A 56,776-nucleotide genomic window follows, 5' to 3' on the forward strand; every position below is an offset into this window, starting at 1 on the left:
CCCAGAAGTGAGGGTGTGGCTCAAGTAGTAGAGTGCCAGCCTTGAGTGAAAAAGTCAAGCGAAAGCACGATGTCCGGAATTCAAGCTCTAGTACTGGTTTGTGCGCGCACATGCGCCTGCTTGCTCACGTACACGCACACACACATCCAAAAAACAAACTCATAACAAGAACAAAACAACAACACCCCATCCCTCTCTGCAGCGAGTCAGTCAGCCCCCTGGCCTAGTGCCCTGATCGCTCCACTCCACGGAGGTGTATGAATGCATGGTGCTCCCTGTCATTGCCAGGAAAGCCGTTCAGGGGCGCAGTTTCTGTTAGGATAGAAATAGCTCTTTGTACCACCCAATTGCATAGTGCATTTGGCTAGAGAACATAGTGTGGGCTACTTTAGCCTACATAATGTCAAGGACCCCTTAAGAGCACTGGCTTTGGAGCCCAGCAGTATAGGTTCAAATCGTGCTTCCACCCACCTCCAAGCTGAGGGAGTTGGCTGGGCCAGCACACTTCCCAGACCCTCCCTCCCTCTTCTGTGTGATGGGTACAACGCTTACTACCTTTTGCTAATAAGGGTAGGCTTACATGATATGCTCATTAGGTAGTAGCACATTATGACAAACCCAAAATACAACACTTCTTATTATAAACAGCAGCATGTGCCCTGGAGCAGTGGCTTACTCCTGTAATCCTAGCTACTCAGAAGGCTGATATCTGAGGATTGAGGATGGAAGCCAGCCCCTGCAGGAAAGTCCATGACACTCCTATCTGTAATTAACCACCAAAAAGGTGGGAGTGGAGCTGTGGCTCAAATGGTAGAGCACTAGCTTTGAACAGAGAAGCTCGGAGACGGTGCTAGGGCACTGAATCCAAGCCCCAGGACTCTCTCTCTCTCTCTCTCTCTCTCTCAGTCTCTCAGCTCCCATAAGCCCCAGCAACATGTATTTGTCTCATACTTTGCAGATTACAAAATGTCACTACCTATTACATCTAACTGACGTAGTCCCACCACAAACACCCTGAAGTGGGCAAGGCAAGACATTAGTGACCCCATTTTATACAGAAAGAAACAAAAGCTCAGGAGGGTTCACTGGCTCCAGATCAAACAGCACAAAAAGTGTCAGTGTCTGAATTCAGTCTTGGGTGTGATTCCATGAAGATGGATAATTATATATACGCACTTGGCAGGCTGCGCTTCTAGGGGCCATCTGGCTTAGCAGCCTGAGGAGGGCTGTATTTCTAAGCAGCATCTTTTTTTAGATGAAAGCAAGATGGGAAAAATAAGCTGGCAAACTGCTTTTCCTCATTTTCAATGTTGGTGTGATGTGTGCTCGTTCTGCCCGCCTTCTAAATTCCCAAATGCTACTCGTCCATGTATTTCTGGAAGTTTGCTCCAAGCTGCCCTGGGCTGAACTGGTGCGGGCCCTGCTCTGGCCCCGCAGCTGGCATCTGGGGAAACCAAGATAAAGAAGCAGGGGCAGCTGGAGACATCAGAAGGCCGGGCCAACACCAGCTGACTCCAAATCTGACTGGGGAGCAAGGAGATGATAGGGGGGCAGGGGCAGGGGTCCCTGTTTCCCCAGGTCAAACAACAGGGATGCTCTTTCCTGCCCAGCAGATGGCCTTGCTCCTGGAGAAATGTAATGAAGTGCAATATCCAATATGACGCAGGCTATGGCTCTCTTGTGGAACAGGAGGCCAAGGGATCAAATATTAGCTGAAGATCATCGAAGCGCTTTCCTAGAACAGATGGATTCGAGACAGGCCTGAAGTGTTAGCAGTATTGAATATACAGAAAGGGGTTTGTGAAAGCAAGCAATGCATCATCAGAAAGGGTGAAAATGTCTGGGGATTGGGACCGTGGCAAAAGAGCAGTGCTCGGGAAGAAACGGAGGCTGGGGAGGAAAGGCGACACTAGACAACGAGGAATTGAGATGGAATTTTACAAGAAAGAGGCATTTCTCTTAATTTTTTTTTTTGTTGGTTGTGGGGCCTGAACTTGGGGCCTGGCTGTCTCTGAGCTCTTTGGTTCAAAGCTAGGGTTCTACCACTCTGAGCCACACACCACTTGAAGCACTTTTCTTATAGATTCTTGTTGTTGTTGTTTCTTACCATGCAGCCCAGGCTGGCCTTGAACCAGTGATCTCCTGCCTCAGCCTCCCAAGTGCTGAGACTACAGTTGTGAACCACTAGGCCTGACTTTGTCCTGTAGATTCTTCCCAAAGACAGGACTGAGCACAGCAGAAAGAAGGGGCTAATTCAGCAACCATCATCTCTCGTCCCAGTTTACAGACAGGGAAGCCAAAGTCCAGAGAGGAGAAGCACATACATATAAGGCCACACGGTGAGAAAGGCCAATAAGAACCCAGAATTTAAAAAAAAAAAAAAGCCCAGCTTGATCCTCTTTCCACTAGATCTTCCTGTGCCACCCCCTCCCCCGACCTTGCCTTGTCAGGCTGGCATTTCCACACAGAAGCCATGATTCAATCTGGCAGAATGCATTGGGCCCAGAGAAAATGCAATCCCAAAGAGTAAATATTAGCTGGGCTGAGCTGATGGAGAATAACTCAAAGCAAACTCAAAACACATGAGAACTACCCAGGGGTAAGAAAGAAGGGGGCTCAGTAATGGGGTTATAGCAGTTGAGGGGGTGTCCAAATGCTGCTCACAGCCTAGCACAGTGGCAGGGGTGGGGTGGTTTCTCCTCAGAAGGTGCTTCAACCTCAAAGGCAAAAGACAAAGATGGCTGCAACCATGCAACCAGCCTCTAACACCAGCCTCCTCTCCCAGGTCCTCCCTCTGGCCAACTTCTACAGGTACCGTCCTTGCTTCCCATTTGACATTTTAGACCCCACGGTTTGCATCTGGTACATCAAGGCAGGTCTGGGTGATTAGGTATGAAATTGGAAGAGCAGCACTTGAGAGTAGACTCCTGATGGTGGCCCAGAGAGCATGCAGGGCTACAACTAGGGTGCCGACTTGGCAGTATGGGGCTTGAACCCAGGGTCTCTTGCTTGCTAGGCAGGCACTCTTCCATTGGGGATGTGCCTCTAGCCCAGAGTGTGTGTGTGTGTGTGTGTGTGTGTGTGTGTGTGTGTGTGTGTGTGTGTGTGTGTGCTAGTACTAAGGCTTGAACTCAGGGCCCAGGTGATATTTCAGTACCCTACTACTTGAGCCACAGCTCCATTTCTGGCTTTTGGGGGATTAAAGAGTCTAAGGGACTTGGTACCCAGGCTAGCTTTGAACCTCAATCCTCAGATCTCCACCTCCTGAGTAGTTGGGATTACAGGCAAGAGCCATCAGCACCTGGCTTGGCACCTTTCTTCCTGCCAGTCCTGCGGCTTGAACTCAGGGCCTGGGCACTGTCCTTGAGATTTTGTTCAGGGCTAGCACTCTACCACTATGAACCACAGCACCACTTCCAGTTTTCTGGTGGTTAACTGGAGATAAGAGTCTCAGGGACTTTCCTGCCTGGGCTGGCTTTGAACCATGATCATCAAATCTCAGCCTCCCTAGTAACTAGGATTATAGGTGTGAGCCACTGGCACTCAGTTGGAAACTATTTCTTAACAGTGATGCGATACCACTAAAACCCAATATGAATCATACAGAAATTGCTGGACATACTAAGTCATTCAGTCATGAATTATACTGCTCATACATGGACAGTTCAGGCAAACAGGAGCAAGTGCAAAAATAAGTATGCATGTTATCACACCCAAATGTATGAATGACAGGAAAGAAAAACAGGTTGTTAGGAAAGGGGAGAACTAATGCTGAGGGTTAATTAGGATGAATATGGTGGAAGTGGCTTATTTGCATGTATAAAAATAGAAAAATGTAATCTGCTGAAATGATTCAAAGGAGAAGTGGGCTAACAGTAATAGAGGGGGTGAGGTTGATCAGGATACATTGTCTGCGTGTAGGGAATTGTCACAATAAAACCCCCCTGTACAACTAATGTGTGTTAATTAAAAAAAAAATGAACTAAGAGAAAAGGGGGCTGGAGACAGACTCAAGTGGTAGGTAGCATGCCTGATTAGCAAGCAGGAGGCTGAGTTCAATCTCTAGTCCTGCACCAGTAAAATAAATGCCATAAAAAAACTGAGGTCCAGGGCTAGGATGTAGCTCAGTGGCAAAGCGCTTGCCTAGCAAGTGCAACATCCTGGGTTCGATCCCCAATACCAAAAAATAAAAATAAAAAAAAAATAGAAAGAAAGAAAAAACTGAGGTCCAAATTACATCATCAGATAACATTCTTTTAGTTTGTCTCATACGACGGGGACAACTGGTTTCAGGACCCCCTTCAAGTACATTTCCTCTTCTGTGCTTCTTTATATTTTGTGGTGCTGGCCTTGAACATGCTAGGCAAGAGCTCACGACTGAGCCCCAGTCCTGGCCTCTAATTTTTTAGAATAGAATTAAAAAAAAATATGCCTCGTGGCTAAGAGCCTGCATATGGATGCCTACAGCCTAGCTTTGCCAAATTCTTGATGAGAGCTAATGAGATCACTCATCTAGGCTTCTGCTTCCTCATACATCCGCTGAAGCGAATGCCACCAGACATGGTGCAGTTTCTGTGAAAAGAAAGATAGTGCGTGCAGAACGCTGCATCGGTCCTGACACACACAGTATGGGCCCAGGGAATGTTGGCTGACAGGCTATTGTTGTCATCACTGTTATCAGTTTGCCACGCAGCTATGGTCAGGGGCACTTGGCCCCTGCATCTGGCTGTGACAGACCAGAGAGCAGAGTATGGCCTCTCCTGCTCTCTGTTACTTGTGGGCTTAGAGATAAGTGGCATTCAGTAAAAACAGGAGCAAGTAAAGGTCCCCACAAGGCCAAGACATGGAGTTAGAATGCACCTGACTCCCCCACCCACACCCTCCCAAGTCCTGAGGCTTCAACTTAGGGCCTGGGCGCTGTCCCTGAGCTGCTTTTGCTCAATGCTACCACTCTACTACTTGAACCACAGCACCACTTCTGGCTTTTTCTGTTTATGTGGTGCTGAGGAATCAAATCCAGGGCTTCATGCATTTGGCAAGCACTCTACCACTAAGCCATATCCCAGCCCAAGCATCTGACTTTTTTGTTGTTGGGGTTGGTTGTGGGCCTTGAATTCAGGGCTTAGGTGCTATCCCAGAGCTCCTTTGCTCAAGCTAGAGCTCTATTTTCTGGTGGTTAATTAGAGATAAGAGCCTCAGGGACTTTGCTGCCCGGGCTGGCTTTGAACCACGATCTTCAGATTTTAGCCTCCTGGGTAGCTAGGATTATAGGCATGAGTCACCAGCACCTGGCTATAGTTACAGCAAACAGACAACCCCAAAGGAGGCAGGGTGGCCTAAAGGGCACTGTGGACTTGAAGTTTGCTCCCCCGTACTTTCTGTTCCAGCTGAGAGATGTGTGTCCTCTGCCAGCAAAAACCAGTGAGAGTCAGAACTGAAGTCCTGACACTAACCCCTCAAAACATTAGCCCCTTTCCTTAGACAGATAGGTAATAACCCCTTCTATAAAAGCAAAAACCTTAATTCTAGACATTGTGTTTTGCTGGAAGAGGAAGAACACATGAGAAAACTGAGGAAAAACAAGGAGCAAGCTGGGCACCGGTGGCTCACGCCTGTCATCCTTGCTACTCAAGAGGCTGAGATCTGAGGATCCTTGTTCAAGCCAGCCCAGGCTGGAAAGTCCCTGAGACCCTTATCTCCAATTAATCACCAAAAAGCTGGAAGTGCAGTTTGGGTTCAAGTGGTAGAGGGCTATCATTTGAGGCACACCTCCAATCTGGCCTTTTGCTGGTTAATTAGAGGTGGAGTCTCAGAGATTTTTCTGCCCAAACAGGCTTCAAACTGATTCCACCGATCTCAGCTTCCCGAGTAACTAGGATTACAGGTATGAGCCACTGAAGCCTTGCTGGAAAGAAATCATATGGTCACTTTCCCCAACCATAAGGCGATTATCTAGAAAATAACATGTATAGCCAGAAAAACTTCATATTTCTGAAAGCAGGAGTCATTTTAATAACCCATGGTTACACATCGCCCCTCTTAATCCTCTTAACAATTCATAATTTTAGAAATGCAAGAACTGAGATTGGAAAGAGAACATAATTAGCTCAGATTTACCCAGTTAGCAGTGGTAAAGCCAGGATTCAAACCAGGGTGACTAATTCCAGCGTGTCAAGGAGTCCTCTAGATCCTATGTCACATGGAAATTCACAGGCACTTCACAACCCTGATCTTGGACTACTGGGTAGATTGCAGAGATGTTCCCTCTAGCATTTGTCTCCTCTGGGGTCCTCTCCTTGGACTGAGGTAAGAAGTCTTTTTTTGGGGGGGGGTCGGGGGGAGTCATAGTCTTGCTATGTAAACCAGGATGACCTCGAACTTGTGCCTCAGCCTTCTGGGTCCTGAGATTATAGGCAAGAAGCTGAGTAAAGGAGATGGAGTTTTGGGCTGGCTTTCCCACATGGCTTGGAACTAGATCTTGAAGACTTCCTTTCTTTATAAAGGCCCACGTGGTTAGTGAACAAAGAAATGCAGAAAAAAACAACAAAAAAAAAAGGAAAACCCAACACTTCCAGATGGTCCCCTGACTTGCTCTAATGCAGATTAAGTAAAATCTTTCAACATGCCATCAGGCAAACATGAGTATCAATAGCCTTCAAATTATAAATGGAACAGAATAAAAATTGAGTCTGCATGTGGACTTAAAATTTGGAGTAAGGGTCTCAGAGCTAAAAATAAAAACAGGAAACAGACAGCTAAAGTACCTTGATTCTGAGCAAGCTGGTAGTTCCCGACATTTGAGGTAGGAGGCAAGACGGAACTGATCCTAGCCCTTCCCAGGGGTGGCCTCCTGTGTCGAATGCCTCCCTCTGGTGGCAAGGGCTGCTCGTGCTAATGGCTACTTGGCACTGTCACTCTACCTGCCCATCTTTTTCCTGACAAGATTAATTTCTAGCAAACTCCGAAGACACCCAGAGCTTCTGAAGGCCCCCTTTGTACTTTAGTATCTCTCCCTAGGTTAATACTTTCTGCTTCCGGACAGCACTGATTTGAGCACCGACTCTGTGTTTCAGGCAACGGATGATGGTCCACAGTGCAGAAAGTTACCTGAAGTGTTAAGCACCAGTGACCCTGGGAAGGGCAAGGTTGGGAAGCGGTGAGTACCAGGCAGGGCTGAAAACCTCACTGCTTGTACCCCAGAGGCAACACAGGTCCAAGCAAGAGAGCAGGTCTGCTGGCCTGTCCTTATATCCCGACTTCACAGGGCTCAGCTCGGGGCCTGGGCCTCCCCCAGCCCCAACCACTGCTTGTTTCCCACACCATTGGGGCTCAGACCCCAGATAGTCAGTCTGCTAATCAGTCAGTGATCTATGTCCCAATGTGAGTTTAAGATCAACAAACCCCAAATCAAAGTATCTAGTTATCCCATCAGCAGCATAATTACATTGTCTCAATCATGTTGACCACTTTCTGATAGGTTATAGGTGCTCCTGGGCAACCCCCAAAGGGGAAACTCAGCTGCAGAAAAGGCCAGTTGTGCCTATAGGCTAGAAAGGTAGTGTGGGGCCCCTGGAATGAGCGATGGTCCAATGCCTTCAATGAGGTCGTTCCATTGATCATAGTCCTCTTTCAGATCTGACAGGGAAAAAACAAGGAGGTTAGGCAAGTCATTGTAAGGTTAGGCCCAAGCACAGCTATCACAGGTCCAGTAGGTCATCCCAGAGAGGAGCGGTTGGGTTACCAAAAGGACTGGCTCTAGGCTGGGAGTGGGAGCAGTAGTGATAAGCTTTACTATTTATTCAGGACCTTTAGAAATGACTCAGTAATACTAGTAACAAAGGGTAACATTTAGCCAGGCACCAGTGGCCCACGCCTGCAATCCTAGCTACTCAGGAGGCTGAGATCTGAGGATGGAGGTTCCAAACCAGCCTATACAGGAAAGACCATGACACTCTTATTTTCAAGTAATTACCAAAAATGCAGAAGTGGAGCAGTGGCTCAAGTGGTAGAATGCTAGCCTTGAGCACAAAAGCTCAAGAACAGTGCCAGGGCCCTGAGTTCAACTCCCAGAACTGGCACACACACACACACACAAACATTCACTGAGGGAAAATTAATTCAAAGGACTTGGCCATGGGTTTTATGTGCAATGTTTTAGTAGTTTTCACAATATTCTTAGGAGCTAAGTATTCTTATTGGAACTATTTTCTAGCCAAGGAAACGGAGGCTCAAGAAAGCCTTTATTTGTCCTATCACATTTGTCCAAGGTCAGTCACAGCTGATTAGTGGCAGTCAGAATTTAAACCGAAGTCAGAAAAGCAAAGAATATGTAAAGTCTATTATAGCCAGGCTCAGGGTCCTTGCTAAGCAAGAAGAGGTGGCTGGTACCCTAGCCAAGTGGTTGCAATTCCTGTGATGCTCAGAGGAGCAACATCAGAAAACAGGGTAAACCAGGGCTTACTTCAAGACAGCGCCCTTCTCCTTCCCTTTTCTTCCTACCTACCTACATGACAATGTAGTATGCCCCATTTCCTTCCTTCCTTCCCTTCCTTCCTTCCTTCTTTCCTTCCTTCCTTCCTTCCTTCCTTCCTTCCTTCCTTCCTTCCTTCCTTCCTTCCTTCCTTCCTTCCTTCCTTCCTTCCTTCCTTCCCTCCTTCCTTCCTTCCTCCTCTTCTTCTTCTGTCTTTTTTTTTTTGGAATACTGGGGTTTGTACTCAGGGCCTTATGCTTGTCAACACTCTACCACCTGAGCCATGCCCCCAACTTGCAAGGCCTCATTAAAAAGAAAAGAAAAGGGCTGGGGATATAGCCTAGTGGCAAGAGTGCCTGCCTCAGATACACGAGGCCCTAGGTTCGATTCCCCAGCACCACATATACAGAAAACGGCCAGAAGCGGCGCTGTGGCTCAAGTGGCAGAGTGCTAGCCTTGAGTGGGAAGAAGCCAGGGACAGTGCTCAGGCCCGGAGTCCAAGGCCCAGGACTGGCCAAAAAAAAAAAAAAAAAAAAAAAGAAAAGAAAAGAAAAGTACCAGGCATGGTGAGGCACACATGTAACACAAACAAACAGAAAAAACATGCTTACTATGTGCCACACTTTGTTCTTGGTGCAAAAAGTCTAAGAACAAAACAATTAGGAAGCCTAGCCTCAGAACGCTCAAAATCTAGTAGGCAGAGACAAACAATAAACATAAATAATGTGAACAAGGACACAGAGCTATGCAAAGGGAAGAAGTGGTGGTGGTAGTCAGAAAGGAAGAGATAGTGTTTTAAAAAGTGTGATCAGGAGCTGGGCACTGGTGGCTCACACCTGTAATCTCATCTACTTAGGAGGCTGAGATCTGAGGATCTTGGTTCAAAGCCAGCCTAGGCAGGAAGTCCATGACCCTCTTATCTCCAATTAACCACCAAAAAGTTGGAAGTGGAGTTGGGGCTCAAGTGGTAGAATGCTAGCCTTGAACAAAAAAGCTCGGGGACAGCACCCAAGCCCTGAGTTCAAGCCCCAGGACTGACAAAAAAAAAAAAGGATAATCAGGGTTGGCCTCACTGACAAGGTAGGTTTGAGCAAAGACTTAAAGGAGTGGCGAGCCAGCCTCTAGACTGCCAGGGAGAAATGTTCCAAGCCGCGGAGCAGTAGTACAAACGTCTTGAGGCAGGAGCACTGGAGGTCATGGAGCAAGAGAGAAGTAGGGCCAGGCACCGGAGGCTCATGCTTGTAATTATAGCTATTCGGGAGGTTGAGATCTGAGAATCACAGTTCAAAGCTAGCAGGCAAGTCCACGCGACTCTTATCTTCAATCACCCACTCCAGAAGTGGCTCTTGTGGTAGAGTGCCAGCTTTGAGCAAAAAAGCTAAGGGACAGCATCTAGGACCTGAGTTCAAGCCCCAGTACCAGCACCATAAAAAAAGACCCAGTACCAGAACAAAAGCAAAAAATAACAACAATTTCAAGGTTTAGCTTATTTTCTTTCTTCCTTTCTTTCTTTTCCTCCTTCCTTCCCTCCCTTCCTTCTTTCCTTCTTCTCCCTCCCTCCCTTTCATCTCCCTTCCCTTCCCTTTCCTTGTCCTAGGGATAGAATTGGGGGCCTCATACATGCTAGGAAAGTACCCTACCAGTGGGCTACACCCCCAACCTCAGGAAGTTCTTTTCTTTTCTTTTTTTTTTTTTTTTTTTTTTGCCAGACCTGGGGCTTGAACTCAGGTCCTGGGCACTGTCCCTGAGCTTCTTTTGCCAAGACTAGCACGCTACCACTTGAGCCACAGCACCACTTCCGCCCTTTTTTATGTGACTACTCACTGTATGCCACACACACACACACACACACACACACACACACACACACACACACACTTCTCTCTTTGGAATGTGAAGCAGTCCAGACCCAGAGCCTTTTTTCCCATCCCTGCCATATCTGTTCTACCTGAATTACTCCAAGAGCTTCCCACCTGAGCTCTCTTCCTGTCAACCCACTCATCTTGTCCAGCCTGCACCTGCATGGCCAGCTCAAGTCCAATCACCACATTTTCCTGCTTAGAAGGTACCACAGGCTCCTCAAGGCCTGTGGGATTAAATTCAAACTAACTTCAGCAAATACTTGGGCTTTCAAAAGCTCACTTCTCTGCCTCTATCAACAACGCACTGTCCCGAGCTCCAGATTCCCAGCACAGTTTCTCTGTACCAGCCACGTCCAGGCCTTTGTGCTTCTGCCTCTCTACTGTGAGCTCTCTTCCTTGTCAAGACCAAAGGCAAGCACTGCTTTGTCCAGGGAGCCCCCTTGCTGCCATTCTTCCCCTCCCGGCAGTGAGGTGCTGACCTCTGGATCTTTCTAGACTGCGTGTGCACCATGCTCATGAGCTTGTTCCTGTGTTGTCATCAGAGTCACCAACAGGGCTGAGAAGGCCCTGAGATCAAGCCCCAGGACTGGCAAAACAAAACAAAACAAAAGTTGGCAAAGCCAGTTGGGGCAGGAAAGACTGTGAGGCTCTGATCTCCAATTAAGCACAAAGAGCCAGAAATGGCACTGTGGCTCAAGTGGCAGAGCGCTAGCCTTTGAGTATAAAAGCTCAGGGACAGCGCCCAGGCCCAGAGTTCAAGTTCCAGAACTAGTAACAAAAAAAGAAAGAAAAGCTATCTAAACATATAAACCTGAACAAATTACTTCCTTCTTTCCTTTCTTCCTTTCTCTTTCTTAGTTTCCTTTTTCCTCCCTCATTCCCCCCTCCCTCCCTTCCCTCCCTCCTCCCTCTTCCTCTTTCTGGTAGTGAACTCAGGGGTCTTGCACTTGCTAGGCAGGCATTCTGCCAATGGAGCCAGGCCCCAGGTCTTTCACCTTTTTTTTTTTTTTTTTTCCTGTTGGTAATAGGGCTTGAACTCTGGGCCTGGGTGCTATCCCTGGGCTTTTGCTCAAAGCTAGCACTCTACCACTTTCAGCCACAGCTCCACTTCCAGTTTTCTGATGGTTAATTGGATCTAAGAGTCTCACAGACTTCCCTGCCCAGGCTGGCTTTGAACTGCGATCCTCAGATCTCAGCCTCCTGAGCAGCTAGGATGACAGAAGTGAGCCACCAGTGCCCAGCATCATCTTTGTTTTATTTTGCTTTTAAAAAGAGCTTTTATTTTGTTTTTTTTCATGATGATTCTTTTTTTAAATTTTATTGTCAATGTGATGTACAGAGAGGTTACAGTTATATGCATAACTGTTTTCATACGTAAGGTAGTTAGTACATTTCTTGTGATACTTGTTACCCCCTCCTTCATTTTTCTCCCTGCCTTTATGTTAAATTAATTTAATTAATAGGGTCTCACATGTATACCCAAGGCAATTTGGACTGTGATCTGCCTGTTTATGTTTCCTATGTAGTGTCCAGCTATTGAATGAGATGGGGCCTAGGCTGGCCTCACACTCAGCTTCCCACGAGTGGGGGGGGGGGTCCCAGGTGTACGCCACCATATACAGCTGTTGATTGAATGAGATTTATAGGTCTATTTCTGGACTGGCCTCAATCCTCCTGAGCTCTCCCTCCTAGGTAGCTAGTATTCCAGGTGCCAGTCATTCTTGCTCCGCTCAAATTACTTAAATTTTTTAATCTTGCAGTATCTTCATCTGTAAAATGGAGTTCATAAATACATATTCTAAAAGGGGCTGACTTTGGAATTATATGTGATAATACATCTAAAGTACTAAGTAGAAAAACCCTGCCGGCATAAATTATCTAGTATAAATAAATCAGTCCTTGGCAATCTTCCTAGAGTCTAATCTCTTCCGCCTACTAACAGTCCTCCTGCTTCTCTGTCACAGTGAGTATCTCAGGTCTAACCTTTCTCCTCCTTTCATTTTCCTCCCTCCCTTCACTTATTTTGGCAGTACTGAGGTGGAGCTCAGGGCTTCTCACTTGCTGGGTAGGTGCTCTCCTACTTAAGCCATGCCCTCAGAATTTTATACTTTAGGCTATTTATTTTTTTCAAATTAGGTTTCAATTTTGTCCAGGTCTGGCCTTAGATCTTTCTACCCTCCCCCTACACACACCTATACCCCTAACTTGGTGTGTTGAAATGGGATCCTGCTAACTTTTTGCCCAGACTAGCCTTGATTGCAACCCTGATTATCACCTATGAGTAGCTGGGATTACAGATATGCCTCATTGTGCCCAGCATCCCTTATCATCCTTTATTTTATTTTATTTTTGCCAACCCTGGGGCTTGAACTCAGGGCCTGAGCACTGTCCCTGGGCTTCTTTTTGCTCAAGGCTAGCACTCTACCACTTGAGCCACAGCACCACTTTTGGCCCTTTCTGTGTATGCAGTACTGAGGAACCCAGGGCTTCATGCATGCTGGGTAAGCACTCTACCACTAAGCCACATTCTCAGCCTCATATTATTTTATTTTAACGAATTATTTTTTGTCAGTCATGGCCTGAGAGCTATCCCTGAGCTTTCATTTTGTTTTTCTTTTTGTCAGTTGTGAGGCTTGGTCAGGGCTTGGGTGCTGTCTCTGAGCTCTTTTGCTCAAGGCTATCACTTTGAGCCACAGGGCCACTTCCAGCTTTTTCTGTGATCTCAGCTTCCTGAGTAACTAGGATTACAGGTGTGAGCCATCTGCACTCAGCCTCATCTTTCACTTTATACTCTTACAGAGGCCCGGCACCTGGGAGGAAAAAGGGAAAGGGTGCTAAGGATCAGGTAGCCAGGAACCACTCAGATCTTAGGAGGTGGACCCATTGCCTTTCTGCCAGGCGAGAAGAAGGATGCTCTGTGAACCTAAGTCTCTAAACTCAGCTAGAAGATGATATGCAACATGAAATGAATAGGCCTAAATATAAGAATGCAAATTCGTTTTAAACTATCAGCACATTCATCACAGGACAGATATATTTAAAAAGTAAACTCAATTCAATCCAAATGTATGGCACACGTGCAGTAATTGTGAACACACCCAGGCCATCTGATTAGACAGAAGTCAGTGTGCAGAGCACAGGCACTGGTCAGACCATATCTAGCACTTCATGCTCAAGTCAGGGCACCGATATTTAAGGGGAAATTGATAAACAGGCATCTCCAGGAAAAGGTTAGAAATAGCAGCATGGGGAATGGAACAGGAAACAGCTTTAGGAAATGGCATTTAACTTCATGAACACAGGTCATCAGAGGTGACTAAATATCAATCTTGCTGGTTAGCTGCTGTAGGATTTGTAACATTTTTGCACAGTTTCTTTTCTTTTCTTTTCTTTATTTTTTTTGGCCAGTCCTGGGGCTTGGACTCAGGGCCTGAGCACTGTCCCTGGCTTCTTTTTGCTCAAGGCTAGCACTCTACCACATGAGCCACAGTGCCCCTTCTGGCCGTTTTCTGTATATGTGGTGCTGGGGAATTGAACCCAGGTCTTCATGTATATGAGGCAAGCACTCTTGCCACTAGGCCATATCCCCAGCCCCACAGTTTCTTTTCATTTTGTTTGGTGGGACTGGGGTCCGAACTCATGGCCTTGTGCTGGCTAGGTACATACATATTCTACCACTTGAGCCATACTCCATTCGGTCTTGTCTTCCCTCCCCTCCCCTCCCCTCCCCTCCCCTCCCCTCCCCTCCCCTCCCCTCCCCTCCCCTCCCCTTTCCTTCCTGCCCGTACTAGGGCTTGAGATGAGGGCCTGGTTTTTGTCCCTTAGCTTTTTCACTCAAGGCTAGCCTCCTACTACTTGAGCCACAGCTCTACTCCTAGCTTTTTGGTGGTTTATTTGAGGTAAGTTTTATAGACTTTCTTGTCTGGGCTTGCTTTGAACTGTGATCTTTAGATCTCAGCCTGCTTAGTAGCTAGGATTACAGATGTGAGCCACTGGTACCTAGTTCATGCATAGTTTCTTGAAAGCACACTGGTAAACTTAGTTCAGTTACCATCATAACCTCTCCCCAGGCCAATGAGGTGAATGATGATAATGTGGGTTGGGACAGAGGCCGTGGAGCTGAGAGGTGAACATTCCATTTATAGTGAGGAAACCAGTGCTCAGAGAGGTCAAATGATTAGCCAGTCATTCGTCTAGAAAGAGTCAAGAGGTAGGATCTCTAAACTTTGCAGGTTAAATATTTTTTCTATACTTCTATTTAACTGTTCTTCATTCTGCTTATTTGTTTTGTTTTTGTTGCTAGTCCTGGGGCTTGGACTCAGGGCCTGAGCGCTGTCCTTGGCTTCTTTTTGCTCAAGGCTAGCACTCTACTACTTAAGCCACAGAGCCACTTGTGGCTTTTTTCTATATATGTGATGCTGAGGAATCGAACCCAGGGCTTCATGTATACGAGGCGAGCACTTTACCACTAGGCCATATTCCCAGCCCCTCTTCTTCATTATGTTTTCCTTGCTACAAATCTTTTGGGTCCCAGCCATGTCACGACAGACCACACTATTCTATGGGGGAAGTAGAGACCCCACATCTGCCCACTGGCACCCGCTCTCTGCTTACCAAGGTGCTTCTGCAGGAAGGCCAGCATGGCCCGCACCATAACCTCCTGACCTTCATAGGGGTCCAAGCTCCCACGAGTCTGAGAGGAGAAGACTTTCCCAACCAAGTGGCCAGTCACAAAAACAAAGTCAGTCTGACTCCGATGAACAGAACCACTAGAGGGAAAGAAAAACAATTGGTAGTGGCTGGGAATATGGCCTAGTGACAAGAGTGCTTGCATTGTATACTTGAAGCCCTGGGGTCAATTCCTCAGCACCACATATATAGAAAATGGCCAGAAGTGGAGCTGTGGCTCAAGTGGCAAAGTGCTAGCCTTGAGCGGGAAGAAGCCAGGGACAGTGCTCAGGCCCTGAGACCAAGCCCCAGGCCTGGCAAAAAAAAAAGAAAGAAAGAAAGAAAGAAAAAAGAGAAACAATTGATAGGAATATGGAGGTTAAGCATCCAAGTACTACGTGCCAGATACTTTCCACACATTATCACAGCAACTTCATCAGGAAAGTATTTTCCTCTGTGATAGAATCTGAAGAGAAAAGTGGTCTGTCCAAGGTCTCTGTGATAGGGAACATGGTTGTAATTGTGTGTGTGTATGCGTGTGTGTGTGTTTTGATACTGGGCTTGAACTCAGGGTCTTTCTTACATAAGGATAGTGTTCTATCACTTGAGCTACAGCTCCATTTCTTTTTAGTGGTTAATTAAAGATAAAGAGTCTTGACACTTCCTACCCCAGCTGGCTTTGAACTGTGATCCTCAGATCTCAGCCTCCTGACTAGCTACGATTACAGGTGTGAGCCACTGTTGCCTGGCTGACAGAGCCATAATTGGAACCCAGATATGCCTTACTTCAAAACTGGCTCAACCCCTAGACAACCACAGGCCAGGCAATGCAGGAAAAAGGCTGAACTTGCTAGAGTGCTGAGGATGGAAAGTAAAATCCCAGTGCTTACTATTCCTGTTTTAATCTGTTGGGGGCAGGTGACAGATTTGGGGTTTGAACTCAGGACCTTGAGCTTGCTCAGGATGCTGACATGGCCAGGTACCCTACCATTTGAGCCACATCTGGTTTATTTTATTTTTGTCAGTCATGGGGCTTGAACTCTGGGTGTGGACTCTGTCTCTGAGCTCTTCAGCTCAAGGCTAGTGCTCTACCACTTGAGCCACAGTACAACTTCCAGTTTTCTGGTGGTTAACTGGAGATAAGACTCTCATGGACTTTCCTGCTCAGGCTAGCTTTGAACTGCGATCTTCAGATCTCAGCCTCCTGAGTAACTAGGATTATAGGCATGAGCCACCAGTGCCAGCGAATGTGGTTTTCCTAGCTAAAAAATAAATGGTTTGGGGAAGAAGTCATCTTAGGTTTTTTTGTTTGTTTGTCTTGCCAGTCCTGGGGCTTGAACTCAGGGCCTGGGCACTGTCCCTTAGTGTTTTGCTCAAGGCTAGTACTCTACCACTTGAGGAACAGCGCCACTTCTGGCTTTTTCTGTTTATGTGGTACTGAAGAATTGAACCCAGGCTTCATGCATGCTAGGCAAGCACTCTACCACTAGGCCACATTCCCAGCCCAAGATGCCCAAGATGTCATCTTATACTAATATTTATGAGCTTAGAGATTCATGACTGTTCTGAAAATCTGATAAATGTCAAAGGCCTGCACATCTACTATATCCATACATTTAAAGAGAGAGAGAGAATTTCCAGATCGCAGGAACCCACCTAGACCCATACCACTTCTCCTACACAGAATCTCACAGTACTGTTTTTTTCTAGAATGCACCAGGTAAATCCTATCATACAACCATATAAATTGCTGTAGAAATCACTAGACACCGAACTGAGTGAAGAATGACAATTATAGAATCCCAAATAAATGAAGATTTTTGGATATTCTGGAAGTATTCAGGTGCAAGGTTCCAGATGATCTGGGAGAAGTGGAGGGCGCCATGGAAGGACACTGGGGTCAGGACAGGGCGGGGGCCGACTCACAGGACAGTCACGATCCTCGACTGCTCATGCTGAGTGCATATCTGCTTCATCAAGGAGACACTCTCCGCAGTCTGGAATTTCTCAGTGTTGATGAAGAATATAGGGCCCCGGGCCTGTGGGTAAAAGTCCCGCTCCAGAGGGAACATCCACGCATCCAAGGCCACAGCACAGCTGGAAGAGGCAGACATGAACAGTGCTCCCGAGTCTAGTCATGAGTCATTAGGGCTCTGGGGAGTGGGGAGAAGTTCTTGCTTTCAGTGGGCCAAAGCCTCAGGAAGTCTCGCATGGCTGGAGCGGACATGTGAAACTCTGGGAGTTTAGGCCTAGGGTCTAAATTCTAGTGCCTAGAATTTAGCATCTAGTATCTAGTTTCTTTCTTTGTCTAGTCTCAGAATAATAACATAATTCCCAGCTCCTCAAATGGTGACGAGAACATGATGTTTTTGTAACAGACTTGCAGAATGGATGACAGGTAACAGCATCACTGGGAGGGAAACTCACCGAAACTGGGCCTCCTTGGCTAAGGCCAGAATAGCGGTGGCCCCTCCAAATGAATGTCCCATCACGGTCACACGGCTCATGTCAATGCTGCCCTGAGGAAAGCAGAGAACTTAGCCAGGCCAGAAAGGCAGGATGGCTTTTTTTTTTTTTTAAAGGATTTCCTCAGGAGCAAGAGGAAGAATCAGTGAGGGAACGAGGCGAGGGCATAATATATGGGTGGGTCCACCCAAATCACACTACTAAGAACCTCTAGAGGCCAGCCTGGTGATGCCTGCCTCTAATCACAGCATTGAGGAGGCTGAGGCAGAAGGATCACAAATTTGAGATGAGCCTGGGCTACAAAGCAAAACCCTATCTCAAGAAAAGGAAGGGAAAATGGAAGGAAGGGAAGGAAGAAGGAAGGGAGGGAGGAAAGAAAGGCAAAAAAAGTTAAAACAACAACAAATAACTTCTAATCTGAGCATAGTGATACCTGACTATAATCCCTGCAGCACTCAGGAGGATGAGGCAAGAGGATCATGGGTTTGAGGCCAGCCTATGCTATGTAGTAAGAGCCATTTCCTGTGTAGAAAGCAGGAAATATTTCCCTCTACTTTTTCATGTCATATTAAAATAAGTCATTGCTAACGCTTACAAATAAAAAAAAATTTAAAGAATGTCTGGACCAGGCACTGGTGGCTCACACCTGTAACCTAATCCTAGCTACTAAAGGGACTGAGATCTAAGGATCACAGTTCAAAGCCAGCCCAGGCAGGAAATTCCATGAGACTCTTATCTCCAATTAACTATCTAAAAACCAGAAGTAGAGCTGTGGCTTAAAGTGGTAGAGTGCTAGCTGTGAGAAGAAAAGCTTAGGGATAGCACCCAAACCCTGAGTTCAAGCCCCATGACTGCAAAAAGAAAAAAAAAAAAAAAAGAACATCTAGGAATATGGCTCAGTGGTAGACCACTTTCCCAGCATGTCCAAGTTCTATATTCTACTCTCAACACCACAAAATAAAACAAGACCCAACAAAAAACAAAAAACCTCTTTCCTACTTGACAGAAGACATACAAGTCATCCTTGGTATCAGCAGCCTTTTGTAGCAGGAATTCTGAGAACCACAGTTTTCATCTTTACACTTCTATACTAGTGCTAATACCTGGCCAAGGACAGACATTCAAATACATATGAGCAAGTGAATGGAAAGGAGTTGCCAGGTTCAGCAGTCTAAGAAGGCACTGACAGTAAGCTTTCTCCAGCCTCTCCAGCCCCTGCCTCATGTGCTGGAACTAGGGGGGGGGGGGGGACTGCATGGCCCATGCAGAAGAGAAACAGAGGAGACTCTTGTGGCCCTTCCACTTTGCTCTGGAGCAAGGACTGCTTGTGCAGAAATAACCCAGGCTTACACTTCCTCTCTGGCTATCTGTCCTGATTTTTCTCCAAAGCTCAAGGGATGAAACTCTGAGTCTGTGTGTTCTGACTGCTTGGCAAGTGTCTATTTCTGGTTGTCCCAGAAGCCTTCAGGGCAGAGTTACATAAAAAGCCACCACAGCTTCCTGCTAGAAGGCTCAGGAAATTTCTCCAGGCTTTGAAGTCCAGCCTCTGCTTGGTAGAGCCTTTACTCTCCCCTACTTCTAATCCCAGGGCTTTGTACCTAAATTCTCTCCCTTCACTCAATACCTTCAGACCCATAACCAGGATGGACTGCCTCTATATGTTGTTGTTGTTGTTGTTGTTTTGGCCATTCTTGGGGCTTGGACTCAAGGCCTGAGCACCGTCCCTGGCTTCCTTTTGCTCAAGGCTAGCACTCTGCCACTTGAACCACAGCACCACTTCTGGCCGTTTTCTATATATGTGGTGCTGGGGAATTGAACCCAGGGCTTCATGTATACAAGGCAAGCGCTTTTGCCACTAGGCCATATCCCCAGCCCTCTATAGCTATTTTTTTTTTTTTTTTGGCCAGTCCTGGGCCTTGGACTCAGGGTCTGAGCACTGTCCCTGGCTTCTTCCCGCTCAAGGCTAGCACTCTGCCACTTGAGCCACAGCGCCGCTTCTGGCCGTTTTCTGTATATGTGGTGCTGGGGAATCGAACCTAGGGCCTCGTGTATCCGAGGCAGGCACTCTTGCCACTAGGCCATATCCCCAGCCCTCTATAGCTATTTTTTAAAAGGTGAATATATTCATATACTGCCAAACCACAAGTATACAGAGAAGTCTCCCACCCACTCAGTTTCTCTTCCCTACCCCAAGAAGGTAAGAGTGCTTTATGTGTCCTTGCGGAGATTGCTTCTGCATGGGTGAGTGCACACAAATGTACATTTGTCCCTCTTTTCTCACAGGTGCTTCTGTAACCAATGTTTTACATAACAATGTTAACCCAGAAAGAACTCCTGATTCTTTCTTACAGCTTTGTTTGATTCTAGCATAAAACAGACAGCCGGCTGATCACATCTGTCCCTGGCCTCATAGCCAGAAAGAATTTAAGCAAAGGTTACCTAAACTTCCAAGCTTGATCCATAAAAACTCTTAGCTGGGGGAGCATGTGGCTCAAGTGGCAGAGCGCCTGCCTAGCAAGAACAAGGCCCTGTGCTCAAACCAGGTAACACACACACACACACACATTCAGATGAAACTCCATGCCCATACCATTGGCTTAATGTACACAGCACACTTGGGATTCACAAGTGAAAGAAGGTAGAGACCATAGCTGGGCACCGGTGGCTTACGCCTGTATATCCTAGTTACTCAGGAGGCTGAGATATGAGGATTGCAGTTTGAAGCCCGCGCTGGCAGGAAAGTCTATGAGACTTTGATCTCCAACTAAGCACCAAAAAGCTAGAAGTGGAGCTGTGGCTCAAGTGACACAGTGCCCAAGCCCTGAGTTTGAGTCCTGAGTTTGAGAAGAGGAAAGGAAGGAGGAAGAGAGGGAAGAGGAAGGGGGGGGAGGAGGAGGAAGAGGAAGAGGGGGGAGAGGAGGAGGAGGAGGATGAGGCAGAGTCCTGAGATGAAAAAGGCCAGGGTCCCTAAATTGCCTCTTGCACAGGAGTAACATAGAAAAGAAACAAGTTTCTATTACACTAAGCCACAGAGTTAGGGGGTTTATGTGCTTTAGCAATTAGCATTAGCCAAATAATACAATCATTGTACCATAATTCAGTAACCATTTCTCCCACTGGTGAGCATTTAGACTCCTGCTGATCATTTGCTATTATAAACTACACTGACAGGAATGTACACAGGCAATGCTGTATGTATGCAGGTATTATGGGATAAATTCCCAGAACTAGAAATTGTTGGTCTGGAGAATAGTTATTAATATTAATAGTGTTGACAGATCTTGTCAAACTGCCCTTGGTGGGCAAATGCTCTCTCCCCAGCAAAGTAAAGGATATCAACTTCCCCATAGATTATCAACAGAGGGGGTAATCAGTTTTAGGATCTTAATCTGCTAGGAAAGCTAAGTATTTTCTCTAAAAGGCTGCCTCTTAAATAATCCAAGTGCTGGGCTGGGAATATAGCCTAGTAGTAGAGTGCTTGCCTTGTATACACATTTCCTGGGTTTGATTCCTCAGCACCACATATATAGAAAAAGCCAGAAGTGGCGCTGTGGCTCAAGTGGTAGAGTACTAGCCTTAAGGAAAAAGAAGCCAGGGACAGTGCTCAGGCCCTGAGTTCAAGCCCCAGGACTGGCAAAAACAAACAAACAAACAAAAACATGTCATATAAAACATTAGCACTGGAGCTGGGGATATGGCCTAGTGGCAAGAGTGCTTGCCTCGTATACATGAGGCCCTGGGTTCGATTCCCCAGCACCACATATACAGAAAACGGCCAGAAGTGGCGCTGTGGCTCAAGTGGCAGAGCGCTAGCCTTGAGCAAAAAGAAGCCAGGGACAGTGCTCAGGCCCTGAGTCCAAGCCCCAGGACTGGCCAAAAAAAACAACATTAGCACTGTTTCATCTATTATTTACAATGGCCATAAAACACTTAAGACTAAACTCTTGCTTATATTTTTTTTCTGCCCAAAGATGATGCTCTACTACTTGAACCACAGCTCCTCTTATGGCTTTTTGTTGGTTGAGATAATAATCTCTCAGATTTGTCTGCCCTGGCTGTCTTCGATCCTCAGGATCCTCAGATCTCAATCTCCTGAGTAGCTGGGATTACAGGCATGAGCCACCAGGGCCCAACTTGACATATGTCTGTTGCTTGTAATCAGGAAAGTTCTGATGAATATGTGACTGGGTCATACCAATTGGGGCCATACCTTGAAGGTCATCAGATCCAACCCACCAGGGAAGACATTGGGGACGGTCCTCCCAGCAGTGACTTCCTGCAGGATCCTCAGCACCTGCACGCACTCCCTCACCCGCTGGTGTACCTGCAACACAGCCGGTCCCAGTAGGAGCTGAGGCACTCCACAGCTACCCAGTGAGAACAGTGTCCATCCACATGACTGGGGCAGATGTGGGAGGAGTTAGCCACCACATACCAGCAAACACTGCAGGACCCTCGCAGCTCACATACAAACCACCAAACGGCATAGTGGAAATGGCTCTGTCCAGACTCTACCTACCTAATCTATAGGGTTGTTAGAATGACTGAGATAATGTATATTATAGCTTTTGGGAGGTGTGGGCGGGTGTCCAATCATGGTTCTTGAATTCAAGGCCTGAGTGCTGTCCCAGAGCTTTTTCATTGAAAACTAGTGCTGTAACACTTTGAGCCATAGGGCTACTTCTTCCAGTTTTCTGGTGGTTAATTGGAAATAACAGACTTTCCTGCCCAGGCTGGCTTTGAACTGCGGTCCTCAGAGCTCAGCTTCCTGAATAGGTAGGATTACAATCGTGAGCCACCAGTGCCCAGCTCTTATAACATTTTGAAAACAAAAGGAATTTAAGAGTGTTTTTATTATCACTTCAGCACTAGGCTCTGCTTGTCTACTTATAGCACACATCAGTTATTTTTGTCTGCCTAGCACTTAACCAGTGCCCCCTCCTCCCCTTCACTCTGTCTTCTGAGGACTTCCCCATTCGAATCTAAATCTGTGTTGCTGGTGGGAGCTTTCATTTTTGGCACCCCTCCCCTCAGACTATATTAATCTATCTCTAAAAATTTATTCTGCCAGTACCAGGGCTCCACACTCATTCAGCTTCCTTCTCTACCACTAGAGAGCACTACACCTCTAAACCCACTTTTTGCTGGTTGCTTTGGAGTATGATTGTAGGCGTGAGCCACCAGCGGGTGGCTGGCTCCAGTGGTCTTGTGCCTCCTACAGCCCTCTTCGATGAGCCAGTCTGCTCCCCTTTCATCCACACAAGCTTAAATTGGCTTTCTCTCAGAGACAAATTTAACAGTCCTGATCACTACCCGATTTATTCCATGGATTGGCAAAACCCAGATGGAAATTTTCAGAGAGGGTGCTGGGGGTGTGGCTCAGTGGTATTGTGTCAGCCTAGCAAGGAAGAGACTATGAAGTTCAAACCCCTAGTATCACAAGAGAAAGAGACATAGAGAGAGGGAGAGATTAGTAAAAAGTCTTGTATATGGGGCTGGAATATGGCTCAAGTGGCAGAGCACCTGCCTAGCAAAGTGTGAATGAGGCCCTGAGTTCAAACCCTACAACTGCCTCCTTCCTCCAAAACAATAAGAGCTTAAAGCATGGCTCGAGTGGGAGAGCAACTTCCCAGCAAGACCCTGAGTTCAGACCTTCTAATCGCTAGCACCATGGACACACAGATTTTGCTTATGGAGTACGAGGGTCTAGATAAGTGTCTCCCAAACACTGTGTGTTAAAGGCTTGGTCCTCAGAGAGGTACTACTGGAACATGCTGGAACCTTTAGGAGATGGAGCCTAGTAGGAGGTCTTTTAAGCCATTGAGGCCCTGCCCTCAAGGGGGATTGTGGGATCTTGGACTTTTCCTTTCTTCTGTTTCCTAGTTCAAGAGGTGAATGGATTTTCTCCCCATCCTCCCATCAGAGGCCCAAAGCAGTGGGTTTGCCTGATCTGGGACTAGAACTTCCAAACCATAAGCTAAGTAAACCTTTTCTAAGCGAATTCTTGAAGGTATGGCATTATAGAGTTAGCCCACTAACATGACAAATACTGTGTAGTAGAGAAGACAGGCTTATTAGCTTTTCCTACTCAACCAGCACAGCCTACCTGAGGGTTCCGGATGTGGAATTTCTTCTCCCCTTCCTCAACTCTTTGGTAGGGAATCCATTCCTCCTCCAGTGACCCACAGGTGGGCTGGTTCTTCTCTGGGGGCTGCTTATAGAAATAGGTGGCCGAAGCTGACTGGTCCCTGAGATGCACATGCCATCAGGGAGAAGACAGAATATACTTGTTAGTTTACTTCTCCCCTTTACCAACTCCTTCCCAATATCTTGGGCACCTTCTGTGGCAGGCAGCAAAGGGGATCTGGGGGCAAAAGAGAATTATAAAAAAAAAAAAAAACCCATGGGTTTAGAGACCTGGATTTGAACCTTGTCTCAGCTGTGTCAGTTTAGGCAAGTTACTTGACATCTTTGAACTTGGATTTTCTTCTCTTTAAATGGATATAATAGGGCTGGGAATATGGCCTAGTGGTAAAGTGCTTGCCTCATTATACATGAAGCCCTGGGTTCCATTCCTCAGTACCACATATATAGAAAAAGCCAGAAGTGGCGCTGTGGCTCAAGTAGTAGAGTGCTAGCCTTGAGCAAAAAGAAGCTAGGGACAGTGTTCAGGCCCTGAGTTCAAGCCCCAGGACTGGCAGAAAACAAAACAAAACAAAATGGATATAATAGCCCAGTACAAGTGGCTCACGTCTGTAATCCTAGCTACTCAGGAGGCTGAGATCTGAGGGTTGCCATTCAAAGCCAGCCCAGGCAGGAAAGTCCATGAGACTCCTATCTGCAATAAACTACTAAGAAAAAGCTGGAAGTGGTGCTGTGGCTCAAGTGGTAGAGTCTAGCCTTGAGCAAAAGCAAAAGACACTCAGAGTCAGTGTCCAGGCCCAGAGCTCAAGCTCCAGGAGAGGCAAAAAAAAAAGTGGGGGGAAGGGAATAATACCCACCTTACATGACTGTGGAAGATTAAAAAGAGTACATTGGGGCTAGGGTGTAGCTCAGTGGTACGATATTTGTTTAGTATGTTTGAAGCCCTGTGTTTGATCCCTGGCACTACCTAAACAAAACAAAACAAAATCTAAAAAGAAATAATGCGTTGATGAGCAATAGCCTATATCCTAGCTCACTGCAGGTACCCAATCTAGGACAGTTCACTGTGATCGTTGCCCCTTACCTGTGTTCTGGCACTGCAACCACAAAGCCACGGGAGGCCAGCTCCATACAGAAGGCTGAATACACTGTCCTACAGAGTCACAAAGGAACAGAGGGAAGGGATTGAGTGAATAATTAGCTTTCACTCCCATACCATCCACTGTCTGCTGGCAGCCATCTTGAAAGGCCAACAGGCAAAGTGCCCTCCTCAGGTGCAGCCCAGGTGGGCTCTCCATGATCATGTTCAGGACATGTTTGCAAATCAATCCAAGGTGTGTTCTAACCCCAGAGCCAGCCCAGCCATGCACCCAATAGATTCTGGCTACCCTACTGGCAGTTTGATTATCTTATTTTGATGTATTATGTTTCCCACATTAGTGGTCAAACTCCTTAAGGACAGGGACCCTGGATCTTTATAATTCAACTCATCTGCAAATCAGTGTATGAGTCTTTTTGTCTGTGCTCCAACTTTCCATGAAGAAAGGAGTATGGCAGATACTGTTGACTGCCTATTCCAAACACTTACTTTCCCATTCCCCCTCAGTAAGAGAATCTGATTTTCAGCTGCTAACACTGTCATGCCATTAAAATACCACATCTCCCAATCTCCCTTGCAACTATGTTAGTCTGCATGATTAAATGCTAGCCCAATAGGGTAAACAGAAATATATAAAATAAAAAGAAAAAACTTTCTGCACACATTTTGTTTTGAGATGCTGGGACTGAGCCCAGGGCCTTGTACATCCCTAGCACCTAATAGACATGTTTTAAAAATAGAGGGGCCATGGGGCTGGGAATATGGCCTAGTGGCAAGAGTGCTTGCCTCGCATACATGAAGCCCTGGGTTCGATTCCCCAGCACCGCATATATAGAAAATGGCCAGAAGTGGCGCTGTGGCTCAAGTGGTAGAGTGATAGCCTTGAGCAAGAAGAAGCCAGGGACAGTGCTCAGGCCCTGAGTTCAAGCCCCAGGACTGGCCAAAAAAAAAAAAATAGAGGGGCCAGGGCTGGGGATATGGCAAGAGTGTTTGCCTCGTATCCATGAAGCCCTGGGTTCGATTCCTCAGCACCACATATACAGAAAATGGCCAGAAGTGGTGCTGTGGCTCAAGTGGTAGAGTGCTAACCTTGAGCAAAAAGAAGCCAGGGGCAGTACTCAGGCCCTGAGTCCAAGCCCCAGGACTGGCAAAAAAAAAACAACAACAAAAAAAACAAACAAAAAAAACAACCCAGTACTCATAACAAATAAAGGCTCACACTTTAAAAAAAAAAATAGAGGGGCCAGGGCTGGGAATATGGCCTAGTGTCAGAGTGCTTGCCTTGTATAAATGAAGCCCTGGGTTCGATTCCTCAGTACCACATATATAGAAAAAGCTGGATATGGCACCCTGGCTCAAGTGGTAAAGTGCTAGCCTTGAGCAAAAAGAAGCCAGGGACAGTGCTCAGGCCCTGAGTTCAAGCCCCAGGACTGGCAAAAAACAAAACAAAACAAAAAAATAGAGCTAGTGGCTCATGCCTATAATCCTAGCTACTTAGGAGTCTGAGATTTGAGGTTCACAGTTTGAAACCACTTTGAGCCACAGCACCACTTCCAGTTTTCTGGTGGCTAATGGAGATAAGAGTCTTAGACTGTCTTGCCTGGGCTAGCTTTGAACTGCAATCCTAGATCTAAGCCTCCTGAGTAGCTAGGATTACAAGTGTAAGCCACCGGCACCTGGCCTAAAATTTGTTTTTTTTTTTTTTTTTTTTGGCCAGTGCTGGGCCTTGGACTCAGGGCCTGAGCACTGTCCCTGGCTTCTTCCCGCTCAAGGCTAGCATCTGCCACTTGAGCCACAGCGCCGCTTCTGGCTGTTTTCTGTATATGTGGTGCTGGGGAATCGAACCTAGGGCCTCGTGTATCGGAGGCAGGCACTCTTGCCACTAGGCTATCTCCCCAGCCTGGCCTAAAATTTTTTAATTAGTAACGTTTTTCCTATTCTGCTTTTCTTTCTTTATTTATTTTTGAGATAGGGTCTCATTATACAGTCTAGGCCAGCCTGAACTCACTATGTAGTCTAAGCTGGCCTTGAACTTTGGTCTTTCTGCCTCAGCCTCCCAAGTACAGTTGTCTACCACTTTGCCTTGCTTATTTAATGACTTTTCCTTTTTAAATTGGTACAGGGGTTTGAGCTAAGAGCCTCAAGCCTACATGACTGGCTTGTTTGGCTGCTGTGCTACTACCATTGAGCCATACCTACAGCCAGCTCTGAATTTTACTGATTATCTTGGAGATGATTATGTCTCACCAGGCTGGCTTTGAATAATAATCCCCAAGATCACAACCTACTGAGCAGCTTGGATTACAGGTGTGAGCCATTGGCAATTGGGTTGGAAATATTTTATCATGTTATTCTCATATTTAGTCTCTGAAATCTAGCATGTATCTTATCTTACACTTGTGATAATCTCAGTTTGGACCAGGCTCATTTCAAGCATTTCAGAACTGCGTGGAGCTAGACACCATAATAGTGTCTATATAGCACTATGGTAGTGCTGACAGAGCAGCACTAGCCAGTGAGATGCACACAGTTGTTATATACAACCTCCAGAAATTTTCCTTTAAAAGGGAAAATGGTATTGCCTGAGGTGTAGATATAATGGCTTGAACTAAAGCAGCCACTCTGGGTCATGAAATAACTTTAGGAATAGAGGCCACACATGGCACAAAAAACAGTCTGGTTCTCTGGTAACTTCTCTACATCTAGCTTTCATCAGAAACTTTTCTTCTTTCCTTGACACATTGTTCTTGACACATTGAATGGCCTCGAACTTATGATCCTCCTGTCTCGGCAGGCATATGTAACCATGCTCAGTAAAAAATAAACTTTATGATGTTTTAGTCAGTATTAGTTTAGTTTAATCTTTCTTTTTTTTTTTTTTTTTTTTGGCCAGTCCTGGGCCTTGGACTCAGGGCCTGAGCACTGTCCCTGGCTTCCTTTTTTGCTCAAGGCTAGCACTCTGCCACTTGAGCCACAGCGCCACTTCTGGCTGTTTTCTATATATATGGTGCTGGGGAATTGAACCCAGGGCTTTATGTATACGAGGCAAGCACTCTTGCCACTAGGCCATATCCCCAGCCCCTCTTTCTTTCTTTTTTTTTGCCAATCCTGGTGCTTGAACTCAGGGCCTGGGCTTTTGTGTTTGAGGCTAGTATTCTACCACTAATTAACTACTAATTAAGCTGGAAGTAGAGGTATGGCTCAAGTGGTAGAGTACTAGCCTTGATTGGAAAAAGCTAAGGGCCAGAGCCTAGAACCAGTACATACACACATTAAAGAAAAAGTGAGAATAACTTCAAGAGTTAGTAGAGGTACATTGATTCACTCATTTCATTCACTTGGTCAACAAATATTTCCTGAGCATCTCCTATATGTCAGGCACTATTGAAGGCTGGAATGACAAGATGGTATTTGATTTTAAAATAGCAATCCCACCAGGCACTAGTGGCTCAGAAGGCTGAGATTTGAGGGTCATGGTTCATAGCCAGCATGGACAAGAAAATCTACAAGACTCTGCTCTCCAACTAATCACTGAAAAATCAGAAGCGGAGCTGTGGCTCAAAGCTGTAGAATGCTAGCCTTGAGCACAAAAGGTCAGAGATAGGGCCCAGGTCCTGAGTTCAAGCCCCATGATACTCTCCCTCTCTCTCTCTCATACACACACATACATACACACACACACACACACACACACACACACACACACACACACACAATCCCTGGCTACAGGGTAGACAATGGTTTGGGGTTAAGGAGGCCTCTGAGATGTGTGACACACTCTGGAACATACACTAGATGTAGATATTGATAGATAAACAAAGCATTCACAAGGTTAACCATGAACACCTACACTATAATTACTATGCCATATAACACACCAAGGCATAGAAACTAGAGGAAATCATGGGACGAATCCTGAATGGACACTAAATGAAAGAGATCTTGGTGTCTGACATTGTCAGGTCCCTCCACATGGAGAAAGGGAGAGAACTGACAAGGTGCTGCCTGCAGTAGGCGTCAACCCATCCGACTCCTCAGAAGCCACCCGTGGGAGTGCCATCCTCATCAGACAGGTGCTGAAATCCAGGCTTTCTCCCATTCACACAGGACATGAGTAAGGGGTATGGCTGGGGTTTGGAAGTTAGGCTAGCTCAGTGAGCACAAAGAACGAGCCAGTCTTATTCTCCACTGTCAACACCATGCAGAGTGGACACACAACATAGGTTTAATAAAAGATTCTCTGGGCTACAAAAGAGGAAGACAACGAGAAGCGTACATTTATATGGCTGCAGGAAGCTGAGAAGAAAAAGCTGCTTGAGAAAGGCCTTCTAGACAAGGGGAACCCAGGGTTATCGCAGGAGGCAGATGGCTGATAAGACAGCTAGCAGATGGAGATGTCTGTTATTCGGCCCTTAGAGAATAAGACTCGTCTCAGCAGCTGTCACTAGGCAAAAGAATATGATAGAAACTCTTACCTGAAGGCTCCCAAGCCATGGGAGAAGATGATCAAAGGGTATCCAGAGTCCTTTGTCTTAAAGGGGCCATTCCAGCTAACAGGCAGGCGACAAGATCCTGATATAGAGACATGGGCTATAGAATCTCTGGCTGCCCTGGACGTGTAATCCCAAAGGCAGCCTCAACACAGGCATAGGGGGGCGGGGCATTGATGGTGTCTCCCCTCTGGAGAATCACCAGTCGCCCCTGCTCCAGCCAAGGCCATCATCATTTATTTTCTCCTCTTCACTTCCCTAGGGAGAGTGAATACAATCAAAAATAAATGAAAGAGGGCTGGCAAGGTGGCTTAGCGGTAGAATGCTTGCCTAGCATGCATGAATCCCTGGGTTCGATTCCTCAGTACCACATAAACATAAAAAAGCTGGAAATGGCACTGTGGCTAATATAGTAGAGTGCTAGCCCTGAGCAAAAAAGGAAGCCAGGGACAGTACTCAAGCCCTGAGTTCAATCTCCAGGACTGGCAAAATGAATGAATGAATTAGATAATGCCAAAGGAACAGAACTGGTATGTAGCTCTGTGTAGCCTAGCATGCAGGAGGCCCCTGGTTCCATCTCCAGGGCAATGCTGAATAAACTGGGGGCAGATCCCTAAGATGCCAAGGCTGTGGGTATAGTTCTTGAGCGTAGATAATTCTACCCAGAAAAGAGTAGGAGCCTGTATGCTCTCTGTGAGCTTAAAATGTCTGATTTAGGGGCTAGGGGTGTAGTCCAGTGGTAGAGTGCTTTTTAGCATGTCTATCTGGGTTTGATCCCCAGCACTACCAGAAAAAGAAAAAGAAGAACTTTGACCGACCTCCACAATGGCTGATTCAGAGTAAGGATTAATGTGCACTGGATAAAGGAGTCATAGCTACCGTTTATGACACCAGTTGACTCAAGTGTTGCACAAGTGGCTTTGCAGACATCTCACAATGTTGCCAGCATAATGCTGCCAGGCAGGAATTCAGACAGGGTAAGTAACTTGCTTTAGGAAATCATCAATTCTGGAGAGAATACCTCAATGTTCCACGTGATTCTCTCCCAGTTCTCCACACCACCCACTGACAGATGGCTGATTATGCCTGGGTAGCCTCTTGGGCTATCTCCTAGGGATGTAACCACACAACTGAGCAAGCCCCTGCGGCCAGGCCAGCCTTACCCACAGCCAGGTTGAGCAGCAACCCCACCCAGCGCTTGTTAAACTGCAGGTAATCGGCCAGGCCAGTGCAGTACTCGTATCGAGGAATCCAGAGAGGCTGCTCTGGGGTCTCCTCCACCTCTTGGCAGGGGTAGAAGAGTCGAAAGAAGCTTCCCTGTAGCAAAGAGAGCAGCTGCTCAGCAAGAAGACAAAGCACTGCTGGGTCTCCCAGCAGACATACTCATCAGGTGTCTGGGGTACGAGAAAATCAGGGCACCAACACGAATAAACTAAGGCTTCTTCAATGTACCTAAACTTTTCTCTGTGTGTACCAGTCCTGGGGCTTGAACTCAAGGCCTGGATGCTGTCCCTCAGCTTTTGTGCTCAAGGCCAGCACTCTACCACTAGAGCCACAGCTCCACTTCCAGCTTTTTGGTGGTTAATTGGAGATAAGAGTCTCATGACCAAGGCGCATGGTCTCCCTGATATGTGGTTGTTGGGGGGAGGGGGGGACAGTAGAGATCATGTCTGTAAAATAACAAACTTCTTTTCAAATGGTATTTCTACATGTTTTGGTCAGCGACTTTACATCATTTCTCTAAAACCAAACAATTACTAAATAAACATAAAAATGTCTAGGATAGACCTATCAGAGGATCACAATAGCTCAACAGCTATGTACATATGATTGTATAAGATGAGGCTAAGCAAAATGAACTCCAAGAGATGGAATCAGGAGGATTTTATTGTTGTGGTTATATTTAATGTATTAGGTGAATTTCCTATGGCATACCCCCTGTGGTCACTGTATATGACTTTGGTACACTGGATATTGTATATATGTTTATCTGAGCTAGGGAAGGGAAAGAAACATGAGGGAGGGTGTAACAAATATGACAAGAAACTTACTCACTATTTTATTATGTAACTGTAACCCCTCTGTACATCACCTTGACAATAATTTTTTTTTTAAGTCTCATGGGCTTTCCTCCCTGGCTGGCTTCAAACTGCGATCCTCAGATCTCAGCCTTCTGAGTAGCTAGGATTACAGGTGTGAGCCACCACTGCCAACATACCTAAACTTTACATTTAGAAAATCCGAAGTGAAGCAATTTTCTTTTGAACATATATGGAAAGCTTACGTTATTATAACAAGCCAACTATATCTTTGAATTACATCTTGGAAGGGCACCAAAATATTTTGAGTGCTTGGGTCATTGAAAGATTTTGCTCTAGTCCTGAGCCCAGCCTTGGAAGAGCCTAGGGAGGTTAGAGATTTACCCTTGTGCTATACAGGGCTGGTGCTCAGGAAGCAGTAGCATACTCATTTTACAGGGGGGGAGGTGAGGGGTTACAGGAAATGGGTGTCTCTTTCAGGGGAAAGCGGTGTTCAAGAGCCAGCAGAGTAAAACCTAAGGACAGGTAGAAGAAACATTCAGAATGGAGCAGAAGGGAAATAGGTGAAGGCAGGAGAGGAGAGCATCTCCCCACTCAGGTCAGGGCCAAGGGCAATGGCACATGGCCCACTTGCTCTTCCTCTTATTAACTTGCACGAGATGAGACTGAAAACCTTCCAGGGTCAGCAATCTGCCCTCAGCTTCTTCAACTTAGATCTGCACACTTGGGACCTATGCGCCAGAGCAGGCAGCAGGCAGAAGCAATGGAGCAGTGCAGGGGAGAAGCAGGGGAGAAGGGGGTCACATACCTGGAGACTATGACCTTCCATCACATCCCCGCAGCCTACGAGGTGGGGTCCTGAGACAGGTGGAAAGCTCACAGACTGGCTGGACCCCATCGCATCACCAGTGGATTGACTCAAGTATCTGCGTGGCGTTCTGAACTTGAGGGCTGGGGGGTGGAACACAGAATGGCCTCTTGCTGGTTTCTTCCCAAAGCTCCTGTGCCCCGTGTCAACACTCCCCGCCTCCCCCACTGCGCTCCGCCCTCATGACCACATCCTCCCTGGCCTGTCACTCACTGAATCATGCATATCATTTACTTGGCTATAGACTTGGTCAATGTTTAGAGCTGCAATTTTTCCCCCTGATGGGGTAGGAAGATGGTGGTGAAGAAGAGACAGAACTTCTATATGCCTCAAAACCTACTACCAAGCACTTATGCAACGCTTACTACATGCTGGGCATGGCAGTAACTACTGTAGATACATCTACACAAGCCTTGCCCTCATCAGGACCCTGAATATCTGTCAGCAATACATCCAGCACCTTACATACATTATCTCGTTTCATTATCTCAAAAGTCTCTACAGTATCCAGTGCTGAGACCTACTGTACAGATGAGGAAACTGAGGCACAGAGAGGTTCATTAACTTTCCCTAGTTACTCTGGTGATGGGCAACAAACCCAGGCTCTGTCATCTCCTTGAGAGAGCATCCTGGCTCAAGAAAGGATTCCATTTCTTAGTTACCTTAATCAACAAATTTATTTTCTTGTTTAAACCAATAGAATTGAGGGTGTTTTTGGGGGGGTGGAATTTGGGGCAGTACTAGGGTTTGAACTCAGGACCTCATGCTTCCTAATATATACACTTTACCACTTTACACTCCTCCTCTTTTTTTTTTTTTTTTTTGTCAGTCCTGGGTCTTGGTCTCAGGGCCTGAGCACTGTCCCTGGCTTCTTTTTGCTCAAGGCTAGCACTCTGCCACTTGAGCCACAGAGCCACTTCTGGCCATTTTCTACATATGTGGTGCTGGGGAATTGAACCCAGGGCTTCATATATATGAGGCAGGCACTCTTGCCACTAGGCCATATTCCCAGCCCCACTCCTCTTCTTTTTTCATTAGTTTGGGGGACGGGATGGCTTTATACTAAGACCCTCCTACCTATGCCTCCCATGTACTCTAGGTTACAGGTGCATGCCACCACGATGCTTGGCTTATCAACTGAGATGGGAAGAGGAGGGTCTCACTAACTTTTCTTTTTTTCTTTCTTTGCCAGTCCTGGGGCTTGGACTTAGGGCCTGAGCACTGTCCCTGGCATCTTTCTGCTCAAGGCTAGCATTCTACCACTTGAGCCACAGCACCACTTCTGGCTTTTTCTATATATATGGTGCTGAAGAATCGAACCCAGAGCTTCATGTATACAAGGCAAGTATTCTTGCCACTAAACGGTATTCCTAGCCTTCACTAACTTTTCTTTTTTTTTTTTTTTGCCAGTCCTGGGTCTTGGACTCAGGGCCTGAGCACTGTCCCTGGCTTCTTTTCGCTCAAGGCTAGCACTCTGCCACTTGAGCCACAGCGCCACTTCTGGCCGTTTTCTATATGTGGTGCTGGGGAATCGAACTCAGGACTTCATGTATACGAGGCAAGCACTCTTGCCACTAGGCCATATTCCCAGCCCTCACTAACTTTTCTTGATCAGTGGGCCTCATACCACAATCTTCCTACTCTCCAACTCCAGAACTGAGATTTCTATTGTTTGCAACCTAAAGCATCTAAGTGGATATTGAGTGCTGGGCCCACATGATTAATTATTATTACCTTATTCTACCTGCTTTAAGATGCTCTGGGAGGTATCAGTTCAAGTCAAAGCATGCTTGGGCAAGAAGAGACCTTAGACATGGTTTCTGCCAGTTCTCCCCATTGCCGTGTATGTGTTTCACTGACAAAGAAGCCAAGGTCCTGAGATTCAATGAACCTCTTAATGTCAGAAGCAGAATTATTTAATTTCATTTAATTTTGCCTGTGGGACTGGAGATTGAATTTTGGATTTTATACTTGCTAGGGAAGAAGTCTACCTCTTGAGCTATACCTCTAGCCCTTTATTTATTCATTTATTTATTTTTATTGGTCGTGGGACTTGAACTCAGGGTTTGGGTGCTCTCCCTGAGCATTTTGGCTCAAGAGTAGCGGCTCTATAACTTTGAGCCATGGAGCCACTTCCAGTTTTCTGCTGGTTAATTGGAGGTAAGAGTGGCATGAACTTTCCTGCCTGGGCAGGAAACCATGGTTCTCAGATCTCAGCCTCCTGAGTAGCTAAAATTACAGGTATGAGCCATCAGTGCCTGCATTTATTTTGTTTCTGAGATAAGGTCTTACTAACTTGCCCAGACTGGACTCCAACTCAAAATCATTCAGTCTACCAGTCACTGGTGGCTCACACCTGTAATCCTAGGTACTGCGGACACTGAGATCTGAGAGGATCACAGTTCAAAGCCAGCCTGGGCAGATAAGTCCGTGAGACTCTTACCTCCAATTAACCACCAGAAACCCAGAAGTGGCGCTGTAGCTCAAAGTGGCAGAGCACTACCCTTGAGCAACAGAGCTCAGGGACAGTAGCCAGGCCCAGAGGTCAAGCCCCACCCACCTCTACCCCCACCCACAAAATCATTGTTCAGCCTCTGTCTCCAGAGTAGCTGAGATTATAGGTGTGAACCATCATGTCAGGCTGTTCTATTTATTATTAATTTTAGGGATGTTGGGGATTGAACCCAGGACCTGGCGTATGCTAGGAAGGTGCTCTACCATTGAGTTACATCCACAGCCTTTTTTATCCTCCTGTCCTCTTTCCTACCCTCACCTCCTCTTCTTTCCTTTCCTCTTCTACCCTCCTTTCCCCTTCTTCTCCCTTCTTTCTTCCCTCTTTTCACCCCTCCCTTCCTTTTTTCCTTCCCTCCCTCCCTGTTACTACTATACACAGATGTCCTGATTGTCAACTTCTACCTGTCTGGTCTAAAGGAAAACTCCAAAGAATCCTACTGTCATCATTCGACTTAATGCTGGAAGATAATAAAACAAATCATTTTCTTCTTACTGGGGCTTGAACTCAGGGCCTGAGCACTGTCCCTAGCTTCTTTTTGCTCAAGGCTAGTACTCTACCACTTGAGCCACAGCGCCACTTCTGGCTTTTTCGATATATGTGGTGCTGAGCAATCGAACCCAGGGCTTCATGTATGTGAGGCAAGCACTCTACCACTAGGCCATATTCCCAGCCCCACTCCTTCCTTTTGTTTCTGTGAAGCAAATTTTAAAATTAGCCTACGTCTTTTAAGGAAGCAGCCACACTCCTGAAGCAGTCAGTGGATCATTTAGACTTAGTCACTGACTCTGACCTTTTTCCTGTGCGGCTGAAGGCATATGCATGAGACATGTGACAGCAGAGCAGCTGCAGTCCTGTCATAAGCAGAGTCAGATAAAATACCACAAGAGTCCTGAAGAGAGACAGGGCTCCCAAGCTTGGACCCAGAGAGCGAGAGAATGTGCCTCAAGCTTGGGCACAGATGGCAAGGCCATCCTGTCAATTGTCCAAGTAGAAGAAAGTGTCAAGTAGAAGAAAGTGGGAGCAAAGGCAGAGTATGAAGAAAGGACATGTGAGAAACAGGGCTTGTTAGTGATGGACACGGGAAGAGAAGGCTGTGACAAGGCCTATGTACCAGACCCTGAATCATTAGGCAAAAGTGTCAGAATCTGTTATAGATTCTGGGTATGAAAGAAGTCAGGTGCTACAAATGTGGCTTAGTGGTAGAGTGCTGGCCTAGCATGCATGAAGCCCTGGGTTCGATTCCTCAGTACCACATTATGTAGAAAAAAAGCCAGAAGTGGTGCTATGACTCCAGGGACAGTGCTCAGCCCCTGAGTTCAAGCCCCAGGATGGGGAGGCTGGGGGAGGTTGGGGGAACAAGCATGACAGCTGCACCTGGCCCTGACTTTTTGCTGGCTAACCAGACATAACAGTCTCTTGAATTTGTCTTCCCAGGATAGCTTCAAACTTCATTCCTCAGATCTTATCCTCCTGAGTACCTAGGAATTTAGGTATGAGCCCCTAGCACCTGGCTAGCTGTGAGATCTTGAGGAAGCTCCTTTAAACTCTGACTCTCTGATAACTTATCTACTTGATAAAACAGCTTGATTGGTGAAGATAATTAAGTAATGCATGCAAAACACCTGAAATATAGCCAACAATAATTACTAATTCCAAACGAATTACTTTACATATAAGACTTTTCTGATCCTAAGTGTTTTATATGTAAAATGAGGACAGTTTCATAAGTGAAATTTAAACAAGAAAATTAATACTACCTACCTAGGGCCTGGTACATTTAAGTGCTCATAAGATGTCAGGAACTAATTAACAGTGCCATGGCTCTCTTTCAACATACCCAGCCAAGATCGCTTTCATTTTGCCTTTGGCAAAACGGATTCTCACCTTGCAGCCTTTTCAAGCCAAGATGCCCTTACCCAAGCCAGAGTCCATTTAGCAGGGTCAGGAGGGCCCTTTAGAGGGTATGACCAGGGTTTACAGTGCAGCTGTCCTCCTGCTTGTCCCAACGCCCTTCCCACCCATACGGTATCAGGGCTGAATCTAAGATAAACCTCCCTAGAGGCTCAATGGTGCGACTCAATCTTTGGTCTCTGGAGAAGCAGGGTAATAGCACCCTGGTTTTAGATCGAGATAAAAGCTCAAAGGGTAGGTTTGAGTAACAAGGTGGCAGAACTAAATGTAGTAAAAACAAATCCTGTTGTTTGCAAGCTCTCTCGCAGCCCAATCTCGGCCCAACCAGCGATGCCCAACTCCACTGTTTCCACGCAGAAAGCGAGTCCGTCCCCGGAGGCACCTGCCGGGGGGGGTCCCGGAGAGCCAGGGGCCGAGGGGGACGAGAACCTCGACGGCTGGCCGGGGTCAAGTTCGCGGCGAGAGGAAGAAGGAACGTCAGAGAAGCACACGGAGAGTGGAGGACACGAGAGAGGCGAGGCTGTGCGGCCGAGGGGAGGGAGCTAGAAGTGGGGGAGGGTGTCGATTCCGGGGGGGCGCCAGCGTGAAACGAGAGGAGACGCGGGGCGGAGATTAATGACGAACGTGAACTAATCTGATGTTTAATGAGAGAGACAGTGCCTGGGATTGAGAGTCGAGGAGGCCCCAAGCCAGATTGACCAAATTACGGAAAAGTCTCATTATAGTTCAGTCCAGAACGGGAGCTTCTCGCCACACTTACCCAGTCAAGGTGATCCCCTCAAGTGACCACCTGAGACGTTTCACTCCACGGAAAAGTGAACCCTCCCCAAGAACCCCGCCCAAGAACCCCGTGGCCCTCTGGTAGTTGTAGTTTCCAGGGCTCAACCTGGAGAGCATAAACGCGCTTCCCGCCTCTCCGTCTGAGACTACAACTCCCGAAGGAAGCCGCGCGAGCTCGCGCCTTTGCAACGCTAGGACTGCATTTCCCATCGGTCTCTGCGACTCTGTCAGGCTGACAGAATCCGCCCAAGACCCAGGAGGCGGTGCGCTTCCTCCCCCTGGCGGTCTCGTGGAGCACCATCCGGGTGACAGGACTGAGCGGAGGCTTACTGCTAAGTAGTTCCGATAGGTAACCCTCCGCCTCGCGGGGGGGCCCCCCCTCCGGGTTCCCAGGCGCCTCTGGAAGCCGGACCCGGCTCCATTCATTTCTAGCTCCGTGAAGTGGGGAGGTGGTCGCAGCTCGTTCTGTGTCGGTGTGCGCGTGGCTTGCTGTGAAGATTGGAGTCCGATCGTTTACGTGAAAGGCGTGTTTCCCACCGACTCGGGACCTGTTGACCTTTGTGGTTTTTCCAATGTCCTTCTTAAGAGGCCGGGGACCGAGAGGAGCCTGAGATGGGCGGGGTGGGGCAGGGGGTGGGACGGGGAGAGGGGCTGGGGAGCACAGGGCCGGGGGTGGGGTGGAGGGGTGGGGCACGGGGCCGGGGGCACCTGCTAACCCTCCACTCAGCCTCACTCCACCGCCCCACGCTAATTCCTGGATACACCCTGATAAACCCAGTGCCCTCCCCAGCCTCAGAATTCACAGACCAGCGTCCAGTTCACACAAAGGAATCATGACAACACCAGTATCTGTGCGCCAGTGAGGAAAAACACTCCAAGTGGGAGCCCTGAAAGGAGGGGATTGGGGATTGGCCGGACTTGGGTGAAAGGGAGTCGTCTCCAAAGCTTCTTGTGGGAAGAGATGTTGAAATTGAGACACACACACACACACGCCCAAGGCAGGAGTGCAGGGAGTGTGGAGAATGCTTCAATGCTTGCCACAGCGCCGCATGGGAGGGAGGGAGAAAATGGAGAGACACGGGAAGGTAGGCAGGGCCCCAGACTCAAGAGGGGCCTACATGCACTTTAAAAACATTCATCATGGGGCTGGGAATATGGCCTAGTGGCAAAAGTGCTCATCTCCTATACATGAAGCCCTGGGTTTGATTCCTCAGCCCCACATATATAGAAAAAGCCAGAAGTAGTGCTGTGGCTCAAGTGGCAGAGTGCTAGCCTTGAGCAAAAAGAAGCCAGGGACAGTGCTCAGGCACTGAGTTCAAGCCCCAGGACTGGCAAAATACAAAACCAGACGAAAAAACATTCAACGTGGGTGTGGGTGTGATGGTTGACACCTGTAGTCCCTGTGCTCAGGAGGCTGAGGCAGGAGTATCTCATGTTAAAGGCTGACCTGGTCTACACATTGAGACCTTGTCAGAAAAAAAAAAAAAAGAAATACTACCAAAAACAAAAAACAAAACAGCGCTCTACAACTTGCTGAAAAAGGTCCCAGCTTCTTAGCCAGGTATTCAAGGTTCTACTCAGCCACATCTGGCCAGTCTGGTGCTCATGCTGTTCCCAGACCAGAACCCCCTCTCCTCTACCCTGCCCCCAGCTACGTATGCCTCTTGTACCTCCTGACCATTCTGAGAATTGCTCTCTGCAGTTCCCTCCACCAGCTTCTCTGGTACCAGGATCTACTTTGTCCTGCGAGGCAGGTCCTCAGTTCTCTTCAGCCTTTACAGTTCCTCGTAAGTCCTCTCTCTCTATGAAGTTTCCTTGATCTCCCTAGTACAAAGGATCCTGCCACCTCTCAGACACTTTGACAGTGTATGTACTTTTTGTTTGAGAGCTTTGCTCTCACAGTCTTAACATCTACAAGATTGGGGGTCTGAACTCTCAAAAACACAAAAGGTAAAAAACTGTGAGAGCGAGGGTATGGGCATGACTCAAGTGGTAGAGAGCCTGCCTAGCAAGTGCAAGGCCTTGAGTTCAAACACAAGTACTACCAAAAAGAAAAGGGTGAGTTTCTTGAGGTCGAGTCCTCTATACGCCCGTCTATATGACTCCCAAATCACCAGTGTCTACAGTCCTTAAGTTCTTATCTCTCCTCCTGAAACACTATCACCACTAGTATCCTTCCAAGAACCAAGACAGAGCCATCGGGAAAGTAATGACAGAACAGTGCTGCGGTAATTAAACTCCAGATTTAGTTAAAGCTGTGTTTGGTGGCAGTAGCCGCAGAACAGAACATACTTCGTGTGGACTGGAGAAGGGCTCACTTTGGCTAATTAATCAGGAACACTCATGACAAAGCAGAATCCTGCTCGTGAGAAGGGTTCCTGGGGATCATGTCTTCAAGTCAGGGCCCTTTGCTGGCCAGCATAGTTTAAAATTTCTCACATACAGTTGGATGCCAGTGGCTCACTCCTGGAATCTTAGCTATTCGGGAGATCTAAAGATGGAGGCTCAATGCCAACTCAGGAAGAAAAGCCCTGGCACCTCAATCTCCAATTAATCAACAAAAGGCCAAATTGGTGGCCTGGCTCAAGTGGTAGAGCACTAGCCATAAGCAAAAGAAAAAAAAAAGCTGAGAGAAGCTACTCAGGTGGCTGGGATCTGAGGATCGAGGTTCAAAGCCAGTCCAGGTAAGAAAGGCCCCATGAGACTCTTATCTCCAATAAACCACTCAAAAACTGGAAGTGGAGCTGAGGCTCAAAATGATAATCTGCTAGCCTGGAGCAAAAGAGCTCAGGGACAGCACTCAGGTCTTGAGTTCAAGCCCAACACAGATTAAAAAAAAAAAAAAGCTGGGTGAGAGTGTAAGGCCCTGGTATACACTACACACACACACACACACACACACACACATTTCAGACATGAAGCCATCCCCGCATGCTTTGCTTCCTTTGTCACTATAAGGAAGCTCTTCCTTGAGCCTGATCAAACTCTTTCCCATTGCAAAATAAGACGATTGCATTCCATTATGTTCCAGTTTGCTGGAAGTGGCTGGTCTTCTAACCTTTTCATCAAATTTCCACCTCCAAAGGCCCTAAGTTTGCTGCAAGTCAGATACTCTCCCAACTTTGACCTTGACCTTGTGGCTAAGACACGTTTTTTGAAGTTGGTATTTAGGGAATCAGCTTTGGATTCCTATTCTTCCCCTTACCTGCTAAAGTTGGTGGTTAACACTTTTTAAATCAAACTGTAATAGAGATAAAATAGGTAGAGGGGATGAATTTGGGTCCTTTTTGGGACCTTAGGCCTGTGCAGGGTGAGGCAGAACAGCATGGCGGGAGAATGTAGTGAGGCAAAGTGGCTCACCTCATGGTGGACAGGAAGCAGAGGGTGGGCCAGAAAGGGACAGGGACAAGCAGACCCTTTCTAGATACATCCTCAGTAACCCCCTTCCTTCACCCTGGTCCCTCGTCCTAATAGCTTGTTCCGTATGAACCCATCCGCGATTCACCTGTGATGAACTCGGTCACCTCGTGAGCCAGTCACTTAACATTAGCTCTAGCTGGAGACCAAGACTTCAACAGAGCCTTTTTTGTGGGGAGGAGGCACTTCCTCTTCAAACGCCACCATCCCCCTCAGTCCTCCAGGTACTCCTCCGATGAACTCTATTTTTTTTTTTTTTTGCCAGTCCTGGGCCTTGAACTCAAGGCCTGAGCACTGTCCCTGGCTTCTTTTTGCTCAAGGGTAGCTCTCTGCCACTTGAGCCACAGCGCCACTTCTGGCCATTTTCTATATATGTGGTGCTGGGGAATTGAACCCAGGGCTTCATGTATACAAGGCAAACTCTCTTGCCACTAGGCCATATTCCCAGCCCCCTGATGAACTCTAAACATCATTGTCCAGCACAAATCTGTGCTGAGTTCTTGGCATTCCTCACCTCACTCTATCAATACAGTGACTTTGAAAAGTGGGTAGCACCACCCCCTGTTTACAAATGGGAAACTGAGGTACATGGAGGCCAGGTGGCTCGCTCAAACTCAAGGTCTAGTTAATGACTGGAAAAGCTGGTATTAAAGCTCCTACCTCCCTGTCACCTACCATCACTAGATGCCTGACTGGAGGAAAAGGACAGGGACTGGGCTGGGAATATGGCCTAGTGGCAAGAGAGCCTGCCTCGTATACATGAAGTCCTGGGTTCAATTCCCCAGTACCACATATATGGAAAATGGCCAGAAGTGGCGCTGTGGCTCAAGTGGCAGAGTGCTAGCCTTGAGCAAAAAGAAGCCAGGGACAGTGCTCAGGCCCTGAGTCCAAGGCCCAGGACTGGCAAAAAAAAAAAAAAAGACAGGGACTGGGGTGCCTGAAGTACTTCCACATTCTCCCTCTCTCAGGCCTAACCCTAGAGCTGAGGGGGCATCTCCCAGAGCCCTAGCTAGGAGGAGCAGGGACTCGGAGGCCCTGAGGAAGGACCCGAGGCAGAGGGGGCTTCTAGAATCGGCCAGTGAAGCTGATGAGAGCACCGCCCTTCCTGTTTGCTGGCTCCTTGCAGGCCTTTGGGAGTTTACTTGGCCTCAGCAGCATGCTGCTGCCCAGAATCCCTCAATTGAAATGCTTCCTGGAGGCTGTGCCAGTTCAGAAATGCCAGAGGCCAAGCCAGGCTCCACTCCTTGCTCCCCGTCTCCCCCAACTGGCTCTAGCTCCATGGGGTTCACCAAATACCTAGGGAAGTCTTGTCAGCCTGCATGGCATGAGCTGGGCTGCCAGGTACTAGAGTCAGTGGGGTAGAAGGCTTACCGCAGTACTGTCAGTGTGTGTGTATGTGTGTGTGTGTGTGTGTGTGTGTGTGTGTGTGTGTATATGTGTGTGTGCGCTTCATCTTAGGGCTTCATCTTGGGGCCTGATGTTCCTGCTCACTCTTTTTTTTTTTTTTTTTTTTGCAGATGGCTAGCACTCTTCTACTTCCTGCTTTTTGTCAGTTGGTTGGAGAGATTAGTCTCCTGGCATCAAACCTCAGTCCCCCAGATCTCAACCCCCTGAGTCATAGAATTACAGGTGTGTGCCACTGGCACCCAGCCTGTCAGTCTGTTTTCAAATCCTTCTGGAAATCGGGTTTGGTGGCACACATCTTTTACCCCAGCTATTTGGGAGTCAGAGACAGGAGAATAGTGAGTTCAAAGCCAGGCCAAGTTAGTAAGACCTAGCAAATTAGGTAAATGGGAGCAATACTATAGGCAGTAGAAGGGGCGGTGGCAAGGTAGACAATGAAAATAACTTGCTAAGTGAATTAAAAAACAAAATAAGAACCAAAGGGTTGCAGCATAGCTCAAATGGTGGTAGAGTTTTTGTCAAGCAAGCATGAAGCCCTGGGTTCAAACCCAATGGAAAAAAAGACTGGGTTTAAGGCCTGGCTCTTCTGCCTGGTAGCAGTGAGACTTTGGTCATGTCCCTTAGCCTCTCTGAATCTGTCGTCTACCTGCAAAGTGGAGATGGTAATAATGCCTACCTATAAGGGCGATAGTGACAATGTGTAAAATAATGTCCAGCACATGGAAAACACCAGGAAGTGTTTGTTGTCACTGTTCCTTGATGGTGACTGTTTTCAGAGGTTACCGAGCAAGTAGCATGTATGCTGAGGACTGGACTTAAGGAAGGAGCCATAGGCAGTTCTGGGGACAGTCTTCAATGTTCCAGGAAGAAAGACTAGCTAGGGAAAAGGCAGGGTCTGAGAAACTGAGAGAAGACCGTGTGGGGCCCACAGAGACTGTTCTAGCCCATGGGAAAAGAAGCCTGGATTTTTATCCAAAGTCATTGGAAGCTATTGGGGCCTGGTTTTAAAGTATAGGCTGGCTGGGTGCCAGGGGCTCATGCCTGTAAGCCTAGCTACTCAGGAAGCTGAGATCTGAGGAGTGGGATTCAAAAACCAATGATGGGAGGGAAGTCTATGAGACTCTCATCTCCAATTAACAAGCAAAACACCACGAGTGGCGGTGTGGCTCAATTGATAGCAGGCAAACCTTGGGTGGAAAAGGCTAACGGGTAGCATCCAGGCCCTGAGTTGATTTTACTCATAGATTCCCACATCATACGCTGGGAAGGATGCACCCAGGGAAGTGTCAAAATAATCAGAGGTAGAGAGAGGCAGGAGAAATTAGGGCAGAATTCCTTATTAGGCTTTCCTTTGGGAAGAAACTGGCAACGGAGTAGACAAGTCAGGACTGGCTAGTTTGGCTTACTTCAGCATGTCCTGAGGCCTCGAGGGTGTCCTAAGCTCTTTCATCCCTGGCCTAGATGATCAAAGCAGGGAATAGTGTGGCCTTGAATGTGGGCCAGCAGATGATGTGTGGGGCGTGGGCTCTGGGCGGGAGTTTGTACCTTTGAAAGGCCCCCTCCAGGAACAGCTTCTTCCTTCTCTAGGGACTGGCTAACTCTGGCAAGGCACTGGGATCAAAGCATCAAAATGCAGAAAAGGGGCCAGGTGGGTGTAGTCACTCATACCTGCAATCCCAGCTTTTCAGCAGGAATAGGTAACAGTTTGAGGCCAGCCCAGGCAAAAGCGCAAGCCCCTATCTGAACAACACACAAGCTACAAACTACAGCAAAAGGGCTTGCAGGGGGTGGGGGGAGGATAGGGTAGAGGCTTGGCTTAAGTGATGGTGTGCTTGAAACAGGCTTTAAGAGTTTGACAGGTCATGATAAACATCCAGGGAGGCCCATCTGTACTTGTTTCTGGGGTTCATACCTGTGCTGCCCTCTCCTGGTCACGGATGGCATTGCCTTATGTTTCAGATAGTCACAACTCCCCTAAAGAGGTTCTAGGAAAGGAGACCTCCAGGACTGGAGATGAATAAAAAAGGAGCAGGTGCTCAGCATCCAGCAACTTCTCCCATAAGAGCTTCACAATCCTGACAGACCACGGTGTGAATCCCAGCTGCATCGCCTGCTAGAGGGGTGATCGTCATCAAGGGATAAGAGCATTCTACATCTTCCTTAATCTGGAAGCAGAGCTCAGAGGCCTTAGAGGCTGTAAGAAGTAAGTCGAGTCCTGTATATAAGAGGCCCATCAATTCTAGCAATACTTATCAAATATTAAGAAATGTCAGCCTGGGGCCAGGCTTCTGATGCCAGGCCAAGACTCAGAGAGGAAGAAGACAAAGCCCCCTCCTCCTCAGGGCCCACCTCTGGGGGCTGTCCTGTCCAGCTGGACCTCAGCCCCAGCTCCCACCCTCTGGGGGGCATCTCCACACAGCTATGTTGAGCACATACATCCCTGGGGAGGGAGGGAGGAGAGAAGCAATAAGTTCTCTTGCCTCTGTGTTGGAAAGCAGACTGTTAATTACCTGGGTGAGCAGCAGCCTGCCTGCTAGGTAACACTTACCAGGCTGACTCTGCGGATTAACCCCTTGACAACCAAGACTGAGGTGTGAGCTGCTTTAGGTGGGTCCTAAGATCTGGCTTAATGCTTCTAGAACCTTCTGGGTCTAATTCAGGGGAAAGCTACTCGAGGAAAGAACAGAATGACTTCAGGATTAAGGGGTTCAAGATGTATTTACTCTACTCAACCAGTTCTGCTCCTGGCCATACTTTTGCCCTAGAAGAGGAGTAGCCAGGACTCAACCCTCAGTCTGTAGTTTGTGGCATGAACAGGGTTTCCTGTGCGATGTCTGCTCACCTTGATTGCCTCTGGCTTCCCTTGGGTAAGAGAAACCTACTTTTGACAGGAGGGGTACTGCCCAGACCCTAGCAGTACACAACCCTGGCCCTGTGGGCAAGATAAAGTTGTGTGCATGTGTACAAACCCATACAGTTTGCCAGACACTTTTTCAAGTGTCATCTCAGACAAGAGTTTCCCCCCTCCTCCAAAAAGCATCAATGAAGAGGGCGATAGCCCCTCTGATGCAGTGGTTGAAAACCAGGTTCAGTTGCTTGATGGTTGGGCAGCCTTGACTAGCCTCATCTATAAAGTGGGCAGAAGAGCCACCTGCCCTGGCAGGTCTAAGCTATGAAGGTTGAATGAAAGCTTTATATAGAAAGGAGTCAGGGGCTGGGAGTGTGGCTTGGTGGTAGAGTGCTTGCCTAGCATGCATGAAGCCCTGGGTTCACTTCCTCAGCACCACATAAACAGAAAGAAGCAGCGCTGTGGCTCAAGTGGTAGGGTGCTAGCCTTGAGCAAAAAGAGATGCAGGGACAGTGCCCAGCCCTGAGTCCAAGCCCCAGGACTGGCAAAAAAAAAAGGAGTCAGTAGTGACACCAGTGATATGTTCAACAAATGTGTTAGCCCCTCCCTCCTTTGAATTCTCCATTTTACAAAAGAAGTAAACAAGGCCTCATGAGTTTATACCAAATTATAATCCTCTGGATGTTGAAATCCTATAAGTGTATGGCTTGCAGCTTGTATTTCAGGCCCAGTGATACAGCACTTACCCAGCACACACAAGGCCCTGAGTGCAATCGTCAGCACAGCAAAATAAACAAAGAAAAAGTCCTTTAAACAAACACACAAAACTGTTGTATGTCACTCCCTGCTGAGGAAACTGTTAGAAGATTCGGAGGACTTGTTGATGATAGTAGTCGATGACACACAGAGAACACTGAACGAGACTTCTGGTGAGATCCCAAATTGCCCAGTACCTTGGAGTACTCTCTACTGCTCGGAAATCATTTGTAGCTGCATGAGCCAATAGCTCATGGAATCCTGGCTACTCAAGCGGCCGAAATCCAGAGGTCTGCAGGTCAAAGAATTGTGAGATTCCACTACTGGAACAATCAGTCAAAAGCTGGACTGGAGAGGTGAATCAAGAGGTAAAGCACCAGCTGAGAAGGCAAGTCCAGTGAACACAAGGCCCTGATGGCAAGTTTCAGTAAAAGCAAAGCAAGCAAAGAAGCAAGGAAGGAAAAAGAAAACAAGAGAAATCATTTGTGTCACTTTAGAATAAGAACCATTGGTATCGGATCTCTTTTCTTCAAGTAACATCATAGTTCTCAGACTTACACTTGGGCTCTAATACTCAAAGTAGAACAAGTGACCTTCCCTCAGGGAGCACTTGGGGACTTGCTACCTAGAGAGAGCACGCAGAACCTGTTTTCCCCAAGCTGCTTCCTTGGCTCTGCAGTTGGGGCCAGGTGAGGAGTGACCTGCTGAGCACCCCCTACCCCCCACCCCCGGGGGCAGGAGGCAGCCTCACTACAGCAGAGTAGACCATTGTTGCAGTCTTGTGAAGATGCCTGATCACGTGGGCTTCTCTGTATCCAAGCAAATGAGAGCTGAGAACCCAGAGCCTCCAAAACCTTCACAGAGCCAGAGGAGCAGCAGCAGACAGGAAGAACAGGTGGGTTTCTGTGGGGCAACATGCCACGGACATTCCAAGACTTGGTCTGGGCTTCTGGGATGGACAACTAGGTATCCTAGGGCAAGCCAGGCCCCCTCCCTGCATCGGGAGGGTATGGGTGATAAGGATGCTGTGTGTTTAGGTCTTGCTCAGTGCCAGGCATGGTACCCCTGGGGTCCTGAATCCTGAAATCCTCATCTTCTTCCTCTTAAACCTTTACAGAAGGAGCTATTATGAGCCTCCTCATTGTACAGATGAGGAAACAGGAGCATAGAAGTAACTGCCCAGGAACACAGAGATTGTTAAGAATCCTTGTGCTTTGCTCTTTGAGTGTGTGCATGTGTGTTTGTGTGGGTAGTATGTACATTCACCAGTACTGAGGCTTGAACTCAGGGCCTACGTACTGTTCCTTGATTTTTTTCACTCAAGGTTGGTTCTATACTACTTGAGCCAAACCTCCATTTCTGGTTTTTTTTGGTGGTTCATTGGTGATTATGATCTCACAGATGTTTCTGTGCAGGCTGACTTTGAACCCTGATCCTCAGATCTCAGCCTCCTTAACTAGCTAGAATGACAGGCATAAGCCATTAACACATGGCCGTGGGCTCTGCTCTCTCTTTTTTTTTTTTGTAATTTATTTATTAATTAAACACAAATTTTTTGACAAGGTGTTGTGCAAAAAGGGTACAGTTACATAGTAGGGCAGTGTGTACATTTCTTGTGATATCTTACACCCTGTTTTTCTTTTAGGCTCTGCTCTTACCACAGCACTGTTGAGTGCTGGAGGCCCCTTCCTCTCTGAAGCCTGTGGCTTTCTCTCTGGAGATGGCAGGCCCAGCCTGCAGAGAAGCAAGGAGGGAGGGAGAAGGCCCAAAGAGGGTAAATTCAGATCAAAAGTGGTGGTGTTAGCCCTTGTTCCCTTACAGCCTTGGGCGGGAAGCAATTTTGTATCCAGACAGTGGCTGCCCTGCTGTGAAACAAACTCTAGAGTGCTCTGAGCTCCACTTCCTGACTCTCACATCCGCAGAAAGGCCTGCTTCAGCCCTGCTGTGCCTCCCACCCGTGGCTGGGCCTGGTCCACCACTTCTCACCTCTCCCCACTCCTTTCTGGCCCACTCCTCGCTTCCCAATAGGAATTGGCTTCCGTCCCACAGATCAGAACCAGCTCTAGGACAGGGTCTCCTGATGGCTTCAATGAACGCTGAAGAACCCTACAGGTGCCCGGGAGCCTTTGGCAGAGTGCAGGCTCTATTTTTAGGATAAGCTCAACTCAGCCCTCCATGCCAGGATGCCCGCCTTCTCAGCTCCATCCAAGCCCTGCAGGCCTGTGAATGGTGGTCTAGACAGGCCCAGGCCCCACAGGCCTGAGAACCGCCCCTGCTGGATGGAGAGAGGAGAGGCCTCCCAAATGTGCATACACAGAGTCCTGGACACAAGCCAGCGGGGAGCCCAGGGCCTGTGTGGGCAGCTGAAACAGGATGGAGTTTTCCCCTAAAGCTCTAACCCACTGGCTCTGGCCTCCCAACCACCCTGATTTTCTTTGTCCATCTACTACTTCATTCATCTGCCTCTGTGGGTCTTTACTATCTTTGTGCTGGGTGAGGAGATGGTCAGGAGGCCATTGCTAGACCCAGCAGTGGTTTCCTAGCCCTCCTTCCCCTTCTCACTGTAGGACAGCTCTAGGCAGCCCATGGCTGAGGCCACACTGAACACCTGACCCAGCAGCAAACCTGTCCCTTTGCTTCTGTCAGAATAGCTCCAGAGGGACTGGGAATATGGCCTAGTGGCAAGAGTGCTTCACTCAAATACATAAAGCCCTGGGTTCGATTCCCCAGCACCACATATATAGAAAACAGCCAGAAGTGGCACTGTGGCTCAAGTGGCAGAGTTCTAGCCTTGAGCAAAAAAGAAGCCAGGGGGCTGGGGATATGGCCTAGTGGTAGAATGCTTGCCTTTCATACATGAAGCCCTGGGTTCAATTCCTCAGCACCATGTATATAAAAAATGGTCAGAAGTGGCGCTGTGGCTCAAGTGGCAGAGTGCTAGCCTTGAGAAAAAAAAAAAGAAGCCAGGGGCAGTGCTCAGGCCCCGAGTCCAAGCCCCAGGACTGGCAACAAAAGACAAAACAAATAAACAGAAAAAGATGCATTATACTTACAAACTGATATGTTGGATTGAAATTCCTTTGAACAACTACTTAAGGTTAATAAAAATTAATAAAAATAAAAAAGAATATCTCCAGAGGGGCTGGGAATGTGGCTCAGTGGTAGAGTGCTCGTCTAGCATGCATGAAGCCCTGGGTTCAATTCCTCAGCACCACCTAAACAGAAAAAGCCAGAAGTGGCGCTGTGGCTCAAGTGGTAGAGCGCTAGCCTTGAGCAAAAAAGAAGCCAGGGACAGTGCTCAGGCCCTGAGTCCAAGCCCTAGGACTGGCAAAAAAAAAAAAAAAAAAAAAGTATCTCCAGAATGCAGCCACTCCTCACCCCTGCCACCCCACTGCTTGCCTACAGCCTGGCCGAGCAGGGCTCCTGGCTGTGTCCTCAGCCCTGCAATCATCCTCTCTCCTGGGCTCCACGAGGTGCTGGAGACTCAGGGGGAGGTGAGGCCTGCCCCGCCCAGTCGCTGTGTGCTCCTGCCTCATGACCTGTGCCCTGGCTGTCCCCATTCGGGAGCCATCTCCTTGTGGGTCACCTCCACTCCTCCCTCACCTCCTCAGAGCTTCACCCAGACAGCAGCTGCTCAGGGAGGCCTTCCCTGGTTCCACTGAACGTTGGAGATGCCCACAAACCCCACTTTCCAAACAACATAGGAGGAGGATCTTGTTTGGTTGGTTTTTGTTGTCTTTTCCGCCCTCGACACCGTGATTTGGGAGGGCAGGATTTTTTCTGTTTAATCCACTGCCTTTAGCCCACAGAGACAGGGTTATTGAATGAGTGGATGGCTTGTGGGCTGACATAATAGTAAAAAAATACAAAAAAAAATCTATCCCTGCCCCATTTCTTTCCTGGTCATTTCTTTCCTGTTCTTACAGAGCCACAGAGGAGAAAAAAACAAAACCAACATATTGTTATGGGCTGAGGATGGGGCCCAGGTTACAGCCCTGGGTAGGCACCTCTGCCTCCGAAAGGGCACGCTTCTCTGCTGCTGGATCAGGTAGGCCCTCTTTCCACCCGTCGCCTTCCCTCATGCTACTTTCCCTTTCACCTGAGCCATGAGCTCAGGACAGTAAGGATCTGCCTCAGGTAGACTGGTTATAGGAATGAATGACTTTGATCCTGGCTACCCCATGGGGATGTAGGGCAAGGTGGGGAAAAGCCCTCTGGGTCTCAGTTTCCTCCTCTGTAAAGTGAGGAAATGAGTCTGAGGACAGAGGGATGGAGAAATGGTGCAGGGGGACTCAGAAGAGGATCCTGACTTAGTCTGAGTGTAGGGGCAGTTTCCAGGAGGAAGGACACCTTCGCCAGTTCCTGGGGACACGGAGCCTTCCCTGGGCTGGGTGCCCGGATGTGGGCACCTAACAGCACAGTGCCCAGGCCTCCTTCGCACGAGAGGCTGGGGAGCCTCTCAGGGAGTTTCCCATCCGTCACCATTCTCTGAGCCCATGGACTACGTGCTGTGTGCTCACTGGAGGCAAATGTTCCCACAGTGGCTCCCCCCTCAGATCAGGAAAGGTCCCTGTGTCAAAGGACCCCCAGGGATAGGTCTGAACCTAACCTCTCATGGTAGGAACTATCATCCCCATTTGACAGATACAGCTCCCAGCTGGCCTCTGTAGATAGAGGCAGGGGTCCAATCCAATTCTGCCATTTCCAATGCTCTCTCTAGTCAGGCAGGGTGTGAACTAATGGAGAGTCAGATTAAGGAAAGGTTTGTCATCTGGACCAAGAAAAAAAAAATCAGAGCTAGATGAGAGTAAGGGTGGGGACGCTGAAGGAAGAGTGGACCCATTCCGGAGTAGTTGGGGTGTCTTTCCCGACTCTTCCCTACACTTCCCCGACTCCGACGTCTCTTGACTTTCCCACTGCTGGTCTGTATACTTCCCACACTCAGACACACAACTGGGGTGACAGCCGTCAGGACCTTGAGGTTCAGTCCCAGACACTTCTTAGCTAGGCCACCTTCGATTCCATCCTCTTTCTGAGTTTTACTCTTCTCACCTGTTTTTTGTTTTGTTTTTTTAAAGAGAGCCAGATAAACTTCTCTCTTGTTGAGTTTCTGGACAGAGGCTCTGAGAATCCTTGCCAACTCTGAAGTCCCGGTGCTTGGAGTTCCTATTATCAGCAAGCCCGGGAATCGGTTGGGAAGGGGTTAAGTGGAGACCCTGCCTCCCAGACAGGAGCCAATCCCGGCTGCAGGGGGCGGAGTCGAGCTCCGGCTGGGAACGGGAGCTGGAGCTGTTGGTCAGATGCTGCCTAGGCGAGGGAACCGGAGCTGCTGCTGGCCCGGATTGGGGTCATGGGGCCGGGGAGTTGGTGCTGAAGTCCTGCCCGCTGCACCGCGACGGCTGCAAGCCCAAGCGTGCAGGGCAGCTGCGGAGCCAGAGAGGGGCTGCGAGCAGTGCCTGGGCACGTGGAGCCAGCAGACTGGAAGAGGATCAGGACCCCCAGACAGGAGAACCTGGCTACACCCAGGCCCTGCCTCCCCCAGGCTGTGATGGTTCACATCGGTGTAGGGTCGTCTGATTTTAGCGCCAGCGGTTGTTGTAGGGGTAGCCAGGGCTGCTCAGGGGCTGATCTACAGCTGGAAGAGTCGGAGAGATCAGCTCTGCTTCTACCAGCTCTGACCAAGCTGCCTTCTGTGGGAGCACTGACCAGTGGCAGGCAGCTTTCCTCCCCATCGAGGGCAAGGTCAGGCAGAGGGCCATGGCCTTGAAGTCTGGACAAGGGTTGCATCTGCCTGAGTAGTGCCCTGGACAGGAGCCCCGATGGGAGGGCACAGGCTGGCATAGGAAAGCAGGTCTAGCATGCTGGGTCCTCAGTTGCTTCCCATGGGTGTGGCCTGAGACTCCCTGTTGGAACTTGGGCAAGGGTCCTGCCCTTAGTGGGCCTCGGTCTTTCTATCTGTACAATGAGTGCACTGGTCTAGACGGTTGGTCCCAGCTCTAGACGCCCCCTCCTCCTGCCTGGCACCCAGGCACCCAGCTTGCCTGGCCCTGGCTGTGACTGGCTATATGCAGTGGAGAAGGAAGGTTCTCTGGCTGGCACTGTCAGCCTCCTGGCTCCTGCTTGTCCTCCTGGGAGGCGCCCCCCTTCTTCGCCTGGCAGTGCCCCCTAAGCCTCATCCAGGGTCCCCCCAAGGCTGGCCCCGCTGGTTGGATGCAGCACTCCTGCAGAGTTTCTCCCAGCCTGAAGAGCTCCCCAAAGACGCCTCCCAGCCTCCCCCGGTCCCCCACAGCGGCAGTTGCAACTGGGGGACCTGCTTTGACACCTCCAAGTGCAGGCGTGATGGCCTCAAGGTCTTCACGTACCCAGCAGCTGGCCCCACCTCTGAGCTGCATGGCAGGATCCTGGCCTCCCTGGAAGGCTCCCGCTTCCACACACACAGCCCGACAGAGGCCTGTCTCCTCCTCGTCCTCCTCTTCCCTGGCAGGGATGCCTGGGCCCCACCGAGCAGCCCACAACCTCCACACTGGAACGGGGGCAGGAACCATCTGGTTCTCAGTCTGCATCCAGCCCCCTGCCCCTGGGACTCATGGCTGGCACGGGCGATGGTGGCAGAGGCCAGCCCCATGGTGGATACCTTCCGGCCGGGCTTCGACGTGGCACTCCCGCTTCTCCCTGAAGCCCACCCATTTCGAGGTGGGAATCCTGGCCAGCTGCGGCAGTACAGCCCTCACCCGGGGGAAGCCCTGCTAGCCCTGGCAGAAGAGAGAGGCAGATGGCGCATGGCTAGAATCAACGCCTCTGACTGCCCCTGGGATGGGCAGTGTGAGCAAGACCCTGGACCGCATCAGTAAGTGAATCTTCCCTCTGGGGGGCTGCACGGGAGGGGACGGGGACTGAGATGAATGGCTGGACGGAGATGGCGAAGGAGCGAATCCTTAGGTCTCACCTGCCATAGGTGGGAGTAGCCTTAGGCAGCAGAAAGCAGTTCCACCCAGATGATTTGCCTCCAGGAGTATCCAAGACCGATTTTCAATTCTCCTTCAGAGAACTTTAAAAGCAACACGGGGACTCACTCTCCTACTTGCTCCCTTTTGAAGATTGCAGTCCTTCCTATTAATTTTTGTAACATAGATTTATACAAAGCTAAACACTTTTGTGTCTATGATACTGAGGATTGAACTCAGGGCCTCTAGCTTGCAAACACCAGAGCCCTGCCCTAGTTTCTTTTGCCTGTAGTTTGTTTTACAGATAAGGTCTGGGGCTTTTTGCCAGGTCCTGGCCTCAGGCTACACTCCTTCTCTCTCCACCTCTGTCAGAGGAGTGCCTCCACTCCCAGACTTTAAACACTTTGATAAATAATGATAATATCAAATAAAATGGTGTCTATTGCTATCATTTAGACGTTTGTATAATGAACACTAGAGCTAAGAGGAATTAAGGAACTCATCTGTGGCTACTCAGCCAGAGCAAACACAGCCAGTATTTTAATCTATAGTTAAAACTCTCATGCTGCAAGTTTTGAGTTGCAGTTCATAACCAACCCTGTCAACTACTTCTGAAGGGCCAAGGAAGTTCAGAACTAGTCCTAGCTGGAAGCTGCTCCTGTGTCTAACTTTGCACATTAAGCTCTCAAGGAATCAGCCCTCAGTGATAGCAAGCATAACTTGCACGGATCTAAAGAAGAACTTCCTGCCAGTGAGAGCAACTGAATGTAGATTAGGGGGATGGGGTTAGGGAAGATGGGGTACTGAGGTTTTCGATCCCTTTGGGCTAGCTGGGGTGATACACTTCTGTGATAAAGTAGCTACCCTCCCAAGCTCCTAAACAGCTCTGGAGGCTGCCTCCTGGAGGCTGACAGAAGCCCCTCTCCCTCTCCATCCCCCCCACCCCCAGACCAGAGAAGGAGACTCCCTGGGAGGCCTCCCCCCCCTCCTCACTCAGTCTCAACCATTAGAACAACATGGCTATTCTGAGTTCTACTTCCTCCTGGGAATTCCTCACGTGGCCAAGCTCCAGTTTTGGCTCTGCTTGGGGATCCTGGGGCTTCTCTCTCACGAGGCTTCTGTGGGAAAGGCCCCACCACACCTCCCTAAGGCCAGGGTGGGTTAAGTAGGGAAGCCTGGTCATTCCCTTCTGCAGGGTCCTGTTTCTAGGGTCCTGGGCACAGTTGAAGTGCTCAGATGACAGACGATCAGCTCTGGAGACACGATTCTCTAGTCACACTGCCTTCCCTCCCTTTTCTGTCTTTCCTTCTACTGGGCCTTTGAGTTCAGGGCCTTGTGCTTGCTTGGTTTGCTTGAGAGGATGGTGCTCTACCACTTGAGCCATGCCTTCAATCCTGCTTTTTGCTAGTTAATTGAAGATGGAGTCTCTCAATTTTTCTGCAGAACCTCAGCCTCCAGAGTAATTAGGATTACAGGTGTGAGCCACCAGTACCTGGCTGTGTTTTTGTTGTTGTTTATTTGTTTTTGAGACTGTGTAGCTCATGGAGATTCTGCTCCTCCTACCTCGTGAGCGCTGGGATCGCAGGTGTGTGCCACCACACCAGGCATTTCTGGCTTGGGCCCTGGGCTGTGCTCTTGCTGGAGGGAAGTTTGAGCTGACTTTGGTTACCGCTAGATGGATTTGGTCATCAGGGAATCAGAAAACAGTTTCAGTCTGAACTGCTCTGAGAAATTGGAAGTTGAGGAGCTTATAAAGTCATTGAATATTTACTGATAGGTCTAAAATGGGACAGAATTTGCCATGGAGTCTAGGAGGTTTCATCTTTGGTCTCTGTCCACCTGCAAGTAAACCAGTCCCGTCATTTCCCTGCATAGCTTGGGCCTCAGTTGCTCAGGATAGCTGCCTGGGTCAAGAGAATGAATGCATGCCTAGGGTCAAAGGGAGACACGGAGGCTGACAACCATGGGGTGGGGGGGAGGGGGGGACAGACCCCAGACAGTGGCCTGAATAAACAAGCCCTGGCCAGAGAAAGGAGCAATTCACAGCCCCTGCCACTGCCCCACATTGACTTCTCTGGCTGGAGAGGGGGTGGAGCTGGGGCTCTGGCATCCGGAAGGCTTGGGCAGGACCGGGCACTGTGCAGGCATTTCACCTGCCCTGTACCCTTCAAGCGAGGCAGTTAACCCCATTTCAGGGCTTAGGAAACTAGGCTCAGGGCTGGGGATATGGCCTAGTGGCAAGAGTGCTTGCCTTGTGTACATGAGGCCCTGGGTTCGATTCCCCAGCACCACATATATAGAAAATGGCCAGAAGTGGCGCTGTGGCTCAAGTGGCAGAGTGCCTTGAGCACAAAGAAGCCAGGGACAGTGCTCAGGCCCTGAGTCCAAGCCCCAGGACTGGCAAATTAAAAAAAAAAAAAAAAAAGAAAGAAACTAGGCTCAGAGAGGTGGCCTGAGGGTGCTGAGAGCCTTTGGTGACAAGGTCCCCCACCTTCGCACCCCCCACCCTCCTTCTGACCAGATGCCTGAAAGCGGGGAGTTGGAATTAAAGCCTGGACGTCTGGCTCTAAAGCTTCTGTTTTTCCACCTTGGCTGAATAGCCCTCTGTTGCTTTGGAATAAGGGCCCACCCATTGAAATTGTTTTTTATTTATTTTTATGAATAGGTAATTCATTCACATGGTACAGAATTCCAAAGGTACAAAAGTGCACAGTAAAAAGTCTCCTTCCCAGCCCCAACTGCCGACCACCCAGTTCTCCTTCCTGAGGCCAAACACCATTTCATTTCATGTGTGTCTCCTCTGAGAAGCTCTGTGTATACAAACAAAGTATGTAGATATCACACACACACACACACACACACACACACACACACACACACACACACTGTCCATTGGACTTAGTAGGTACTGTGTCTAAGGCAAAGATACTGAGGTGAAGTGATAGAGGAGGTCCTGGGGTGGTGGAGGAGGTCTTCTCATGGGGGAGGGGGTCCTGAGGTGGTGGAGGAGGTACTGAGTTAGCAGAGGGGGTCCTGAGGTGGTGGTGGAGGTTCTGAGGTGGCAGAGGGGGTCCTCACGTGGTGGAGGGGGTCCTCACGTGGTGGAGGGGTCCTGGGGTGGGGGAGGGGTCCTGGGTTTTATCTCATAGCTTCCTCCATGGGGAGGCTGGTGAATACCTGAGTACCTGAGAAGGCTGGGGTCCCCTGGACACCCCTTAAGCAGCCCCTAGAAGTGTTTCAAATAACTGAGGTCTGTAGTTGGCACATCTCCCTCCTTGCTCTGCCCCAGCCCTCTCCAGGACTCCGTCTCCTCATTTGTCAGTGCGTGTTTGTCCGGAGGCTGTCCCAGGTCGGCTTCTGGAAGACCAGAGCTGGGAAGCTGCTGAGCCCAAAGTCCTTCTGCCCAGCGGGGTCACAGGCACCGGTTCCCTGAGTGGGCAATCCGGCCCCTCCCTCAGGCCCGCCATGGGGCTGGGGACCGGGACTGAGGGGGGAGGAACAGAGGAGGCCTGTCCTGAGGCTGAGGGGGCCTCTGGCAGGAGGTTCCTGTGTGGTTCCAGGCCAGAGGCCCAGCCTAGCTCATGACAGAGAGGCCTTTGATGGGCCAGAGTCCTGGGGTGGGGAAGGCTGGATGTGGAAGCCACTCAGGTGGAGGGGTGCCTCAGAGTCTTCGTGTGGCAGAACGGAAATGGAAGAAACCTGAGCCATCAGGCCCCTTCCAGTTTGCCATAATTGAGGAAACTGAGGCCCAGTGAAGAGAAAGGAGGTGTCTAAGGCTGCCAAGGGCAGAGAGGAAGCTAGAGCCAGGGCTCCTGTCTCCCTGTGTCAGCACATGGCTGCTGCAGTCTGTTGAGCTCAGAGAACACTCCATGGTGGGTGTGCAAGAAGCCAGGCTGGGGGACGGGCAGCTACCCCAGACTCATGCATATGGGGACCCCTCTTGTGCCTCCTTAGGAATGATCCCCAAGAAACGCTGCCCAATGCCACTTTCTGCCTCATCCCTGGCCGCCGTCCAGAAGCCTCGCGCTTCCTCCAAGCTCTGCAGGTACAGCCCCGCGTGGGCACCCCGTTCCTCTGTCTCCTCTGGAGCTGGCA

General features: G+C 48.4%; 2 protein-coding genes across 4 annotated transcripts in view; one reads left to right on the forward strand and one right to left on the reverse strand.

Annotated features, from left to right (window-relative positions):
- Positions 1–5,986: 5,986 nt before the first annotated feature.
- Pafah2 (platelet activating factor acetylhydrolase 2) lies at positions 5,987–37,337 on the reverse strand. Of its 3 annotated transcripts, XM_048350559.1 has the most exons (11): positions 37,293–37,337; positions 32,047–32,189; positions 30,363–30,516; positions 29,185–29,281; positions 24,695–24,763; positions 23,573–23,714; positions 21,677–21,790; positions 17,428–17,519; positions 16,927–17,097; positions 14,947–15,101; positions 5,987–7,635 (listed from the first exon to the last, which is right to left on the reverse strand). In XM_048350559.1, exons 2-11 carry the CDS (start codon positions 32,134–32,136, stop codon positions 7,541–7,543), a joined length of 1,179 nt encoding a protein of 392 aa, XP_048206516.1. In that variant the 5' UTR covers positions 32,137–32,189; positions 37,293–37,337; the 3' UTR covers positions 5,987–7,540. The 3 variants fall into 3 exon arrangements, with proteins under 3 accessions (XP_048206516.1, XP_048206517.1, XP_048206518.1); XM_048350560.1 differs by lacking the exons at positions 32,047–32,189; positions 37,293–37,337 and adding an exon at positions 30,652–30,706; XM_048350561.1 differs by lacking the exons at positions 30,363–30,516; positions 37,293–37,337.
- A 14,445-nt stretch (positions 37,338–51,782) lies between these two features.
- Positions 51,783–56,776, forward strand: part of Extl1 (exostosin like glycosyltransferase 1) — an 11,731-nt gene continuing 6,737 nt past the window's right edge. Inside the window, exons 1-2 of the mRNA XM_048350562.1 lie at positions 51,783–52,584; positions 56,636–56,726. Of these exons, the coding sequence (XP_048206519.1) occupies positions 51,803–52,584; positions 56,636–56,726 (873 nt within the window). The 5' untranslated portion in view covers positions 51,783–51,802. The remainder of the gene's footprint in view (positions 52,585–56,635; positions 56,727–56,776) is intronic.

The sequence above is a fragment of the Perognathus longimembris genome, chromosome 7 (assembly GCF_023159225.1).
Source record: "Perognathus longimembris pacificus isolate PPM17 chromosome 7, ASM2315922v1, whole genome shotgun sequence".
NCBI classification, from domain to species: Eukaryota; Metazoa; Chordata; class Mammalia; order Rodentia; family Heteromyidae; genus Perognathus; species Perognathus longimembris.

What these genes read in the sequence shown, in the direction of transcription:
- Pafah2 (XM_048350559.1), bottom strand. Translation starts at nt 32,136, where the DNA reads ATGGGGTCCAGCCAGTCTGTGAGCTTTCCACCTGTCTCAGGACCCCAC. An exon ending in GCTGCTCAACCTGGCTGTGG is followed by an intron (nt 29,282 to 30,362) that starts GTAAGGCTGGCC and finishes TCTCTATATCAG; the next exon opens with GATCTTGTCGCCTGCCTGTT. An exon ending in CTTCCTGCAGAAGCACCTTG is followed by an intron (nt 7,636 to 14,946) that starts GTAAGCAGAGAG and finishes TTTCCCTGTCAG; the next exon opens with ATCTGAAAGAGGACTATGAT.